This window comes from Cyanistes caeruleus, chromosome Z, assembly GCF_971803275.1.
Source record: "Cyanistes caeruleus chromosome Z, bCyaCae1.hap1.1, whole genome shotgun sequence".
Classification (NCBI taxonomy): Eukaryota; Metazoa; Chordata; class Aves; order Passeriformes; family Paridae; genus Cyanistes; species Cyanistes caeruleus.
This window is the reverse complement of record NC_141732.1, coordinates 82174991-82235852: the sequence shown is the minus strand read 5'-3', so window position 1 is coordinate 82235852 and position 60862 is coordinate 82174991. Positions and strand designations below refer to the sequence as shown.

The 60862-nt window shown below is 49.4% G+C and overlaps 1 protein-coding gene and 3 long non-coding RNA genes across 11 annotated transcripts; 2 read left to right on the top strand and 2 right to left on the bottom strand.

The window, feature by feature from the left end:
* Window positions 1–4136: 4136 nt before the first annotated feature.
* Window positions 4137–15180, bottom strand: LOC147648662 (uncharacterized). 2 transcript variants are annotated; one of them, XM_086867183.1, is made up of 16 exons: window positions 14544–15180; window positions 14162–14246; window positions 12286–13411; window positions 12164–12207; window positions 11903–12069; window positions 11740–11819; window positions 11495–11669; window positions 10608–10671; window positions 10486–10529; window positions 10326–10391; window positions 10062–10141; window positions 8887–9989; window positions 8765–8808; window positions 8629–8673; window positions 7359–7402; window positions 5531–7190 (listed from the first exon to the last, which is right to left on the bottom strand). In XM_086867183.1, the coding sequence occupies exons 1-3, from the start codon at window positions 15076–15078 to the stop codon at window positions 13306–13308; spliced, it is 726 nt and encodes a 241-aa protein (XP_086723309.1). In that variant the 5' UTR covers window positions 15079–15180; the 3' UTR covers window positions 5531–7190; window positions 7359–7402; window positions 8629–8673; window positions 8765–8808; window positions 8887–9989; window positions 10062–10141; window positions 10326–10391; window positions 10486–10529; window positions 10608–10671; window positions 11495–11669; window positions 11740–11819; window positions 11903–12069; window positions 12164–12207; window positions 12286–13305. The 2 variants fall into 2 exon arrangements, with proteins under 2 accessions (XP_086723308.1, XP_086723309.1); XM_086867182.1 differs by lacking the exon at window positions 5531–7190 and adding an exon at window positions 4137–5530 and having other exon boundaries at window positions 10608–11669; window positions 12004–12069.
* Window positions 13411–16517, top strand: LOC147648661 (uncharacterized). Of its 3 annotated transcripts, none has more exons than XR_015280161.1 (2): window positions 13411–13925; window positions 16302–16517. It is a non-coding gene; the product is annotated as an uncharacterized LOC147648661 (long non-coding RNA). The 3 variants fall into 3 exon arrangements; XR_015280162.1 differs by lacking the exon at window positions 13411–13925 and adding an exon at window positions 15290–16053; XR_015280163.1 differs by lacking the exon at window positions 13411–13925 and adding an exon at window positions 15290–16066.
* A 19676-nt stretch (window positions 16518–36193) lies between these two features.
* LOC147648660 (uncharacterized) lies at window positions 36194–38350 on the top strand. Its single transcript, XR_015280164.1, has 3 exons — window positions 36194–36278; window positions 36512–36672; window positions 38225–38350. It is a non-coding gene; the product is annotated as an uncharacterized LOC147648660 (long non-coding RNA).
* A 7571-nt stretch (window positions 38351–45921) lies between these two features.
* On the bottom strand, window positions 45922–59508 carry LOC147648659 (uncharacterized). Of its 5 annotated transcripts, none has more exons than XR_015280188.1 (15): window positions 59065–59128; window positions 58506–58606; window positions 51879–52042; window positions 51693–51772; window positions 50952–51041; window positions 50742–50844; window positions 49619–49670; window positions 49477–49518; window positions 49219–49382; window positions 49057–49135; window positions 47903–48979; window positions 47783–47824; window positions 47525–47688; window positions 47363–47441; window positions 45922–47285 (listed from the first exon to the last, which is right to left on the bottom strand). It is a non-coding gene; the product is annotated as an uncharacterized LOC147648659 (long non-coding RNA). The 5 variants fall into 5 exon arrangements; XR_015280189.1 differs by having other exon boundaries at window positions 47925–48979; window positions 49597–49659; XR_015280187.1 differs by having other exon boundaries at window positions 49597–49670; window positions 59065–59113.
* Between the last annotated feature and the right edge of the window lie 1354 nt (window positions 59509–60862).

The window sequence follows — 60862 nt, the reverse complement described above, 5'->3', positions numbered from 1 at the left end:
GAAACTGAAAGTGAAAGTGAAACCGAAAGTGAAACCGAAACCGAAAGTGAAAGTGAAACCGAAAGTGAAACCGAAAGTGAAAGTGAAACCGAAACTGAAAGTGAAAGTGAAACCGAAAGTGAAAGTGAAACCGAAAGTGAAAGTGAAACTGAAACCGAAAGTGAAAGTGAAACCGAAACCGAAACTGAAACTGAAACTGAAAGTGAAAGTGAAACTGAAAGTGAAAGTGAAACCGAAAGTGAAAGTGAAACTGAAACTGAAAGTGAAAGTGAAACTGAAAGTGAAAGTGAAACCGAAAGTGAAAGTGAAACTGAAAGTGAAAGTGAAACCGAAAGTGAAAGTGAAACCGAAAGTGAAAGTGAAACTGAAACCGAAAGTGAAAGTGAAACCGAAAGTGAAACTGAAACTGAAAGTGAAAGTGAAACTGAAAGTGAAAGTGAAACTGAAAGTAAAACCGAAACCGAAAGTGAAACTGAAAGTGAAACCGAAACTGAAAGTGAAACTGAAACTGAAACTGAAACCGAAAGTGAAACTGAAAGTGAAAGTGAAACCGAAACTGAAATCTAGAACCTGATCTAGAACCTGATCTAGAACCCGATCTAGAACCGGATCTAGAACCTGATCTAGAACGTGATCTAGAACGTGATCTAGAACCTGATCTAGAACCCGATCTAGAACCGGATCTAGAACCTGATCTAGAACGTGATCTAGAACGTGATCTAGAACGTGATCTAGAACCTGATCTAGAACCGTTACCTAGAACCCTGACCTAGAACCATAACCTGGAACTTGAGCCTGGAACTGCAACCTGGAACTCGAGTCTGGAGCTGTAGCTTTGAATTTCAGATTAAATATGGCGGCTGCTAAGTATTTCCGGCAAAAACATGGCGGCGCCCATCAGTTTCCGGCAAAAACATGGCGGCGCTCATCAATTTCCGGTTCAAAATGGCCGCGCCCTGTATTTCCGGCAAAAACATGGCCGCCCCCATGTATTTCCGGTTTAAAATGGCCGCGGGCTGTATTTCCGGCAAAAACATGGCGGCGCCCATCAATTTCCGGTTTAAAATGGCCGCGCCCTGTATTTCCGGCAAAAACATGGCGGCGCCCATGCATTTCCGGCAAAAACATGGCCGCGCCCTGTATTTCCGGCAAAAACATGGCCGCGCTCTATATTTCCGGTTCAAAATGGCCGCGCCCATGTGGTTATGCATAATTGTAGTGTCGTGCTTGTGTGTGGCTTTGAAACGGGGCGCCGAGAAGTGCGAGAAAAACGGCACCGAATGCCGCGCTGCCGCGCGGCATTCGGTGCCGTTTTTCTCGCGCTTCTCGGCGCCGGGAATTGGGATTCTCGATTTGATTTTTTTCCGGGACAAAATGGCGCCGCGCATGCGCCGTGGCGGCTTCCGGGCGGGTGCCGTCGCGCCGGTGACGCGCTTCCGGTCAAGATGGCGGCGCCCGTGCCGGGGGGTTTACCGGAGCCGCGCGGCCGCGGGAGCGCCGCGCGCCGACCCGGAACGACCCTCCGGCGCGCTGGCGCGCGCCGGAGGGTCGTTCCGGGTCGGCGCGGGGCGCTCCCGCGGCCGCGCGGCGCTTGGGGGTGTGACGGTGATCGGGATTGTTTCCGGGGCTTCGGGACGGGTATTTTGGCGTGGCGGGGTCCGCGGCGTGCGTGCGGGGTGTGGTGCTTGTGTTACGGTGTCTTTTTGTTGTTTTTTTGGGTTTATTTTATTAAAAATATGATTGTTTATATTTTTTTACAAAATGGCGGCCGTCTGATGTCATCGGGGCGGAGCGCCTTGACGGGCAGGCGGGGGGGCGGTGCCGGGGGGCGGGGCGGCGTGACGGACGGCTCGGGGGCGGTACCGGTGGGCGGGGCGGCCAGGAGGGCAGTTCCGGGCGGTTGCCGTGGTGCCGGTGACGCACTTCCGGTCAAGATGGCGGCGCCCGTGCCGGGGGGTTTACCGGCCCCGCGCCGCCGCGGGAGCGCCCCGCGCCGACCCGGAACGACCCTCCGGCGCGCTGGCGCGCGCCGGAGGGTCGTTCCGGGTCGGCGCGGGGCGCTCCCGCGGCGGCGCGGGGCTTGGTGGGGGCGACCGTGATCGCGACTTTTTCTGCGGCTTCGGGACCGATTTTTTGCCGTGGCGCGGTCGGCGGGGTGTGTGCGGGGTGGGGTGGTTGTGTTATCGTGTCGTTTTGTCGTGTTTTTGTATGTATTTCATTAAAAATATGAATGTTGATATTTTTTTACAAAATGGCGGCCGTGTGATGTCATCGGGGCGGAGCGCGTTGACGGGCGGGGCGGTGCCGGGGGGCGGGGAGGCGTGACGGGCGGCTCGGGGGCGGTGCCGGGGGGCGGGGAGGCGTGACGGGCGGCTCGGGGGCGGTGCCGGGGGGCGGGGAGGCGTGACGGGCGGCTCGGGGGCGGTGCCGGGGGCGGGGCTCGGTGACTGACACGCGCGGGGCGGTCCCGAGGGGCGGGGCCGCGTGACGGACGGCGCGGGGGGTGGTGCCGGGGGCGGGGTCGCGGGGCGGGGCTGTGTGACGGACGGCGTGGGGGCGGTTCTGGGGGGCGGTGCCGGGGGTGGGGCGGCGTGATCGACGGTTCTGGGGCGGTCCCGAGGGGCGGAGCGGCGCCGGGGGGTGGTGTGGTGTGACGGGCAGCTCGGGGGCTCTGCTGGGGTTGAGGGGTGGTGTTTTGGTGGGCGTTGCGTTGATTGGGGGGGGCTCCCCTTGTTGCTGCCGTGTTGGGTGTGGGGGTGCTGGGGTGGGGGGCTGTGTTTGGGGCTGGGGTGTGCTTGGGGGGTGGGTGCTAGGGGATGGAGGGGTGTGTATAGGGGGTGGGTTCTAGGGGATGGGTGAGTGCTAGGGGAGGGGGGGGTGCATAGGGCGGTGAGTGCTTGGGGATGGGGGGTGCATAGGGGGGTGGGTGCATGGCTTGGGTGAGTGCTAGGGGAGGGTCATTGGTGTGTCAGGAGTCAGTGAGAGTGGGATAGGGGTGGGGATGAGGTATGGTGTAGGTGGGAGGGGGTGGGGCCCCCTATATAGTATATATACTATAAACAAAAAGAATAAAAACTATAAGTCTGGTGCAGCAGTAGAAGGTTTCGTGCTCCCGGGGAGTAAGTGGTATGTACTTTATAATTTTTAATTTGTTTTTTTACTCCCCGGGAGCACGAAAGGTTCTACTGCTGCTTTTTCTAAGTTTAAAGTTTAAAGCTAGAAAGCAAAAGAAGAAGTTAGAGAGAAGAGAAATGAGTTAGAGAGAAGAGAAATGAGTTAAAGTTTGAGGGAAAGAAAATAGAGAGAGTGAAGAGAAACTAAGTCAAAGTCAGAGGTACAGAGAAAAGGGAAACAGAGGGGGAGCAAAAAGAAACTAAGTCCAAGTCAGAGAGAAAAGGGAAACAGAGGGGGAGCAAAAAGAAACTAGAGTCAGAGAGAAAAGGGAAACAGAGGGGGAGCAAAAAGAAACTAAGTCCAAGTCAAAGTCACAGAGAAAAGGGAAACAGATCCAAAGTGAAAAGAAACTAAGTCCAAGTCCCAGAGAAAAGGGAAACAGAGTGGGAGTGCAAAGAAACTAAGTCCAAGTCTAAGTCAGAGGTACAGAGAAAAGGGAAACAGAGTCAAAGTGCAAAGAAAGAGAGGGACAGTGGAGAGAAACCAACTCTACTTCCTTTCCATCTAACTCAGAGGCAGAGAGAAAGGAAACAGAGACAATCCCTGTTCACTGTAACTCGGAGTTACGGTGGAAAGGAATCAAGTCCGTTTGCTTTCTGTCTAACTCGAAGCTAGAGGGAAAGGAAACAGAGATGGAGTGAGAAGAAACCAAGGGAGAGTGAAGAGAAACCAACTCTATTTCTTTTCTGTCTAACTCAGAGGCAGAGAGAAAGGAAACGGAGACAATTCCTGTTCACCGTAACTCGGAGTTACAGTGGAAAGGAATCAAGTCCAGTTGCTTTCTGTCTAACTCAGAGCTAGAGGGAAAGGAAACAGAGTTGGAGAGAAAAGAAACAGAAAAATAGAGTGAGCAACAGTGACAGAGACTTAGAGAAAGTTAGAAAGAGATTGAAAAGCAAGAAATAGATTGAAAATAATGACTACACCACACCAAAAACACAAGAGCCGGGGGGGAGTGGTGGTAGGGGGGCAGGGGGATGAAAGTTTATTCACCTTTATTTAATGAATTTATTTACACTACAGCAAAACACAGAGAAACTGGAGACAAATGCATTACAATACAATCCATGTACACACTGAAAAATCCCTAATTCACATACAGAGTAATACAGCAAAACAGCAGCAAATGCAAATACAGAACAATACAAGCCAAATACATATTAACAGAATATAACTATTTCTACAGTTCTGGAAAGGTCAATACATGCTGTTTCATTATTACTGCTATGCCAAACCACAAGGAGCACACAGAAAACACAATACTCATTCACCACAGAAGCCGGCTTCAGCTCGCACACGTACTCACCTTCACTCTCCTCTCCACTGCCCCGTTATAATCCTGCTGTCATTGGTCCTCGGGAACGTGGTTCCCGGGAGCCTCAAAATCAGCCTGCCTGACGAAAACCTCGGTCCGGGGCCGGTCCGTGCCCAAACTTTGGCGATGACTGTCGCCTCGCAGACCGGCCGGGACCGAGGAAAAAAAACCCCAGCTGGGAGGGAAAAAAAAAAAACCCCCCCAGCTGGGGATTTTTTATTCTAAATTTAAAAGTGAATTGCAAGTCCTGGAAAGCAAAAGCCATACATACCAGGTTAGAACCACTCGACACAAACACACACCCCCCTCCTACCCCACGGGAACTCGGTTCCCGGGGGGCCTCAAATTCGGCCTGCCTGACGAAAACCTCGGTCCGGGGCCGGTCCGTGCCCAAACTTTGGCGATGACTGTCGCCTCGCAGACCGGCCGGGACCGAGGAAAAAAAACCCCAGCTGGGAGGGAAAAAAAAAAAACCCCCCCAGCTGGGGATTTTTTATTCTAAATTTAAAAGTGAATTGCAAGTCCTGGAAAGCAAAAGCCATACATACCAGGTTAGAACCACTCGACACAAACACACACCCCCCCTCCTACCCCACGGGAACTCGGTTCCCGGGGGGCCTCAAATTCGGCCTGCCTGACGAAAACCTCGGTCCGGGGCCGGTCCGTGCCCAAACTTTGGCGATGACTGTCGCCTCGCAGACCGGCCGGGACCGAGGAAAAAAAACCCCAGCTGGGAGGGGAAAAAAAAAAACCCCCCCAGCTGGGGATTTTTTATTCTAAATTTAAAAGTGAATTGCAAGTCCTGAAAAGCAAAAGCCATACATACCAGGTTAGAACCACTCGACACACATGCACACAAGCAGACCCTGACCCACCAACTCTCACAGACAGACACACTCTGACACGCAGCAGGAGACTAACTCGCACAGTGACTGCAACCCTTATTTGAAACACTCTGCTGAACAAAATGCCCTGAGATATCTTCTCACTGCTGCTTCTCAACATCAAATGGTAGATCCTCAGAAAATAGGCATCAGAGACCTGCAAAACAACACAAGGTGGTCAGTGAGGGATTCTATGGTAGCTATGACTCAGCCACCCTCTAGGCCCACACATTTTTTACACAAAAACCTCATAGAAAAGAGGAACTGTAACCTTTTATAATTGTTCCACCTAACTCTAACTATGTGCCAGGGCAGGGCAGCTCCAAACCAATGCAGTTAAGTTACAGAGGCAGGCACAGTGCAGTTAAAGTTAAGTAAAGTTACAGAGGCAGGCACAGTGCAGTTAAAGTTAAGTAAAGTTACAGAGGCAGGCACAGTGCAGTTAAAGTTAAGTAAAGTTACAGAGGCAGGCACAGTGCAGTTAAAGTTAAGTTACAGAGGCAGGCACAGTGCAGTTAAGTTAAGTTACAGAGGCAGGCACAATGCAGTTAAGTTAAGTTACAGAGGCAGGCACAGTGCAGTTAAAGTTAAGTTACAGAGGCAGGCACAGTGCAGTTAAAGTTAAGTAAAGTTACAGAGGCAGGCACAGTGCAGTTAAAGTTAAGTAAAGTTACAGAGGCAGGCACAGTGCAGTTAAAGTTAAGTTAAGTTACAGAGGCAGGCACAGTGCAGTTAAAGTTAAGTTAAGTTACAGAGGCAGGCACAGTGCAGTTAAAGTTAAGTAAAGTTACAGAGGCAGGCACAGTGCAGTTAAAGTTAAGTAAAGTTACAGAGGCAGGCACAGTGCAGTTAAAGTTAAGTAAAGTTACAGAGGCAGGCACAGTGCAGTTAAAGTTAAGTTACAGAGGCAGGCACAGTGCAGTTAAGTTAAGTTACAGAGGCAGGCACAGTGCAGTTAAGTTAAGTTACAGAGGCAGGCACAATGCAGTTAAGTTAAGTTACAGAGGCAGGCACAGTGCAGTTAAGTTAAGTTACAGAGGCAGGCACAGTGCAGTTAAGTTAAGTTACAGAGGCAGGCACAGTGCAGTTAAGTTAAGTTACAGAGGCAGGCACAGTGCAGTTAAGTTAAGTTACAGAGGCAGGCACAGTGCAGTTAAAGTTAAGTAAATTTACAGAGGCAGGCACAGTGCAGTTAAAGTTAAGTAAAGTTACAGAGGCAGGCACAGTGCAGTTAAAGTTAAGTAAAGTTACAGAGGCAGGCACAGTGCAGTTAAAGTTAAGTTAAGTTACAGAGGCAGGCACAGTGCAGTTAAAGTTAAGTTAAGTTACAGAGGCAGGCACAGTGCAGTTAAGTTAAGTAAAGTTACAGAGGCAGGCACAGTGCAGTTAAAGTTAAGTTAAGTTACAGAGGCAGGCACAGTGCAGTTAAAGTTAAGTTAAGTTACAGAGGCAGGCACAGTGCAGTTAAAGTTAAGTTAAGTTACAGAGGCAGGTACAGTGCAGTTAAGTTACAGAGGCAGGCACAGTGCAGTTAAGTTAAGTTACAGAGGCAGGCACAGTGCAGTTAAGTTAAGTTACAGAGGCAGGCACAGTGCAGTTAAGTTAAGTTACAGAGGCAGGCACAATGCAGTTAAGTTACAGAGGCAGGCACAATGCAGTTAAGTTAAGTTACAGAGGCAGGCACAATGCAGTTAGTTTTACAGAGGCAGGCACGGTACAAGGCAGTCACAGGCGATGTCTGCCGGGTGAACGCGGCGATAGCTGTGGATGCGAAGGCCGGTTCCTCAGACAAAAAAATCCACGATGACGTCGAGAGGCTGAGATGGCCGATGACATGAAACACGAGACAACGAGAAGATGGATTGGAACTGCCCTGCCCGGCAAAAGCTCTGGCGAGCTTGCAAAGAAACCCTCTCGCTTGGCTTCAGAGGGGCCCATCCCACTACAGCCCTGTCCTCTAACTTAACTTCAAAATGCCAACTCACCTGCTCATCTCTGCTCCTTGCCGTGCTCGGGGCAACACCAACTCCTGCAAAGACAGAAAAGAAGAAAGCACTGAGTTACTGTCACAATGCACAAGGTGGAATTCCCAATGTGGTTCCTTTATTCCATCTTGGACTACAAAAGCTTGTCAGCCAACCAGGGACTGAAACAGAAGAAAAACCACTCAGTCCCACCTCTCGTACTCAAAGATCCCCTGTAAAGTTCTGAAGACAGAGCCCTCAAACGAGTGTGGGGTGCTTTGCCCTGAGGCATGTGCTGTTTTTAACAAATTCGAGTCACCTCCCTTGCTTTCTAGACACTGCTCACCAGCGTGGCAGGCTAGGGGCGGCTGAGGCGAAACATCTTTCCCCTGATAATGACTGCACGATAAACCTGCAACCCCTTCTGTCTCTCAGAATCCTGTCCATGACACCGATTCGTGTCAGGATCCACAAGGTGGGATTTGTGATGTGGTTCTTTCCTTCTATCTTAGAGAACTAAAGATTAGCAGCAAACCAGGGACTTTAAACAGAAAAACCTCTCAGTCCCACTTATCATACTCAAAGATCCCCTGTAAAGTTCTGAAGACAGAGCCCTCAAACGAGTGTGGGGTGCTTTGCCCTGAGGCATGTGCTGTTTTTAACAAATTCGAGTCACCTCCCTTGCTTTCTAGACACTGCTCACCAGCGTGGCAGGCTAGGGGCGGCTGAGGTGAAACGTCTTTCCCCTGATAATGACTGCACGATAAACCTGCAACCCCTTCTGTCTCTCAGAATCCTGTCCGTGACACTGATTCGTGTCAGGATCCACAAGGTGGGATTTGTGATGTGGTTCTTTCCTTCTATCTTAGAGAACTAGAGATTAGCAGCAAACCAGGGACTTTAAACAGAAAAACCACTCAGTCCCACTTATCATACTCAAAGATCCCCTGTAAAGTTCTGAAGACAGAGCCCTCAAACGAGTGTGGGGTGCTTTGCCCTGAGGCATGTGCTGTTTTTAACAAATTCGAGTCACCTCCCTTGCTTTCTAGACACTGCTCACCGACGTGGCAGGCTAGGGGCGGCTGAGGCGAAACGTCTTTCCCCTGATAATGACTGCACGATAAACCTGCAACCCCTTCTGTCTCTCAGAATCCTGTCCGTGACACCAATGTGTGTCAGGATCCACAAGGTGGGATTTGTGATGTGGTTCTTTCATTCTATCTTCAAGAACTAAAGATTAGCAGCAAACCAGGGACTTAAACACCAAAACACACACAGAGCTTGCACCCACCTGTCCTCCAGCATCCTGGGCTGGGATATCTTGCAAGTAGACCACCTAAAATTAAAAAAACCCAAGGGATTAAAGTTATAGCAGAAACTGAGACCCCAGCAAGAACAACTGCTTCTCTCCACCAACCGAGGCTCACCTTCCACCTGCTTCGCCTTCCCCGCTGCTATCCGGCTTTACTTCCTAGAAATAAAGACAAAGAGCAGAGCTGTAACACAGTGACCGGTTCCAGCCCCGCTGCAAAGTAAAACCGTGACCGACCTTCTCAGGGGGACCCCCTCATCTGGGACAGGTGTTCTGCCAGGAGGTCAATCTATCTGCATCTGAAAGAAATATAGGAAAAAAGTCAAAGTGCTGCAGGGTAACTTCACAGCTCCAGACACCTGCTGCCAACATAAGAATACCAGCTAGACTCCAACTACAGCCCATATTACAAATCTCCAATTACAAGTGCCCGGGACTTGTCCTTAAACACCTACAACCGGGCTGGGCGCCAGGGCAGAGCAGCTCCGGACCAAATACCACCAGATACCCATGACACGTGAGACAAGGGGGCATGACAAGGAGAGAAAACTCTCTGAGACAAGAAAGTCCTCATGAGGACCGAGAGAATGCTGAACGAGATGACCGAGGAGGGACCCGAGGCGAGCCTGCCGAGCTCCGGTGACCCCGGAGGAAAAAGATGCTAATGGAACAACTATTTTCCAAGAACCGCAAAGACGGATGCCCGAGAATCCTGTGGCTAGAAGCCTCTGCCTGCCTTTGAATCGGCACAAGTCCTTATCCACTGTAAAGAAACACTGCTGCATATAGCTGTTGACACAGCTGAGAACGAGACCTAAGAAAACATCCGATCACATGCTACTAAAGACAGATGCAATTCTGACGCCTGTCCGACCTCCCGCATCGAAGCTTCGCCGGCGCCGGGCCGAGGAACGCAAAAATGGGAGATGAACGGAAGGACCCCGGGGTTTCTCATAAGCCCCTGGGAGGACTAAGGCAATAGAGATGTTACACAAGAGGCACAGAAGACACAGAAGGCACGAGAGACAAGTGACAACACACCCTGGGACTGCTCTGCCCTGCCTGCCTCAGCATTGCAAACCAAAGTGAGGCTTTCCCTCACTGGGGCCTATGGGGTCATTTCCAGAACCTCCCCATCCCCAAAGCTCACTCAAAAACCCAAACCGATCTCAGTCCTGACCCACCGCCCTGCTTTGATCCCCTCTGTGGGCTCCACTTATCTCTCAGAGGGCTGAAGATGTGAGTCACGGCGAGAGGCCGGTCAGGAGCCAAACAAAGCCACCTCGCTGTCTGGGAAGTTCTTCTCTCACCGGGCTGTTGTCTCAGACAAGTATCATCACCTATGATAAAGAAAACCAAATATAAGTGCACAATCTTAGAGGCATATTCACCAAAACCCAACTCCTACTCACCAGCTCTTAGGAACTCCCGGGTCCTCCGGCCGCACGCTTCGGCCACGCTCCTAGGTGGCTCCCGTCGTCGCAGGGTACGCCTAGGATAAACGGAGAGCAGGCGATGTAGCGTCGCTGAAAGTTGAGCGCGCCCTCGCCGCTCCTTCCAAAGCCCCCGACTTGCCGCGACTCCTCGGCCACGCCTAAAGGATACCAGGACCGCACCGACACGTGGACGAGGTCGAGGCTTCGTCACGGACTCCGGTAATATTTGCTGGGGCTCACCAGAGAAGCAAACGGGGTCTCTTGGCAGGTCAGTGAGGGGGCCACAGCACAGCATCAGGAGGCAGCCTAAAACACACCAACAAGCAGGGATGCTTGGAGTTGCACCAGAAACTGCGACCCCAGCAAGAACAACGGCTGCTCTCCACCAACCGAGGCTCACCTTCCACCTGCTTCGCCTTCCCCGCTGCTTTCCAGCTTTACTTCCTAGAAATAAATACAAAGAGCAGAGCTGTAACACAGTGACCGGTTCCAGCCCCGCTGCAAAGTAAAACTGTGACCAACCTTCTCAGGGGGACCCCCATCATCTGGGATGCAGTACTCTGCCATGAGGTCAATCTGTCTGAATCTGAAAGAAAGTTAGGAAAAAAGTCAAAGTGCTGCAGGGTAACTTCACAGCTCCAGACACCTGCTGCCAACATAAGAATACCAGCTAGACTCCAACTACAGCCCGTATTACAAATCTCCAATTACAAGTGCCCAGGACTTGTCCTTAAACACCTACAACTGGGCTGGGCGCCAGGGCAGAGCAGCTCCGGACCAAATACCCCCAGACACCCGTGACACGAGGGGACATGACAGGGAGAGAAAGTCCTCACGAGGACCAAGAGAATGCTGAACGAGATGACTGAGGAGGGACCCGAGGCGAGCCTGCCGAGCTCCGGTGACCCCAGAGGAAAAAGATGCTAACAGAAAAACTTTTTCCAAGAACCGCAAAGACGGATACCCGAAAATCCTGTGGCTGGAAGCCTCTGCCTGCCTTTGAATCGGCACAAGTCCTTATCCACTGTAAAGAAACATTGCTGCACATAGCTGTCGACACAGCTGAGAACGAGACCTAAAAAGATCACGTGCTTCTGAAGACGGATGCGATTCTGACACGTGTCTGACCTCCCGAATCGAAGCTTCGCCGGCACCGGGCCGAGGAACGCAAAGATGGGAGATGAACGGAAGGACCCCGGGGTTTCTCATATGCCCCTGGGAGGACTAAGGCAAGAGACACATTACACGAGATGCACAGAAGGCACGAGAGACAAGTGACAACACACCCTGGGACTGCTCTGCCCTGCCTGCCTCAGCATTGTTAGTTAAAGTGAGGCTTTCCCTCATTGGGGCCTATGGGGTCATTTCCAGAACCTCCCCATCCCCAAAGCTCACTCAAAAACCCAAACCGATCTCAGTCCCGACCGCCGCCCTGCTTTGATCCCCTCTGTGGGCTCCACTTATCTCTCAGAGGGCTGAAGATGTGAGTCACGGCGAGAGGCCGGTCGGGAGCCAAACAAAGCCACCTCGCTGTCTGGGAAGTTATTCTCTCACCGGGCTGTTGTCTCAGACAAGTATCATCACCTATGATAAAGAAAACCAAATATAAGTGCACAATCTTAGAGGCATATTCACCTAAGAGACTCCTACTCACCATCTCTTAGGAACTCCCGGGTCCTCCGGCCACACGCTTCAGCCACGCTCCGAGGCGGATGCCGTCGTCACAGGGTACGCCTAGGATAAACGGAGAGCAGGCGATGTAGCGTCGCTGAAAGTTGAGCGCGCCCTCGCCGCTCCTTCCAAAGCCCCCGACTTGCCGCGACTCCTCGGCCACGCCTAAAGGGTACCAGGACCGCACCGACACGTGGACGAGGTCGAGGCTTCGTCACGGACTCCGGTAATATTTGCTGGGGCTCACCAGAGAAGCAAACCGGGTCTCTTGGCAGGTCAGTGAGGGGGCCTCAGCACAGCATCAAGAGGCAGCCTAAAACACACCAACAAGCAGGGATGCTTGGAGTTGCACCAGAAACTGCGACCCCAGCAAGAACAACGGCTGCTCTCCACCAACCGAGGCTCACCTTCCACCTGCTTCGCCTTCCCCGCTGCTTTCCAGCTTTACTTCCTAGAAATAAATACAAAGAGCAGAGCTGTAACACAGTGACCGGTTCCAGCCCCGCTGCAAAGTAAAACCGTGACCGACCTTCTCAGGGGGACCCCCTCATCTAGGACAGGTGTTCTGCCAGGAGGTCAATCTGTCTGAATCTGAAAGAAAGTTAGGAAAAAAGTCAAAGTGCTGCAGGGTAACTTCACAGCTCCAGACACCTGCTGCCAACATAAGAATACCAGCTAGACTCCAACTACAGCCCGTATTACAAATCTCCAATTACAAGTGCCCGGGACTTGTCCTTAAACACCTACAACTGGGCTGGGCGCCAGGGCAGAGCAGCTCCGGACCAAATACCCCCAGGCACCCGTGAGACAAGGGGACGTGACAGGGAGAGAAAACTCTCTGAGACAAGGAAGTCCTGACGAGGACCGAGAGAATGCTGAACGAGATGACCGAGGAGGGACCTGAGGCAAGCCTGCCGGGATCAGATGACCCTGGAGGGAAAACATGCTAACGGAACAACTATTTTCCAAGAACTGCAGAGACAGATGCCTGAGAATCCTGTGGCTGGAAGCCTCTGCCTGCCTTTGAATCGGCACAAGTCCTTATCCACTGTAAAGAAACACTGCTGCATATAGCTGTTGACACAGCTGAGAACGAGACCTAAAAAAACATCCGATCACACACTTCTAAAGACAGATGCGATTCTGACGCCTGTCTGACCTCCCGCATAGAAGCTTCGCCGGTGCCGGGCCGAGGAACGCAAAGATGGGAGATGAACAAAAGGAGCTGGGGTTTCTTATAAGCTCCTGGGAGGGCTAAGACAAGAGATATGTTACACAAGATGTACAGAAGATACAGAAAGCACAAGAGACAAGTGACAACACACCCTGGGACTGCTCTGCCCTGCCCGCCTCAGCATTGTTAGCTAAAGTGAGCCTTTCCCGCACTGTGGCCCCAGAGGCCATTTCTCAAAACTTCCCCCCCGCATAGCTGACTCAAAACCCCTAACCGGTGTGAATCCTACCCCACCACCCTGTTTTTATCCCCTCTGTGACCACAGCCCTCGTCTTATCTCTCTGAAGTGAATCTGTGCGAGGGGACGATCCGCTGCTAAGGAAAGCTGCTGCGGGGGCGGTTCCCTTTTGTGTTACGATGAATCTGCTGAGAGAATCTGAAGTATCGCACTTGATGTGACCTAGAACTTCTGGAAATTCTCCTAAAAAAAAAAAAAAAAAAAAAAGCCAAGAAGAAGAGTCATTATAAAAGCATCTTATTGCCCCTAAACCCCCAACACAAAACCATGAACTTAAATACTCCCTGTATTCAATATTGTTTTCTTCGAGGTGTTTTCAAAACTTCTGCTGCTTCAAATGCCCAAAAAGATGCCTGCTCTTAGCAGGCTGAAGCAAATTGAAAGAGCCTCTTCACTGAAATGAGAGAGGAGCTCTTTACCCCTGCTGATTCCCCTGGAAGGAATAATGCCCCTTAGCACAGCCTGGGGTTAATATACCCCTAATTGGGCCCGCCTCTTTTTCCCACGATGCCTGGGAAAGGGGAGGCGGCAAATCCCAGCGGGTATAAAGGCCCTCAGAGGGACCGTAGCTGTTTGGCTCCTCTGAGTTAAATTTGAGGTAAGGAGCTCTGCGTAGAAGAAAACTCTTTGCGTAAAAACAATGTTTTCTTTTCTGCTACAATTACTCAGGACAATGGAGCAAAGGAACAAAAAAAAGGTAAGAAGAAAAACTTTGTGTTTCAGCAGTGTTGCCAGCTAAGTTGGATAATTTATGGACTTCCATAATTATTTTTCAGTGATTACTAAGTAGCACTCCACCTGTGATTAATTAGGGTGGAGAAGAATAGTATTGATTTGAATGGTGTCTCATAGGGACCTTTAATCAGGGCTGTCTACATTCTAAATGAAAATAAGAAAAAGAATGGACTCCCAGGTGGCATTACCATTACATACCTGCTGGCCTCGCTCCCGTCGCAGATATTTGGTGCCGGGGTGTGGGTAGAAGTGCCCTGAAATGCAGCTTTAAACCCTTGAAATGCTGGAAAAGGCAACGCTTAAAATGAGCAAATGGGACAGCTAACTCCATTTAAACAAATACAGTGGTAAATAAATGGCTTCTCCCCTTTAATTTAATCCCCTCAGATATTGGGGAAAAGAGTGGTTTTCCTCACTTTAAATCTCTCTGGTGATGGAAAAGGGGGCATTTTGCCCTTAATTCAGATCCATAAGGAAGCATCATCCATGCTTTCCCGTTCCACTCAAAGTGGGAAAAAATAGAAAATGGGCAGTCTCTGTCAGTTGATACCTCTAACAGCACAGAAAAAGCACAGTTTACCTCCAATTGAGACTATTAAAATTGCAGGGGAAGTGGATTCCTCTTCAATTTGAACACAGGCAATTGTGGAAAAGGAAGATTTTTCCCTCAGATTAAACCCCTTTTTTCCTGATAACCCATCCCTTTTTTGGGGCTCTGAAGAGGAAGTGGTGAGGTAGAAGAGGAAAGTTGAAAACTGTCGTTGTTTCGCGTTGTCGGGGAGAGTTGTTGGCGTAGCGGATACTGACGAGATCTGTGCCGGTGTTAGCAGCGGGGCGGAGACAGGCGGGGGCCGTGTGCCGGCGTTGGGTGGCTTCGGTGGTGCACGCGGGGACGTGAAGACGCAGGGCGGGGACTGGACGGTGGCTGGGCTGGGCGGTGGCAGAGGCGACGCGGGTGTCAGCAGTTGTAGAGCCGGTGTCCCGTCCCCTTTTCTCCCCCTCCGCGGCTTGAGAGGCTGGTACGAAGGGCGGTAGAAAAGCTGGGGCTGCGGGCGGGCACGGGGCAGCCGTGGGTAGCGGCAGGAGCATCGGCGATAGAAGCGGTGACTGCGCATGCGTGGATGACGTCAGCGCCGTAGGGCAGCATGGGGGAGTGGTGGACGGCAGCGCGAATTTCGGGTCGGCCCGCACCGCACAGAATAGTGTCGGTGGGCGGCGGCGGGGCCGGCGGCCCCACGGGCGCCGGGAAAGCGGAGCCCGCGGGGCACCAAGGCGGCGCGGACGGCGCGGAGGGGGTGTAGGGGAGCTGAGCTACGGGAACCGCGATGCCGAGGGCGGGCGGGGTGGCGGAGCCGGGAACCACGGTGTCGGCGGGGGAAGGGGGGACCGCGGGTTTAACTTGAATAGTTCTTTAGGCTATTCTTTAAGAATAGCTAATTCTTTAGCTATTTCAGAGCTATTTTAGGATACTTCAACATATTTTAAGGTCAGTCAGAGGGGACGCCCTGTGAAAATGTAGAGTTTTAGGACTGCAGAGGTAGGCTTTGGTAAGGGGCCGGTTGTGGTGCCGTGGGTTGGGTCCCATGCTGCTGATCCAAAGGTGATTTTCCAGGTCCAGTGAAGTTGCTGAGGTTAGACTCATGAATAGACGCTGGAGGTTTGGTCTGAGGAAAATCCTGCACTAGAAAACTCACGACACAATTTTGGTGATGTTGATTTGTCAGAAGTGTTTATAACATCGAGGGCAGCCCGAGTTCGAGGTGGGGAGGGCTAGAGTCCAGAAGGAACCCTGCGCCGTTCATAATTCTAGGAGGCAGAAGCCCGCTCCCAGCCACTGGGCCCCTGGACTCAAATGGCAGCCCTTTTAAAATGTAAAAAAACCCTCCTCTCGCCCTCCCTCCCCGACTGTCAGTTTGTCAGAGGCGTTTGGCAGTCCAAGGGCAGCCTGAGTTCTGGATGGAGGCAGCTCGGGTCCGGGAGGAATCCTGCTCCGTTTGTAATTTTGGGACGCAGAAACCCGCTCGCGGCCGCCCGGCCGCTGGACGTGAATGGCACCCCTTTTCCGTGGGAAAGAAAACTCACCTCTGCAGGTTCCTGATGTCGGTTTGTCAGAGACGTTTGGCACTCCAAGGGCAGCCCGAGTTGTAGCTGGGGGTGGCTTGGGTCTGGGAGGAATCCTGCTCCATTCGTAATTTTCCTAACCCTCTAACCTTAACCCTGAACCCTAATCCTAACCCTAACTCTAACCTTAACCTTAAACCAACGTGGGTAGAAAGAAAATCATTCAAATTTTAAAATATATTCTCAGTGTATGTATCAGAAGTTTTCCTTCTTGTAGAATTCTACAAAACCCAGAATGCACTGGCCTCATCAGAGATGTCATCCTATGGCATGCCCAGAAAAACTGGATTAATGGGACCGAATCCTGGCGGCAAGCACTGAAACCGGTAGGAACTGGTGTGGGACATCAGACGCTAAAGCCATACAAGAGCTACAGCTGGTACTAAATTGTTTACAGCTATTTTCTATACAAATAAAAAGTTGTTACCACTGACATCTGTTTTATAGATATCACTTCTCAAGTCCCACTGCTGGGCTCAACCTCACTGAAGGATGACGGGAGGGAGTACACAGTGCTTCATCTTTCACTGTCAGCCCTCAAAACCACTTTCACAAAAGAAGGAAAAAAGCACGTATCCTGTTTCTAGATGGCTCCTGTGGGTTTGGACACTATCTGTTATTAACATAAAAGTCAGGAAACAAAATCATGACATCTTTTAGGTCAGAAAAAACCTTTATGACCATCAAGTCCAACCATTAACCCGGGATTGCCAAGGCCACCGCTAATCCTTGTCCTCGAGTGCCACGTGCACCCATTTTTTCAATCCCTCCGAGGATGGTTACTCCACCAGTGCCCTGGGCAGCCTGTTCCAATGATGGACAGCCCTTTTGGTGAAGAAATTTTCCCTAGTATCTCATGTAAACCTCCCCTGGTGCAACTTGAGGCCATTTCCTCTCATCCTGCTGCTTTACTTGGTAGAAGAGAGAATCATTTAGGTTAGAAAAGACTTTTGACATCCTTGAGTCCAATGTCAGGATCTTTCACTGGTCTCCAGGGTATGGTGTGATGCTTTTCATTTTCAGGTGAATGAAATAAGATCCCTGAGGCAAAGCTGTGCTCCCTGCATATCAGACATACCAAAATACTTCCGTACAGCAGCCTTTTGATATGTCTGACACCCAGACTCATGCTGGGCCTGCCTAAGTGTCATCCTTGAGAAAGCTTTCGTCCCTTTAAACATTCATGTGCCCTTTCTTCTTCTCATGTATGTTTACTACTAACAGATTTCCCAGCTGATAACACAGCGATGAGTACATTATTCAGCCTGGATTGCTGACTTGACTGCTGGCAGTCTCCATTACAGCAACATCTTCCAACACTTACGGGTGAGGATCCCAAGCTTCATCTGAGTGTCCTGGCAGAACGTGGCTGATGCTACAGGGCGTAATGGGGAGAGGCAGTGGGATGGGACTAGAGCCAGGGATCTCTGTCCAGACTCTACTCGGCACTGGAGCACACAAGCCCAGCTCCTCCAGTCCCCTGTGAGCCCCAGGAGATGCAGGGGAAGCAGGAGAAGCTTCTTGGGGCTGAAGTGACACTTGTGCTTCTTCTATTATATTACAGAGCTGCTATCACTGTGCCACATCGCTTTCCCTCTTATCCCATATGAACTGTGAACTGAGCAATTATCTCTGTATTGTACAGGAGGGCTGTGAATCTTAATTAATTTGTGGGTTTCAGTTCTTTGTGCTCTCAAAATGCAGTGTGTTTTATTCCTTCACTACTTCACAGTTAATAGCATTATTTATTTGAGTCAGAGTAGTCCCCACCAAGCCTGTGTGATAGTGGGTTCCCAATTCTGCATGATACACTGGGCAGGCACAAACTCCCTGCACTCCCTAACACTAACTAAAACAGGAAACAATTAGGTTAGGTATTAGGAAGTAGTTCTTCCCTGTGAGGGTGCTGAGGCCCTGGCACAGGCGGCCCAGAGAAGCTGTGGCTGCCCCATCTCTGGAAGTGTCCAAGTCCAGGTTGTACGTGGATAATCCCGTGGTTGAACCTGGGATAGTGGTAAGAGGTTCTTGCCCGTGGCAGGGGATTTAGAATGAGATGAGTTTTTAGGTCCCTTCCAAACCATTTGTGGAGTCTGTGATCACGCACCAGTGAGCTTGGGGAGTCCCTCCCCAGGTGGGTTTGTGTCCGTGCATAGCTGTAGGTTGGGGAAAGGACACGGGAACGTGGCCATACCTGCAAGCACTGTCATCCATGTGGAAGAGGAATCCATGTTCCATGAGTGGGGTGATTCAAGAGGAAGCTGAATTGCAAGCAGCCTTCATGTCCAGCTGCTTACAGAGACCAAGCAATACAAAAATTAAACAGGCCATTAAGCAGCACTCCAGTGGATTAACATTTGTCTGTCTCGCTTACGCTGCAGGATTTCAAAATTCCTTTGAAGTTTGCATATTAGAAAATCACTTTCCAAGCCACATAACTTTGAGGAACAGCTGACTAATCCTTTAGGATTTAATGAGGTTAACTAACATGCACAGTTTTATAGAAAGCTATCATTTGTATTTTGGTAGCAAATATGAACAACATTGACAATAAGTAATGATCTGTAAAGAGCCATAATGGGAGCATGTCATCATTTTAGTAACTTTTGTAGAAGCTTTAATTTTCTTCATAAAGCACAGGTTGGGCTTCTGATCTGATCTTCTTAGTTATAACAATTAATAGTTAACATAACTGTTTGCTTTTAAGTCTCACTGAAGTCAATAGGATTACACTTTTCTGTTAGCAACGTTAATTTATCGTTTTGTAGTTTCTTCTCTGACTCTTCAGGATCCCCTTCCATGGACTGGCAGAACATCAGCAGTGTTTTCCAGCAGCTGGGGTTGAGAGCAGGAGGTGCCCAGCACTGGTCTGGCACTGGAGCCACATCCCACTGTTTGTCCAGCGAAGCCCAACTCTGTTCCTGACAAAGTCTGGAACAGAGCCGTCCCCCAGCTGAGCTCCTGGAGTGACTATAGAATAGAATCATAGAATCATTAAATTTGGAAAAGACCTCCAAGAACATCAAGTCCAGCCTTCTCCATTCAGGAGGTTGGTTCTGGACTCCTGGTGCCTCGAGATTGAACTATGAACTTAACTTGGTATTTATATACATATTTATATATTTATATATATATTGGAATGCCAAAGTTGTGTGAAACAAGCTAAGCTGACACGTAAGTTCATTAGGATGCAATTACTGCAATCAGAATGTAGGCTACTCAATTATTTTAGCAAGAAGGTGTAATTAACTGCAGGTTCATGTTGAATGCTGCCTGGTGCCAGATTTTGAGGATTGGCTTGCATGGGTAAACACAGCAGTGGGGTTTTACCTAGAGCACAGCCACTAGCTGAGAGATGCAGACTGATGGAAAACAGCAGCAGCTGGATTGGTGGGAGACAAGCCAGAGCAAGACAAGAGGAGCAGAGCATCTTGTCCTTCACCTAGCAGCCCAGCTGATAGAGCTGGAGCCTCTAGGGATGTGAGCTGAGTGCATCAAAACTTACTGGGTATAATCGCTGCTGAGCCGTTGCTGCCTTGTTATTTAAAAGCATGAATATTAACGAGTTCTTACAGCTTCTTTGGAAAGATCTGCCTGTTATGGCTTATAGATCATAGTGGTACTGGGAGAAAATAAAACTATGTCAAACTGTTTGCCTGTTGCTTGTTTGCAACTCTCTCCTTCAGCTCATGGGAGCCTGGACACTATTCTGGAGAGGTAGTTTCCTCAGCATGTCTTCCACTTGTGAATTATTTAATGGGAAGCTTTGTCCTAGTAATGAGTGGAATATTCAGTGTGCAATTAATATCTCTGTTGCCCTCGGGCCTTCACAATCCTTGTCAAAATGTACATTACACCTGTAAAAATTCCATACAGAGCAGCAGGCAGAGAGGCGGCTGTTCATGGACTGTGCATGGAGAGAAGGAAGAGAAAAAAGACAGGAAATCTTACAAGATTTGCTGCATACATAAAGCAGGAGACCATCAAGGGCATGAGTGGCACAACAGGACCTGGGAGCTGTGGCACAGAATCCTGTATGGTGCTGAGCAACCTGGCCTGGGAAAGGAGTCCCTGCCCACGGCAGGGCTGAGATAATGAGCTTTAAGGGCCCTTCCAATCCAAACCATTTTAGGATTCTATGAAGTTAATTTTGTTATTTGCTGTCCTTCATTCCCAGGGCAGTGCCATAGGTGCGTGAGTCCCTGGTCCTGTTCCATTGTTTTAGAAGGAAGTTTCTGCAAAGAGCCTGATCTTCCCACAACTCATTTCCAACTGGAATTTAACAGATCCCCATCTGCCAAATAATAAATAAGAACCTTTACATGCAACACTCCGTTTGTTAAGCAGAGCTATAAACAAAGCCTAAATAGCAGCTAATTTAGGGAACGAGGTTGGGAAGGCAATGTTGCCATAGCTGCAGCACACGAGTGGGATGAACACCCAGCCCCATGTAGTCAGGTCCCCTGTCATGGTTTAGGGCAAATTTGGGAGAAAACCTCCAATAGGCCCCCCCCCCACCCCGGGAAGCAAACATACGTGGCGGTTCCCAAAAACCAAACCTACTGCCAGGCTTAAAGGCACCACCGAGAGCTTGTCCCTGTGGCAGTGAAGGGCAGACTGTGAAGGATTGCAGAAAATGCCTTATTACAACAAAATGACATGGCTCTGGTTTTCATTATTTTCACTCTGTGGGGAAAGTCCAATGTGGTGAAGCTGGTGGCATATCAAGGGCAGGGCCAGCAGCAGCAGCTGTGTCTTTCTCAGGGAGAGCAGAGCCAGACATGCTCACAGACTTCCCAGGCCAGCCTTTGGGCATGCACCAAACTGGGACGGGAGCCCGTGCACTGACTTGCCGACAGCCAGAATGGGGCTGGCAGAGATAGGAAAACCCCAGTGCTTGTGGCGCCTCCGCACACTGGATCCGTGGGCCGCTCCAAGCTCTTTACACACCGCTAACTCATGTATTTCCCTGATGCATAATTCATACCTTTTTAGCAGAAGGTAAGAACTTCATAACTGTTAACGTGCAAGTGTTCATTAATGTGAGTATGCCAGACAGCCCTTGGATTTGGAAGGCGCTCTTGAGAAAGAGCCAAAGTCTGTCCTCTGTGAGCAGATTTTTTTTGAAAGCTCAGAGGCTGGTGGGCACCAGTCTCCAAATGATTCTACAGTGGCTGCTGCTTCATCCTGGTTCCGCTGAAGAACTTGGAACATCATAGAAGCGGAAATAAACAGATAATTTCCTCTATACAAGGTATGGTGCTGGATGTGCTGTATATTCCACGTCTCTGTCCTGCACAGAGATGTCAACCGAGCACATAAGGGAGATAAGAGCATTTGTTCCCACAAGGAACGTGGAGAGAATGAAAAACAAGTTTTCTGTTGTGTTCCATGCAGGGCTGTTTATAATGCCTGTGACTATTTTTAAGCCTGAGAAATGAAGGGCTGCCAGCTGCAGCTGAGGGAAGGTGCATTGTATTCTGGAGCACTGTCAGGTGAACAGAGCAGATACTTGTTACCCAGCAGCCAGCACAGGGACATTGGTGACACCACCCTCCCCATCCCACTCCTTGGCAGAAGTCTGGCTGCAGGCACTGTCCTGGTAAGTGGAACTGCGTGCCTGCTACTGGGCTGACACCAACATTCACGGGGACAATGTCACTGTGAAAAACCTTCCAAAAGATATTGCTGGGTGGAAAAGGCAATCTCTAGGTGTAGAGGAGGAGCAAGGTCTGCTGTTGCTGCTGCCTGTTCTGTAAGACCATGTTTGGCGGTATGGAGACGTGGGCAGGATGAAGGCGTGGGCAGGATGGAGGCACAGATGGAATGGAGGCACAAGCAGCCAGGAGTACCCTGCCCCTGTTGGAACAGAGGAAGGATAGCTGCCTGTGATGCTACCCCAGGAACCAGGTATGGAGAGCAAATCAGAGAACATCAGAGATACTCCAGCTCCTTTGGCAAGGTGAACAGCCAGCCCCTTACAATCTCTCACCCCACTGCTGACACACAGGAACTCCTGGATACTGACAGCAACTATTTTCAACAGCCTCTGACACAGTAGAGTGAGAAATAATTTCCCAGAGCCAGAATCTCTCTTTTGAGTGTTTTGGAGAGGTCTGAGGCCACCCAAACTCATGCTGTACAGTATCATGGACTCTGGAACTGGCTCCTCAGGGAAGTGGTCACAGCCTGAAGCCTGACAGAAGTCAAAGAAGCATTTGGAAAATGCTCTCAAGCAGATGGTGGGATTTTGGGAATTGTCCTGTGCAGGGCCAGGAGTTGAACTCAGTGATTCCTCCAGCAGCAGGATGTGTCCATCATCCAGTGTCTGCGCTATGGGGACTCAGGAATAGCAGACAAAGATGTCAGTGCTTTGAAGGACTCCAACCAGGGGCAGGAATCTTTCAATGAACCTCCTTGGCCAGACTCAACTTCCTAGAGGTAACAGAGGGGTTTTGCTCCAAAGTAGAAATTCCCAAACACTGCTGACGGCCCCACCCCAGTCGGACCAGTCACACCAGGGATCACAGCCCTGGCCAGAGGCACAGCTCTGAGTCTGGGCAGGGCTGGGGGGGCAAAGAGCTGTGCTGGGAGCAGCCCCTTGGCAGGGACACTGCCCACAGGGATACCCCCAGTGCTGTGGGGCAGTTCCACTACAGAAATAGTTTTAGCAGTTTGGACTCACTGGTACAATGATAAAGTAAGGAAACTTCCAAATTAAACCCCACAGGGATATCCACTGAGGGGAATTTCATTTGCTGACATACCTAAGCCATGGCCAAGGTTGTACAGGACAAGTGTCTCAGCCACTGTTGCAAGCACCAGAGGGACTCTTACTACAGAATCATGGAATCATTAAGGCTGAATGGCAGAAAACATTTCCAAAAAGGGCTGGAAGCAAACGGCTGTGCTGAGGGGAAATTCAAAGGGCAGGGCAGAGCTTGGGATTGCAGCAAGACCATCCAAGTGGCGCTGGCTTTGGCAAAGCAGCACCTGTAATTTCATGCTCATCCAGCCCCCAGGCTGGCCGAGCTGTGCAGTTTGTGCAGCACAGAGCAGCCCTCAGCCCTGGCCAGCAGCCCTCGCTGACACCCAGGGTTGACCCACGCCCACCCGCACCACCGCTGCCCACTGCTCCTGGCTCACCTGCCATCCCTCTGCTGCCAGAAGCAAAGACCAAGGAAAATGTCTGTATTTACCACTGAGAGCTGCCTGAAACCTTCCTCAGACCTCCAGACCTGCTATATCCAAATGACAAGTGATTGTCAAAGTAGGAGCTCAACCCAGTGCACAAGTTTAGACCTTTCCCATGGTTTTGGAGATATTTGTGCACAACCAGGCAGGCTGGGCTTAACACACACTCCAGTGGAAAAGGGCAACTTCCCAGACCTAGACCTGGAGCAAAGTGTCCGGGGTGGCTCGTTTTCATTGCTAAATCCCCCAGAAAACATCCACAAGCAAAACAGAGAAAGGGACTTGGAACAGAAGAATTTGAAAGCCTAAACAAAGGTCAAACCACAAGTGTTTGAGCAGTGTGGGAAAAGCTGCCTGCCCTTACCTCCTTTTCCAAAGGACATCATGCCATGTTCTTATTTTACCTCCTGCAGTAGTGACAGCCTTCCCAGCCTCACGGTAGCGCAAATGTCTTGTTGAAAGCTCCAAACAACCTGCCACAATGTCAGCAGATGCCTGTACTGGTGCAACGCCTGCCTGCCCCAGCGCCGATCACTATTTGCTAATACAATTCCTTACTTTTCACGTCAGTGCGCTTCTCCGGTGCAAACAGCAAGTCGGGAGGTGACCCTGGTTAAAGGTTCCTGATAACCTGTAGCAAGATAGTGACTTGGCTTATTTTCACTTACATATTTCCCTGGAGAAGCTGTAGCTGTCAGGAACCTGGATTCAAGCAGAAGTCCATAAAATCTCATGCAGTGTCTACCTGAGCTGAGGAGGAGGAGCTGGACATAAACTGAAACTGTTTGGACACCAAAAGCACTTGGCAAAATAGAAACAAAACGCAACTGGTCCCCATGATACGCAGCCAGCCAAACCACTGCCTCTAGTGTCCAGTTTCCCGACTGGGGATATTAGCTTGAGGGGGCTCAGCCAAGCCCCTGCTCCCAGCCCACTCCACGCAGATGCAAGCCAGGGATCACAATCCCGTTCTCCCGGAGGGGTTGGAAGGCTGGGGCTGGGTTTAGGGAGGTTGGCGGCCACTGAGAGACTTGGCTGCCAGAGTGCTAGTGCTGGAAAAGGCCCCGCAGTCATGCTTTTGGAATGCTCCCCTGCTCCTAAGACATTACACAGTTATTTCCCCGCCCCGCAAATCCCCCTAATATAAATGTTTAAGAATGAGCTCAGCAGTAAAGAAAGGGAACTTTTTTTCCTTTTTCTGAAGAAAACACAGAGCGGCCACTCCATAAGCAAGGCTGTCCATGGGGACACTGCTGGAGCAGGGGCTGTGGGGACGGATGTGGGATGGGGCAGCAGCCCCCAGGCTCCCATCCCAGGTCAGACACTGCCTGGGAGACCAGGCAACTTGGGACCCACAGCCCAAGGCCACCGTCAAGGGATGACAACCCGCATCAACGAAAGTGCAGCTGACCCACCCTCACCACACCCAGGGACCCCCACCCCACCCTGTCGCACTGCACCCCACCCAGCAGCCCAGCTGGGCCACCCACCCTATGCCCCATTCCCCCACCCTTGCACTGACCCCACACCCCAGTAACCCCACCTTTGAGCCCATACCTGACCAGAGGCAGTAACCCCACACCCCATTAGGAACGCAGATCTCAGTCCCTCCAAACCCGACAAGGAAACCCTGACCCCAGTTCCCCCAAGCCCCAGCAGTAACCACGAAGCCCTGTTTCTCCGGACTCCACCAGTAACTTAGACCCCACCACAACCAGTAACCCAGACCTCAGTTCCCCCAGATCCCAGCTCGGGCCCCCCTCCCCACCAGTATCCCCCCGTCCCCGGCTGTCCCCGCTCCGCTCGGCTCCCCCGGACCCCGCACCTCTCTCGGCCTCTGCCCGGTCCCGCTCCCTTCTCCAGTTCCGTCCCGGCCCCGCCGCGCGGCTCCGGGCACCGCCCCGAGCGGGGCCGTACCGTGATGGGCTGTACCGAGCCGTGATGGGCTGTACCGAGCCGTGCGGGACTGTACCGGGGGCAGAGCGGGAACGCGGGCCCGTGCGGGGCCGGGCGGGGCCGAGCAGACCAGAGCCGACCCGACTCTACCCGAGCCGTGCCTACTCGGGTCTCTACCCGAGCCGGGGCTACTCGGCTGTCTACCCGAGCCGTGCCTACTCGGCTCTCTACCCGAGCCGGGGCTACTCGGCTGTCTACCCGAGCCGTGCCTACTCGGCTGTCTACCCGAGCCGGGGCTACTCGGCTCTCTACCCGAGCCGGGGCTACTCGGCTCTCTACCCGAGCCGGGCCTACTCGGCTCTCTACCCGAGCCGGGGCTACTCGGCTGTCTACCCGAGCCGGGGCTACTCGGCTCTCTACCCGAGCCGGGGCTACTCGGCTCTCTACCCGAGCCGGGCCTACTCGGCTGTCTACCCGAGCCGGGCCTACTCGGCTCTCTACCCGAGCCTGGGCTACTCGGCTGTCTACCCGAGCCGGGGCTACTCGGCTGTCTACCCGAGCCGGGGCTACTCGGCTCTCTACCCGAGCCGGGGCTACTCGGCTCTCTACCCGAGCCGGGCCTACTCGGCTCTCTACCCGAGCCGGGGCTACTCGGCTGTCTACCCGAGCCGGGGCTACTCGGCTCTCTACCCGAGCCGGGCCTACTCGGCTGTCTACCCGAGCCGGGCCTACTCGGCTCTCTACCCGAGCCTGGGCTACTCGGCTGTCTACCCGAGCCGGGGCTACTCGGCTGTCTACCCGAGCCGGGGCTACTCGGCTCTCTACCCGAGCCGGGCCTACTCGGCTGTCTACCCGAGCCGGGCCTACTCGGCTCTCTACCCGAGCCTGGGCTACTCGGCTGTCTACCCGAGCCGGGGCTACTCGGCTGTCTACCCGAGCCGGGGCTACTCGGCTGTCTACCCGAGGCGACCCGAGCCGACCCTACCCGAGCCGACCCTACCCGAGCCGACCCGAAGTCAAAGAAGCATTTGGAAAATGCTCTCAAGCAGATGGTGGGATTTTGGGAATTGTCCTGTGCAGGGCCAGGAGTTAAACTCAGTGATTCTTGTGGATACCTTCCAGTTCTGTACTGCATGATTCCAGAATCACTGCAGTGCCTCGACCAAGCTGTGGCTCTGTATAGTGCCTCCCCATGGCAATCCCAGCAACCACTAACACAGTTCTGCCTGGCTTCCCTGAGGAGCTACTCTCTCTCATGTCCTGGAGGTTTGATGTGTGTTCATCAAATTGAAAAAGGATTTAAAAATAAAGGAGTATCATAAACACCCTAAACAATCAGATCTATATAGCATGTTGTCAATATAGATAACATTATTTAAATAATAAGCTCAGAACTTTCACCTGTAAATTAAAACCTCTTATTGAAATATATGCTGATTACAAGGCAAATGTCTTTGTTTTAATTATCTTAATTGTGGGCTTTTAACGTCAAGAATCTGAATAATAATAATAATCTGAATAATTAATATAATTATCTGAATAAAATAATCTAAATAAAATAAAATAAAAAATCGTAATAATCTGAAATAAAAACACTCATAAATGGCAGCATGTAACAACAATAGCTGCAGCTGCTGGCACTTGGACTGGGCTGTCAGGGTGAGGAATTATGTGATTCCTGGGGAGGGCATGGTGGGTGGTGGGTGTGCAGGGAGACTATAGGGCTGAGAACAGTGTCTGAAGATACCTGTCACATGAAGTGATGGTGGCAGCTTGGACTAACTGCATTTATCATCCCCAGTTGTATAGCTCCCACCCCTGAGTACTGCATGTGGGGGAGAGTTGCTTGCGAGTGGGAAGAGAAGGAGACTGGGCTGGTGCATGTGTACTCAGTTAATTTTAATTAGTTAATTAATTTAGTTAGTTGATCAGTTTTCCATTGTTTTGTCCTACGTGGGTGAGGCACAGCTGTGACTGCTGCATCCCTGGAGAAATGCTGGCCATGGACCAGCTCTGAGAAAGGCCTATCAGCTGTGCCCCTTCCACGAATGAGTCTGACAGTGCTTGGGGCAGAAGATCCCACAGCCACAGGGTCCAAGCAGCTACCTCCTGCAGCATGTGCCTCCTCACAGGGCACTGAGCTCAGTCCGTGGGCACTGGGATATTAGGCAAAGCCATTTCCAAGCAAAGGAGATGTGCTGATCTCTGCTTCTCAGTAGACAGGCTGCAATTCCCACTCCACAATGGTATGTGGAGAAGGAGAATTAACTTGCATTTTCTCTGGTTCACCACTAGCAATTTCATTCCCCCTTTTGGGCTCCTGCTTCCACTCCCATTGCCTGTTCCTGAAAAACTAATTTTCAGACGCTCATTAGGATGGTGTGTCATTGGAGTGTCCTGCCTGATCCTCAGCACACTGTGTGCTCAGTTGTCCTACTGCCTTTAGAAGTGCCCCCAGAGAGGGTTTCTGCTATGCTCCCAGCCTTGCAAGACATTTTGGAGAAAACCAGTGAGCTGAAGGGCAGATTGGCAGGCAGATTCAGATTGTTTTTCTTTTCTAGCTGGACATAGAGAAATAGGAAATCTTTAGAGACCTTGAAAAGGAAAAGTACTTCCCTCTGAATTGCTAAACCGATGGCATGGCTAAGAATAGCCTCTGAAGGGAGAGGGAAGATGAATGACATGAGGCATTCAGCACCTTTTCTTACTGTGCACTAGTTGTGAAATTTAAAAAGTGAAGTATCAAGGCACGTGCAGGCGAAGGGGAATGGCCAGTCACGCTGTGGACGTTTGGAGGAGTGTGTTATTATGTAAAGCAAATTGCGGAAAGTTTAGCAAATACCGCTGCTTCCCTCGGGAGCTCTTCTCTTGCCAAAGCCATTAGTGCACTGGCAGGATAACAGATCCTCTCTGCTAATTCTCTAGGTCATAAGCAAATTGAGACAGAAAAGCTGATCTGCTATCAATCTACATTAGGCACAGGAGTCCAGCTCACCTGTCCAGCAGCCACTGGTTTACAGAAAGTTTAAGGCTGGAATATCAAATTATAATTAAACTGATCCCATTTTGCTCACTGCTCAGGCAGGCTGGGCATAGAGCTCTGGGACAGGGCTGTACAATTCTTGCTGTCCCCAGGTGAGAGCACGGCACAGGGAGGGCAATTCCTCAGACAGTGCCCCGGGACTTCCACCGTGCTGCTTCATCCTTTCAGGGAAATCCACAGCCATGGTGTTGCAGCTATGCTACATGTCCAGGGGCTCTGGGGTTGCGGCCCCACAGGGAGGGCTCGGATTCAGGCAGTTTGTGCTTACCTCAGAGTCTTGATGCCAGCTCACAGTTGTGCAGCTTGCAATTTGGAAAGGGACAGATCAGGGAAATGTTGCATATGGGATGTGGGAAACTCCTTCCCTAGAGAGGAAGGGGTGAGTGAGGGCAGGAGGAGGCAGAGTTTTTTCTAGAAACAACCCAAGTATCTCCCAGCATGGGCAGAAAGAGTTTTCGATAACCTCAATATAAACTGCTTAGTGCGATTAAAACAACCCGCTCTCATGGAAGGGAAAGCATTCCTCCCAGGGAGGATTAAGCCCAGGTCCGGAGCCCCTCCCTCCATGGACACACCAGTCTGTGGATGAGTACCCTGGGCATGGCAGGTGCTGGGACAGTGGTCTTCTCTGCCATGCCTGCAGAGAGGTTTAGCCTGGATATTAGGTAAAGGGTATTCCCACAGCAGGTGGTTGAGCACTTGAACAGGGTCCCCAGGGAATGGTCATGGCCCCAAGGCTGCTAGAGCTCAAGAAGCATCTGGACAATGCTCTCAGGCACAGGGTGGATTTTGGTGTTCTGTGCAGGGCCAGGAGTTGATCCATGCAGATCCCTTCCACCTCAGAATATGTGCTTCCATGATTTCAAACACAAGTGGTGCCTGCAAAACCTCCAGAGTCACATTTGCAGTGAACAAAGACACCCACCTGCACATCATTTCAAATCCTGCCTTTGATCTCAGGTTCCGGTAACAACCTTCTCCCCATCCAATTACTTGTCTTACAATTGACATAGAAATATTAAATTCCTAAGAACTAAAGCGCTTTCGAAGTATAACCTACTTTCAAAGTAGACAAGATTTATCGTGGAAGCATTTGCTTTCTAGTCCTTGACATTATCAAAGTCACTGATGCCTCATCAGCAGCTCCATAAATGAGGCCTCCAAACACAATGTCTAGTTGCCTTTTGCTGAGCACTGTTTGCTGGCTGAGCTCTGATGATGGCAGTCTGGCACAAGTCCAGATTTTTGTTGGTGTTACATTTGGTCAGGGGGTGATTTCAGCAGAGGAACCCCAGCAAAGGCATTTGCCATTGCAGGGAAAGGAAGTCAAAAAGCCATCGTGGAAGTGCTCCATCCCTAGAAGTGTTCAAGGCCAGGACGAAGCAACCTGGTCTAGTGAAGGTGTCCCTCCTCATGGCAAGGGTGGAATGAGATGAGCTTTAAAGTCACTTCCAACTCAAACCATTGTGTGATTCCATGATCCTTCAGAAGCAGCAACAGCAGGACACAACTGAGCAAAGAACAATTTGGTAAATGCTACTGTAGCAGGAGTCTTGACCTACAGATATCACTACAAAGTGACTATCCCAGAGGAGGACTTCCCTGTAAGGGTCACACCACTGCCTCACAGCCACATCCAGCCCCTTCTGCCTCCCTGGTGGCACTAGAGCTGGTCCTGGCTGCGCCCCTCTGACTGTGTGGCAGGTGGTGGCCCTGTCACCATCCCCTATGACTCTATAACCATGTGACCATGGTGGGCTGTGGGCATCCTTCTGCTGCCACACACTTCCAGGCGCAATCAAGTCTGTCCTGCAACCCTCTGACCATTGCTGAGTAGCAGAGGCAGCCGCTGGCAATGTGGGCTCACTGCTGCTAGCCACAGCATCCAGAAAACAGCTCAAATTAAAACTGGGAAACCTTTGCAATGGAGCAAGCACCATGCTTCTGGTGGCGGCGGCAGCAGCAGCAGCAGCAGCAGCAGCAATGGTGCCCCTGGTCGACACCTCTGCCTGGTCCCAGCTCTCATCATAAATTGCTGCACTAACCTACATGGAGAGGCATTAACTTTCTCTCCTAAAACAAGGTGCAATTAGTTGGGCTTAAAAGAACACCAAGCAGTGCTAATTACTCTCTAAAAGATGAATAGAATTAAGCCAGAGAAGCAGAAAATTACCTTTGTGGGAGATCTGTTGCAGAGTTTAACTGAACAAGGATGGTAGCTGGATTGACAATGAAGAATTTGTCTTTTAACACCACTTCACAAGCACCTTGACTATCACCTTTTTTTTGCTCCTGGAAATCACCTAGAGTTTGAATTAATAATTTAATAATAAATAATAACGAGCTAATAAATAATTAATCAATATTTACTTAATAATTAATAAATAATATTTAATTAATATTTAATTAATAATCAATAAATAAAAATTAATAAGTATTAGCTAACGAATAAATAATAAATATTTAATTAAATAATTAATGATAAGTAATATTTAATAGTATTAAATTATAATTAGTAAATAATAACAATCTAATAAATAAAAAATATTTAATTAGATAATGATTAACAAATAGTATTTAATAATAGTAGATAATATTTAATCATTATTTATTAATACTTTGTTAAACTAATACATATAAGGATAACAAAATATCTTGTTAAAAGTAATTATAATTAATAATAATTTTATTATTTTAATAAAACGAGCAAAATAAAGCAATGTAATAAAGAAAATCGTTATTATTTTAAACAAAATCAAACTAAAATAATAAAAACGAAAAAACCCAGCTTTATTCTCGATATTTTAAACATTATCTTCAATCCAGAAACTACAAAACAGCTCCTCTCTGTCCCGCAGAAACAACAGCTCGTCTCCCTGTGCCACTCCAGATCCCGCACCCGCCTCCGGCCGCCCGAAAAGCCCAGGACGTGGCAGAAAGAATTGGCCACGACCAGCCCCGCCGCCCCAGGACACCGCCGGCCCCCAGATTCTGGCCCCAGCAGACACGGGCATGGCGCCCGACCTCACCGGCGCTCCCCAGTTCAGTGAGCGCAGTGCTCCTGTCCTGCGCACCGGTGCTCCCTGGACCGCTCACGCCGCCGCCCGCCGCCGCCGCCTCTCCACCGCTCGCCGCCGAACTAAGGCCCGCACCCCTCCAGCTCACGCTATTTATAGCCCACGGCCGGCCAGCCCAGCCAATCACAGCCCGAGGCAGCGCCGGGCCCGCCAATCCCAGCCCGCCCGTTCCCGCCGCGCTCGCCTCCGCGACCCCCCGCTGTCCCCTCAGGCCCCGCTCCCGTGATCCCGCCCGCTCCCCGCCTTCTCCCCGTTTCTTTGGGCGAAGTTACGGCCGGGACCTGAACGGGGAGCCCCCGCCCACGCTTCCTGGGACCCAGCAGCACCTCTCGGGGCTGCAGCAGCTCGGCTGCACCGGCTCCCAAAGCGACAGCGGCCGGAGCGGCACCCCAGCAAAACGGGGGAGCGGGAACGGGCCACGACTGAGCAGGCTCAGTTTGGCGGGACCGCGCCTGGATTCAAAGGGCGACTGTGATTGGCCACCTAGAACCCTGACCTAGAACCCTAACCTAGAACCCTGACCTAGAACCATAACCTAGAACCAATCCACCGGGATTAGCGGAAGCTTTGAGGCTGCGGCCCATGGGAGCGCGAGGTGCTCAGTTAGGCTGAGCCAGGGGTGCTCGCAGGGTCCGCGCTCGCCCTGGGCCCCGCTCGCCAGACTCCCGTCCCCTTCTCCGGCCCTCTCTATTGCCCTGGTCCCGCCTAAAAGGCCCCCGCAGAGCCTCTATCGGAGCGCCCCAGCGGCACTCGGGGCAGGGGTCGGGGAGGGGCGTAGCCGCCAGCTGGCTCGGATGTGGTGCCAGCTCACAAAGCTGCGATGGCAGCGCGGAGCAGGGAGCGGCCGTGGGGAGGGCGTGCACAGCTCGCTGCGGGCTCTGAGCGCCTCTTCCCTCGCAGCAGTTCCTCTTCTGTGGGGACTTGGACTGCCCAGTTAGGTGCTGGCCGAGGTAAACACCTTAGCAAAATACCTAAGTGCCCGCCCCTCTCCTCCTGTGGGTCCGCTGCTCACCGTCCTTCTCCCCGCAGTCCGTCCGTGAAGCTGAAACTGATCTGCCGCCCGCCACTGCTGCTATTCTTAGCCGCCGGCCTGCACGGCCGCCGCTCCTTTTAGCGCAGTGTCCCTGCTCCCAGCCGTGTCACTTTACACACTTAACGCTATTTCACCCCTCCGTGCTATTTACCCGCTCCGCTCACTCCCTCCCCAGGCTTGGCAGCTGCGAAACTGCTGTACCTCCCGCTGCCGCCTCCCCCCCGTCACCCAGCGGAGCGAGGCAGGGCCCCGGTCGGGGCACAGCGGCAGTACCGCTCTGTGCCCACAAGAGCTCAACATAACATAACTGACTCAAAGGCAGCTCACACAAGAAGGGAAAGAGGAAAGAAAAAAAACATCTGCGGAGCTCAAAAGCAGAAACTCTCTATCTGTGTGCACTAACATCCATGATTTTTTACATTTCCATTTTTTCTTTACATTTGACTTCATCCCCAGCAGTTGTCTAAGAAATAATATTATTAAATCTTTGTTTCTCTTGGTACACCGTGAGAACTTGGTGTTGCTCTGTATGAGTGGCTTTGGCCACGCTTCTGGACATGTAAAGTCGGTACTTGGAGTCTTCTGGACACATAATGGGAAAAGTGTGTCGGAGTGGATAAATTGCTGTTCTGTACATCTGTAGTGGTGCTGAGTTTTCCTTTAGTTAAGGAGACCTTAACCACGTTCACGGTGGGGAAAGCTGATGGACTCCTGACTGCAGGGCTGGGGTGATGGTGCTGCCTTCTGCATGCCTTTGCTTTGTGGACACAAACCAGTGGAAAAGCAAGTCCCTGAAGCAACCAGGATCCTCCTGAGAGGGCCACTCCGTTCCAGCAGCAGTGCTGAACACACTCCCCCTCCTCTCCCAGCCCTGGCCAGCGCTACAGCATGCAGGGGGAGCTGCCTGGGGAAAATGGAATCTTGGCCCTGCTCCACCAGGTACCAACCTCTTCCTCTGCTAGACAATGTGCCTTCACACAAAAGACGAGTCCCCAAAGGATGGGCCTTGCAGGCTCTTGCCTTGGAGTGGGAGCAGCTCCACCCTGCTTTTATTCTGCTGACTGGGTGAGTGAGCTGCCTCTCCCTGATGAATTAATCTTGATCTGTGGTGTCATAAAATACGCTCTTCTGATTTTATTATATTCATCTAAGGTTGTATTTCTTCTTAGCTTTAGATTTCTCGTTAACGTGAGATGAAAGCGGAAATATCTGCTCTGTGTTTTCAAGATGCAGACGGTCCCTGTACAGCTCAGTTTGGGTGTGTGGTTTGCCTCATCTTCTCACAAAAACATGTTGAAAGGGCAGGAATAGTGAATGAGTTATAATAAGCAAACTACTCCCTGCTGTGAGAGTAAATTAAAAACTTGCAGTATCTTTGTCTAAATTGCAAACTAACCAGCGAATCTTGTACTTGGGAGACTTGAATTAAGGGCTTTATTCCTCCTGTTATTTAAAATCTGATGATGATTCTGATTTCTCTGCTTTTTCATGTCTGTGAGGGACCAATAAGACTACCGAGTCACAGACTGAGAAGTAGCTGTAATGATTCAAATGACCTAAGCCTAAGGAGAGAGTACTGAAGTGTTCAAAAGAGAACCCAAACCTTTCCAGCTGATGAGCTCTGAGGAAATATTAGCTGATCGTTGCATTGTGGCTCATTTATTTAAATCAGATCCTGGTGTCTTCTGTAGTGTGGCCAGCACTTGTCAGCAGCCATTTAGTGTGATATATTGGTGTCAAACTTCTTGTCAGGATGTTGGTTGATAGCAGCAGTAAAAACTGTTGAACGTAGCAAAGAGATTTAAAAATGCTCAAGTGTTTTTTAAAATGCTTGTCAGGTACCTTTCTGTGGCTGTGTCACACCTAATGGGCTGTAAAGATGTCACTATAAATCAGTGCTGAAAATGGGACTGGGTACTAAATGCAGGGGTATAAGGAAGGGCAGAGAGAAGAGATCCTTGGAAGGCGTTTTGGAAAACTGCTGTGAGGCCAGGAGGCCTTCGGTTCATCCCCAGTGATGCCACGGTTGGCTTAGTCCTGCCCAGCAGCGACAATCCAAGTGTTACATGGACAGTTTTTCTCCCAGCTTCTCTGCCCCAGGAGGCCCACTCCCAACAGGAGGAGATGAAAAGAAGCCTGGACTTCTTTTTGAGAAGGAAATTTTAGGAGGCTCTGTGCCAGCTAAATCCCTGGCCCAGCTGAGGGTTCACGGGGCAGCCTGCCTTGGATCAGAACCAGCCAAAACCGAGTCCTCATGCCTAAATATGTCCTGCTTCCCGTAGTTTTTCCCTGCCTTGCTCTTTCTGCTGCACATTTCCTCCCTGTTGTTCGTTTTCCAGGGACAAGAATTAGTTCCTTCAGCCAGGCAGACTTGGCCTCTGGCAGCATCCAGTACGTCCACACCAGTGAGGAGGAAAAGCACACGGATGCCTTCACCTTTTCTGTGTCTGATGGGACAAACGAGGTCAATCCCAGCCTGACTTTTGCCTGAGTGGGCAGATGTGGCTGTTCCTCCTTCTCCTGCTGTGGGATTTCCCACATCGCTCAGGTCAGGGAGGGAGGAAGGCCTGTGCAGGGAACAGGGAGCCACCTGCCCTGTGGGCTCACCAAGAGCTGGGTGCCTGGTTTTCAGCTGCTTGCCAACTGTTGCTGGAGCTCAGCTTTGATCCAGTGCACTGACAGCGTAGTGACGACAGCCAGCCCCTGGAGAAATGCCTTTTTCCTGCTTTCTGAAAGAGAAGAAGTCTAGCTGCACATAGAGGGAGAGGGGCAAAACTGAGTGAGAGAGGGAGGGAAAGTGGATGTCCGTAAATATCACAGAAAGAGGGAGAATTAATGAGTGGGGAGGGATAAAGAAGTGATCTGGGCTTAGCAGCTCAGACAAGGCTGAAATGAAGAGACCCAAACTGGGGATCGCTGTGCTCTTGCGGTGAAGTCACACTCTTGGAAGGCTGAATTCGGCAAGGGAAGCTTTTCTTCCTGTCCCAGGTGAGCCAGACATTTGACATCACCATAAACCCCGTGGATGACTCCTTGCCAATCGTGCAAATCTTTGGGATGACAGTTCAGGAAGGGGTGAGAAAAACCATCATGGAGTTTGAGCTCAAAGCGACAGATGCTGACACAGAGGTAAGGCAGGACCACCCCCAGCCTCCTTGCTCCCCTCTTGTGCTGCACATCTGGGCTTCTGTTTAAAGACTTAATGCTGAATTTATGCTCAGCATGGATGGAAATGGCACTTCCTCTTCTTCCTGGGTCTGGCCAGAGGCTGAGCTGTCGAACACTGGCTCTATCTCACTGCTGTTTCCCCTGCAGCGAGAGATCTGGCTGCCTGACCCAAAATCCTGCCCCAAAGGTTTTTGCCCTGACAGAAGTGGCAAGGGACACACTGCCCGGAATGGCTGCAGGACTGGGGGCTGCTCTTGTGTTCGTGGAGCAGGCACAGGGGTGGGTGGGAGCTGTCTCAGACCAGCTGAAGCAGGAATTCGGTGGGATGTGCCTTGTTTTATAGGGAGACACCTACAAAACAAAACCCCTTGGGAGAGGGACAAGGACAGGGCGGGGCTCAGGGAGAACCAGGAATATTCTGTGCTAACCCTTGTGTTGGGAACACCAACGCAGTGGAGCTACCTGGCCAGAATCCCTGTCCGGGCCTCCTGAGCTGGAAGGGCAGTGTCCTGAGGTCGTGTCCCCAGCTTTGCCCCTCCATGTCCGGGCACAGGTGGAGTCCCTGATGTTCGGGGCGGTGCAGCCGCCCCGGCACGGGCTGATGGAGCGCAGCGGCCGCGGGCAGCGTCCTCTGCAGGCCACCACCTTCACCAGGGATGACATCACATCTACCAGAAGCGCGGCAGCTGCAGGCACCGCGGCGGCAGCGCGCTCAGGGACCGCTTCACCCTCACCGTCTCCGACGGCACCAGCCCCCTCTTCGTGGTGCAGGAGGGAGGGAAGAAGGTCAGGGAGGAGAAGGGATGGGAGGGGGCCTTGGGAGCTCACAGGGATCTGCCTCCTCTCGGGGCAGGGGGGACTGAGATGCTGACTGAATGTTCTCGGTCACGTCTTTGCTTCTTCCCCTCCCTGCAAACTCTGCCCTTGCTGCCAGCAGAGCCGAAAGGAGCCGAGCTGGTGACGTGGTGGCTGAGGCTCTGACTCGCACAGTAACCCCCGTGTCTCTGAACTGTTGTCAGGTGTGGCCCACATCATGTTTAAGGTGGAGATCGTGTCCAACGAAGACCGGGAGTGGCACGAGTCCTTTTCTCTGGTGCTGGGCCCAGATGATCCTGTGGAAGCAGGACCTAGGGACCTGCTGATTCAAGGCTGAAGTGAACCTTTAAGAAATGAGGAACAGGTTGAGTATGGAATTATCAGAGCACAGCACAACTCGCAGCCTGTTGGGGAGGGTGAAACAGAGAAACCTTATGAATGTTATTGTTTGGCAGAACATTCTGAAAAAAGAAGGCTAGAATCGAAGTAGAAATGAAAGCCTGCTTTGAGTCATAAGATACAGAGTACTGGTTACTATATGACCAGAGAACAATAGCCTAGCCAGCTAAAGGAAAATCCCTGCTGATAAAACAATGCCCTTCTGCTGACAGAAAGCCCAAAGGCCAAGAAGCAAGGAAAGAACTTGTAAAGCCTGTAGAGCCTCAAATGCAACACTGTATGTAAAGTCTTTAGTGGGTGTATCTCATAGTGATTGGATACTGGGAATTAGAATATTCACTGTAGAAAAAGATACATTGGATTGTGACAAGAACTTTGCTCTCTTAGCTTTTCACTCTTGAACCTCTCTCTCTTAACCTCTCTCATACCTCTTGGCTCTTCTCTCTTACCCCTTTACTCCTCTCTCAGCTCCCCTCTCCCCCTCTCTTACCTCTTCCACTCTTTCCCTCTCTTACTCTTACCCTCTTGGTTTTTCCCCTCTTACCCCTCTCTTGTCTCCCCCCTCTCCTAAGCCTCCCTGGTTTCCCCCGCTCTCCCTCTGTTGCTCTTACTCCCTCCCTCCCCTTTTCCAACCTCTCCTCCCCTGCTCTCCCCCCTCCCCTGGACCACGTGGATGCCGAGGCTGGTGGTGGACACAGGTCTCCCCTCTCTTTACCCTTATAATAAACTGCTTATACCTGAACAGCTTGACCCTGGAGAAGTCGCTCACCGCAAGCAAGCATTTTACACAGCAATATCTAATCAATGATTTCTAAACATTTATCCAAGCTTAAACAGCTTCTTCCTAATTATCGCCACCTTTATAACCAGCGCTCGCTTGCCCCTGCAATACACAGGCACAGGGAGGGAGCTGCAGTTATTTACACAACAGAACAAGTAACATACCAAATTAAACACCCAGCACTATACCTCACTTTTGGAAACAAAACCTGGGCAGACACTTTAGTGTGCAAAACCCCTGTAAGAATAAAACCTGCTTTAAATATCTTAGGCATCAAGCCACAGACACGCCTATGAAATTCAGTGCAGCAGTGACAAAAAAAAGGAATTATTTCCTTAACCTGTGAATAATCACCTCTAAGATTCTGTGATGCAGTTGCCACTGCACACAGCCACAAGCGGCCTTTTTATTAACACGCAAAAGAACAAAGGCAATCCCACTTTCTCCCTTTTTGTCTGCAAAGAAACAGAGACGGGAGAGATGGTTCTCAGAGGAGCATGGTAAAAAGACACATGGTGTAGAATATGGAACAGCTGGTGGTTCAGCATCTCTTCCACTGCAAGATCCAGGGGATAGCTGATGATACCTTGGAGGCAGGAGTCACAAAAGCTGCCGGAGAAGGAAGACAAAGGAGCTCAACGCTATCTGCTCTTACGTTTTAGCACTGTGACCTTTACCTTAACTTACAGTTAAGTGTTTCTGACAGTGTAAATCCCTTTTGTTTTGATTTTAACAGAGTGCAAGAATTCAGTGATGAAGTAACAGTGGCATACAGCCTTTCATTTCCCCTGGTCCTCTCACCCAGCAATGAGGTCTCACAACAACAATACAACAATGAATAGTTATAGAAGGTAACTCACTGTGCTGAAGAGTTCTTCAGAAGGATGGGAGCCACAACTGAGGCAGATCCTTGGACAGACAAGCCAGAGGTGTTTAGGCCTTGCGTTTCCTCGTTACCCCAGAACCAGCCTCTAAAGGGGAACACAAAGTTCACAGGCTTGTATTTGGAATTAACGCCATATAAAGAACAAAACATCCTAAAAAAGCTACATATCATACAAATAAACCAGCTACCTTCTTTATGCCGCTTTTCTGTGGAGCCACAACTTCACAGAAGTAGATCTTGTTCTATCAATACAATGTTTTATTATTGATGGGCTTGTTGAAATCAGAGTGAACTCCAAGCACCCAGATATTCACAGAAGGCAAACATCTCTCTGAATACAACTGAAAAGGCCAGAAGGGCTGCTCCATGTTACCTCCGATAGCCACGTTTGTCTCTAGAGTACATCAGATGATCAATGCACAGCCTTGAATCTATTTTTTTTCCCCCTGTGTTCCTCCTTTCCATCCTTCTGCGTAGCCTTGTAGCAGATAAATCTGTTCAATAAAGGGCCCAGCTGACTGTGAGCAGAAGGCAAAGCAGAGGATTTGTCAGCATGAAAACCCACACTGCAAAGATGAACGAGCATCAGGGGCAGTTAAAAATCTGCTAGAAATTAGTGCTAATGTCACACTACCCTCTCTTCCCTGTTTTCCATATCCAAAAGGAAAGGAAGTTGTGTGTGAGCCAGAAAAGCTAAAAGGGTAGGGCAATGTGCTCACCTGCCATCCCACACAGCTGGGTGTGACTTAATGCACCAAACACAAGGGAATCGTTGCCAGCTGGGCAATAGACACCACGAAGCACACAGGTTTTAAGAGCTGTCAGCAGCTGCAAGGGGAGGATTGCCTCCGAGAAACATACCAAAACAATGAAAATTTAAAAAAACCAAATTAACATCTATTTCCACCACACATGTTTAAATTTATATACTATATTCATTTATATATGACACGCAATATATAAAGTATCAAAATATATTATGTTAATGTGTATACGTATGTTATTATATATTAAATATATTATATACATTTTAATGATATATATTTATTATATATATAATACATATATTAAATAAATATAAATAATATATATTAAATATAAATCTGTATATATTGGCATAACTTATATATCTTTACTTTTCTGTTTGCACATATGTCGATATCTTTATATATTTAATATACATTTCTATGTTTTTATTTTTGTAGTATTTATTTAAAAGCCCCGAAGCTAACCTAATAAAAACCAAACAGTCCCTTTATATTAATCGGTATTTAAAAATATTTTAATATATAATTTTTATCATATTTATATACCTTGTTGATATACATAACACACAACATATCCTAAAAGATATCATATTACCATCTATACGTACAGAAAACATATTATAGATTATAAATCAATATGTATGTATATATTTCTGTTACTTATTTTTACGCCTACATATATATATACGTCTATATATATATATATTTCTCTATACCTTTATATATTCATTCTTTCAATATTTTATTTATTTGTATTTTTCTTATTTATTTAAAAGCCCTGCCTCTAACTAAATAAAAACCAAGCAGCCCCTTTATCTTCAATATTTTTTAATATCTATTTTGATCATCTTTATACTTACAGGTATATACTCGGTTGATAACCTGCCCCCGCCCCACCCACCGCTCTCACTGTTCCGGCACACAGACCAGCCGCCTCCTCGGGCTGCTTTGGTCCCAGGGCCGGGGAGCGACCGTTCGGTCCCTATGCCATTGGAGTTTCTGCCATTTCCCCGGGCCGTGGGGGAGAGAACGGAGCGAGAGGAGTGGCAGCAACGTACGGGTTGTCGCGAGTGCCATAAGCCCCAGAACATGGCCGCGGCAAGGACCCCGGCAGAGAGAGGCGTCTTCACCGCTGCCTCTCGGCGCCCGACCGGCTCGCGCCTGGCCCAGGCACTGCCAAGCACACAGCCCGTGTCCGCACGGCCGGAAAAGCCACGGAAAATTGTGCCGGAGCAGCGTCGGCGCCGGGGTGTTTGTCAGGCAGTCGAAAGCATGCACCCACTGCCCGGGGTCCTTCCATTTTCCCGCCTTTTTGGCCGCCATCTTTGGAAGGTCAAGACAGCCATGACCGGGCAGCCATCTTGTGTGTGTCATGACATCACTTCCGCCCTTCCTCGCCACCATCTTTGTTGTGGCTGAAGCCACTTCTGGCTGAGCGGCCATCTTTGTTATGGCACAATTAAGGGCCCCGCTGCTCTCAGCACGTCTGTCTAACTTACTTGCCTGAACGAAAAACCTGCCGACGCAGACCGACTCCGAACACTCCGCCCAATTTTCCGCCGCCTTTCCCGGGGCGAGAATGATGGCAGCGGGGCTCAGCGGCTCCGTAGCTGGGTGGCGGCCCCGCCTGCGGCGGCAGGCATTGGAGTCAACGCCTCTGCTGGGGTCCTCCCGGCCGGCTCCTGCGGGGGGGGGTCCCGACGCGGCTCCGCTTGGTTCGGCTCTTTCCAGCCCGCTTCGGCTCGGCTCGGGCCCGCACGCTTCGGCTGGGCTCGGCCCCGCCCAGCCCCACCTGGCTAGGAGAACAGCTGCAGTACCGCTCTGTGCCCACAAGGCGGCAGCACTGCCGCACAGCTCAGCCCGGGGTGGGCGGGGGGGCGCCCCTGCACGTGCAGAGAAGCGAGGCAAGAAACCACGTGTGCAACCCCCTTCCAAAAACTCCTCTCCAAGGAACTCCCCAAAAAACCCCCCCATCGAAACTTAGCAAGCCCTGCCGCTAACCAAATAAAAAACAAAATACCCCTTCATTTAATTGTATTTAATATTTATTTCTATCATATTGATCTATATTTATACACATAGATATAATGCATAATCAATATAAAAATATATTAACGTCTATCCATATATGTTTCATAATGAATATTAATCTACTTGTCTAGTTTTAGATTACTTGTATTTATTTGTTTTTATTTCAATTTATATATATATAGCTCCCTATATTTATAACTTTATTATAGATGTGTATATTTTCATTTCTATATTAATCATTTAAAAGCCCTGCATCTCAGCCTCTAACCAAATAAAAAACAATTAAACCCTTGTTTTAAATGTTTTTAATGCCTATTTCTATAATATTGATCTTCTATATTTATACACACAGATATAATGCATAACAGATATTAAAGTACATTACCATCTATCTGTATAGCTTTCATACTGATTATTAATTTACTTGTCCAGATTTGGATTACTGGTATTTATTTCTTTTTTATGGCTCTATCTATCTATCTATCTATCTATCGATCTATCTATCTATCTATCTATCTATCTCCCTATATTCATTTCTTTATTATAGATGTGTATATTTTCATTTCTATATTATTCATTTAAATGCCGTGCCTGTAACCAAATAAAAACCAGTAATTCCCTTGATTGAAAGATTTATAATATCTATTTCTATAATATTGATTTTCTTTATTTATACACACAGAGATATAATGCACAACAGATATTAAAATACATTACCATCTATCCGTATATTTTCATATTGAATATTAACCAGCTTGTCTAGATATAGATAATTTGTATTTATTTCTTTTTTATGGCTATATATCTCTCTCTCTATCTATCTATCTATCTATCTCCCTATCTATCTCTTTCTCTATCTATATATCTCCCAATCTATCACCCTATATACATTTCTTTATTATAGATGTGTATATTTTCATTTCTATATTATTCATTTAAATGCCCTGCCTCTAAGCCTCTAACCAAATAAAAAACCAAAAGTCCCTTCATTTAACTCTTTTTAATATCTATTTCCATCATATTGATCTTCTTTATTTATACACATAGATATAATACATAACAGATATTAAAATATATTATATTAGCATCTATCCATATAGTTTTTATACTGATTATTAATCTACTTGTCTCGATTTGGATTACTTGTACTTATTTCTTTTTATCTCTTTCTCTATATATATAGATCTATTGAGCTTCCCTATATTTATTTATGTATACATTTATTTCTCTTTTTAATAATCTGCTTTTTGAAATTTGCATTTCTTTCTCTTGGAAACTCTCCCAATTCTTTCAGCTAACAGGTCAGAATGACAAAAATATAAATCCCTACTCAACCTCGAGTGCAGAACGCGCTCGTCTCTATGGACCTTAGGCACAGAAATTTCTCTCGGTGCATTTTAATACCTCAGGGATGCACACATGTGTTTTATACACTCCCATTTTACAGGGAAGTAAGAGGTGGAAAGACAAAACCCACTTTCTTAACCCTAAGCCGTTCCTGACATAACAAAACCCTAACGACGGAGTGCACAGAGAGGGGGTTCCTTTCCAAGGGGATTTGGAGAGGTCAATTCCTGTCCCTTGCCAATACCTACCGTAAAAACCAGAACAACTCCACAGGTTTTTGGATTCTGCACCCAGCCCTCCCAGGGAATTTCCTGGCAGCTCGGGGTCCCCTCTGGGCAAGGGTACCCAGCACCAGCCCTCCCCATTCCCCGCTCACCTTGCTACTCCAGCGCAGTGTGTCCCTCCCTCTGGCGGGGACCTCGGCGTGCCCCAAGGGACACGGGAGCCCCCCAGTCTCCATCCCATCCCCCTCAGCCTTTGCTCCTCACCCCCAAAGAAGGCAGAGAACAACTCCAACTGCCGGGGACAGCAGCACCTTGCTTTATTGGAAGCCTTTCTAGGTCCGGACTACAGGGCTGGGGTGATGGTGTTGCCTTCTGCATGCCTTTCCTTTGTGGACGCAAAGCCCTGAAGCAACCGGGATCCTCCTGAGAGGGCCACTCCATTCCAGCAGCAGTGGAATGGTGGTGGTTGTGTTTTTCTGGTTCACATTTGGTGCTTTGCATTTATTTTTAGGTAACTATGGTGGTTCATGTGTATTTCGGGTTCGATATGGTGGTCTGCAGATGCATTTTGGGTTGAATATGGTGATGTGCATTTATTTGTGGTTAAAAATGGTTATGCTCATGCATTTCTGGCCAAACGCGGTGCTGTACATTTGTGTGGTTTCCGGATGCTGTGCCACACGTGTTTTGGTGGGCCTGGGTGGTGTGGTTTATTTGGAGGGCTGTGTGGGTTGGTTAGTGGATGGTACAGCAGTGTGCATGTGCTGATGCGGTGTGGTGGATTTACATGTCTGCCGTGATGTATGTACTATTTATTGGAAATATTGGCAATATGATTTTGGTGAACATGGAGGGGTGTTGCTGTCATAGGTGACCTTGCAGTAGGGGGTGAAGAAGCATACATAACATATAAGCATATATAACATCTATACATATCTTATTCATACTGAATATTAATCTACATGTCTAAGTTTATATTACGTATATTGCTTTTTTATATCGATCTCTTAATGTATTTATTATAGATTCGTACATTTTAATTTCTATATTATTTATTTAAAAGCTCTACCTCTAACCAAATAAACACCAAACAGCCCCTTTACCTGAAATGGTAATCAAATATTTTTTCAATGTCTATTTTTATCAAATTTATATTTATATACTACATTGATATATGTATAATGCACAATATTTTTCCTGGTTTAGGGTAAATTTGGGAGAAAAGTTTTGAAGGGGGTTTTTAATAAAGAAAATTTAAGAGTTTTTTTTATTTTGTTTAATTTGTTTGGGAAAAGATTTCTTTGGGGGAAAATTGAAAAAAAATGTTTATTTAATGAGTAAAGTATTTATAATTATAAACAAATGACTAATAAATAATAAAATTAGTTGATGTTTGAAGAGATGGTCAATTTAGAAAGTTCTTGTTGGTAGGTGTAGTTTTGTTTCTTTAGTCATATATCAGTTTGTTTGGTGTTGCAAAGTGTTGAGGCCCAGACCCCCGAGGGCTGGATGTGTGAGTTTTTGGTGTTTGCGTTTTTCATTTAGAGTACATTTGAATACAGTTAAAAGAAAGAAAAAATATATATAGTTTGGAGAATTTTTTTCTTTTAGTTTGTTAAAAATTAATTCAAAGTAAGGGAGACTTTTGTTTTGTTGTAGGTAATATCGTTTGGAGAAAGATGTGGGTGAATGAGTGTTGTTTTTGAAAATAACTTGTGTGGGGTGTTTTGTTTCTTTTGGAAATTAGTTATATATATAGACAGATAAGAGTAGAGATATTGAGTAAAAAGTGAGGCTTATATGTATTTTTTATTTAACGCTTAGACTTTTTTTGAGGTACATATTTTTTGAGGTATATATTGTGTTACTTTTTCGTATTATTTATGATGTGTCATTTGGTTTTTGAGTTAAGACAATTTTATGGAGTTTTTTCTATTTAACCTGGAATTGATTTTAATTGCTTTTTTAAATACATTTTTTTATTTGTTACTGGGATTTTGGTTTTGTTAATGATATGTCAGGGTTTAGATTGGGTAGGGTTAGTTTGCTTGGTGGAGTTTGGGGTGTTAATGAATTAGGTGGCTTTTGCTAAATGTTTTTTAATATTTGAAAGACTTTTTTATTTATTGTTTTTAAGATGGTTTTTAATAGTTTTTTGGTTTAGTTTTTGTTTTGTACTTGGTGCATGGTAGGGGATATGGTATATTTACTGAATATTATGTTTTTTAGTTGAGGTGTTGATAAGGTTGTTTTTGAAATGAGTTTTATGGTTTGATTTAATTTTTTAGGGGCATTATGTTTTTAAAGGGCTTGTTTTTTAAGGTTAAGGATGATGTTTTGAGTAGCAGTGTGAGGTATAGGGTAGGTTTTTATTTATTTATTGATGTATTTTTATTATTGTGAGTATGTAGTGCTTATGTATGTTTGGGGTACAGTAATGTAGCTAATTTGTTAGGTTTCTTATATTTCTATTTGGATTATTGTTTCTTAGAGGGGGTTCATTTGTTTGATTGTAGTATGTTTTAAACTTATGGATAACGTGAAAAGTATTATTTATGGTTAAATTTATTTTTTGGTTTTATGTTTATTTGGAGATAGTATTTTTATTTTGATGATTCAAGGTATTATGAGATTATTGAGTTAAAACCAAATTTTTCCTGTATGGTTAATTACAGTTTATTTTCGATCTTTTTTTTTTGTAGTTGCATGTACCTGTTTATTTGGTGCTTTTTATTAGTTGTATTTTTGGGGATATGAATATTTATATGATGGATTTTTAAAGGTAGGTCGTTTTTGTAGTGATTTCTTATTTTTTAGTAGTTTAATTTTTTTATTGTTAATGAGGTCTTTATTTTTATACAGCATTGATTATTATTTATGAATTAGAAAGTAGCAATTTGGTTAGGTTGTTTTTAGTAATGCTGAGGGCTCATTGAATGGTTTTCAGTTTAGTAAGTTGTTGAGGTTTTTTTAAGCAGATTGGGTTGTGTTAGGTTTTATATAGCTTTTTGTGATTTGTTTTACTTTTATGATGTGGTATGAATTATTAGTAAAAAGAGTGTAGTGGGGTTTTTTTGCTCCTCCTCTAATAAACAGGGTATAATTACTAATACACTTTTAAAACATGTTACTGGGACTGGGATGTAGGGTAGGCCAAAGAAAAAATAAACTAAAGCTATTTGGTACAAATTTCAGTACTTTTATAAAGCTTTTATCCATCATTATTACTGAGCTTAGCTTAGCAGCTATTTTAATCTGTGCTCTTTTACTGTGAAAGTTATGTAGTAGGGACACTATTGGAGTTATTTTTGGATAAGAAAATAAACATAGGGACAAGAAAGGCATTAAAACCTCAAAAAAAGCTCAGAGACTAGAACAACATAAAGGCCTCCACCCTGAGAGACATGAACTTAAGTAACACCATTACAAAGTCCTTTATCCCAGCACACAGTAAGCACCAATACAACAAAATCAGCATAGGTTTTCCTTACTCTTCTGAACCCCACATTGGGCAGCAAATAATAAAATGCTTAGACAGCTAAGACAAAACTCAAAGCGCTGCAGGATAACTTCACAAATGCAGACATCTACTGTCAACCTAGGAAAAGCATGTAGATTCCAAAGTAAAACCTATGTCACAAATTTCAAATTACAGGGGCCTGGGACTTGGCCTTGTACACCTACAGCCAGGCTGGGCAGCAGGGCAGAGCAGCTCCGGGACAACTACACCCAGACACCCGTGACACACCAGACACCCGACGAGGGGACACAATGGGGAGACAAAACTCTGGGCCACAAGAACGGCGGCGAGGACTGAGAGAATGCGGAACGAGATGAGCCGGGTGAGAATGAAGGCGAGCTGATGAAGCTCACAGAACCCGGGAGGAAGAAGATGCTGACGGAATGACAAACTCCAGGAACCGCCAAGACGGAGGCCCAAGAATCTTACGGCCGCAATCCTCTACCTATCTTTGCGTTTCTTCAAGTCCTAAGCCGCAACAATGGATCCTCGCGGCGCACGGCTGTTGACACAGCTCGGAAGAAGACGTCTAAAAGACATCCGATCGGATGCTTTTCGAAACAGATGCGATTCCAAGGCCTCTGAGAGCAGCCGAGCCGAGGAGCCCAGAGATCGCAGATGCTATAAGTGACGCTGGGGTTTCTGGTAAGCCCCCAGAAGAGATAGGGCAAGGCACGTACAACACAAGAGGCACAAAAGACACAGAAGGCACGACGGACAAGTGACACGCCACGCCCCGAGGCTGCTCTGTCCTGCACACCTCAGCACTGTGAACAAAAGTGAGGCTCTCCCACCGTGCGGCCTAAGGGGCCACAGCCTGGACCTCCCCGTCCCCAAAGCTGACTCAACTATCCCAGGTCACAAGTCCCGACCCGGCACCCCGCTTTCATCCCCTCTGCGGGTGGTAGCCTTTGACTCAGCTCTCGGATGCCCGCTGGAGAGGATCCACACGGAGCGCCAAGGAAGGCCGCCTGGCTATCCGGGAAGTTCCTGCCATCGCCAGGCTGTCGTCTCTCCGTCAGCTACCAAAAATAAAACAGAAAATCAGCAGCTGATCTTTGCAGGGCGTCGGCCAAAACCTGACAATTCCGCTACTCACGGTCTCCTGCGAACGGCCGTGACCTGAGGCCGCACGATACGGCCACGCCGGGACCAGGCAGCGTCGTCGCAGGGCGCGCCTGAGTTAAGAGAAGAAAAAGTGATGTGGCGTTGCTGAGACTTGAACAGGCCCTCGCTCCTCCTCCCGACATCCCCAACTCACGGGAAGCCCTCGGCCCCTTCCTGAAGGCCAGCCACACGGCCCCTTTACGTGGAAAAGGCTCCGTCACGCGGTCCCTGTGACGCTTCCGCAGGGCTCACGGGAGCGGCGAAGCAGGCGTGCCGGCCGGCTGGCGACGGGGTCTCGACGAAACGCGACTGGACCGCCTAAAGCACGCAAACAAGGAGGGACGCTTGGCGTCGCACCTGAAACTGAGAGCCCAGCGATAACAACAGCCTCCCTCCACCGGTCAACGCTCACCTTGCCCACTTCACCTTGACTGCTGCTAGATGGCTCTATTTCCTAAAAATAAAGACAAAGAGGAGACCTGTAACACAGGGACCGGTTCCAGTTGCCCTGCAAAGACAAACACTGACTTACCTTCTCGGGGAAACCCCCTTACCCGGGATGGGGCGCTCTGCCACCGATTTCATCCGTCCGCATCTGAAAGAGAGCTGAGACAAAAGTCAAAGCGCTGCAGGGTAACTTCACAGCTCCGGACATCTTGTGTTGATCTAGGGATATGTTCTAGACCCCAACTACACCCTACATCACAAATTTCAAATTACAGGGGCCTGGGACTTGGCCTTTTACACCTACAGCCAGGCTGGGCAGCAGGGCAGAGCAGCTCCGGGACAACTACACCCAGACACCCGTGACACACCAGACACCCGACGAGGGGACACAATGGGGAGACAAAACTCTGGGCCACAAGAACGGCGGCGAGGACTGAGAGAATGCGGAACGAGATGAGCCGGGTGAGAATGAAGGCGAGCTGATGAAGCTCACAGAACCCGGGAGGAAGAAGATGCTGACGGAATGACAAACTCCAGGAACCGCCAAGACGGAGGCCCAAGAATCTTACGGCCGCAATCCTCTACCTATCTTTGCGTTTCTTCAAGTCCTAAGCCGCAACAATGGATCCTCGCGGCGCACGGCTGTTGACACAGCTCGGAAGAAGACGTCTAAAAGACATCCGATCGGATGCTTTTCGAAACAGATGCGATTCCAAGGCCTCTGAGAGCAGCCGAGCCGAGGAGCCCAGAGATCGCAGATGCTATAAGTGACGCTGGGGTTTCTGGTAAGCCCCCAGAAGAGATAGGGCAAGGCACGTACAACACAAGAGGCACAAAAGACACAGAAGGCACGACGGACAAGTGACACGCCACGCCCCGAGGCTGCTCTGTCCTGCACACCTCAGCACTGTGAACAAAAGTGAGGCTCTCCCACCGTGCGGCCTAAGGGGCCACAGCCTGGACCTCCCCGTCCCCAAAGCTGACTCAACTATCCCAGGTCACAAGTCCCGACCCGGCACCCCGCTTTCATCCCCTCTGCGGGTGGTAGCCTTTGACTCAGCTCTCGGATGCCCGCTGGAGAGGATCCACACGGAGCGCCAAGGAAGGCCGCCTGGCTATCCGGGAAGTTCCTGCCATCGCCAGGCTGTCGTCTCTCCGTCAGCTACCAAAAATAAAACAGAAAATCAGCAGCTGATCTTTGCAGGGCGTCAGCCAAAACCTGACAATTCCGCTACTCACGGTCTCCTGCGAACGGCCGTGACCTGAGGCCGCACGATACGGCCACGCCGGGACCAGGCAGCGTCGTCGCAGGGCGCGCCTGAGTTAAGAGAAGAAAAAGTGATGTGGCGTTGCTGAGACTTGAACAGGCCCTCGCTCCTCCCCCCGACATCCCCAACTCACGGGAAGCCCTCGGCCCCTTCCTGAAGGCCAGCCACACGGCCCCTTTACGTGGAAAAGGCTCCGTCACGCGGTCCCTGTGACGCTTCCGCAGGGCTCACGGGAGCGGCGAAGCAGGCGTGCCGGCCGGCTGGCGACGGGGTCTCGACGAAACGCGACTGGACCGCCTAAAGCACGCAAACAAGGAGGGACGCTTGGCGTCGCACCTGAAACTGAGAGCCCAGCGATAACAACAGCCTCCCTCCACCGGTCAACGCTCACCTTGCCCACTTCACCTTGACTGCTGCTAGATGGCTCTATTTCCTAAAAATAAAGACAAAGAGGAGACCTGTAACACAGGGACCGGTTCCAGTTGCCCTGCAAAGACAAACACTGACTTACCTTCTCGGGGAAACCCCCTTACCCTGGATGGGGCGCTCTGCCACCGATTTCATCCGTCCGCATCTGAAAGAGAGCTGAGACAAAAGTCAAAGCGCTGCAGGGTAACTTCACAGCTCCGGACATCTTGTGTTGATCTAGGGATATGTTCTAGACCCCAACTACACCCTACATCACAAATTTCAAATTACAGGGGCCTGGGACTTGGCCTTTTACACCTACAGCCAGGCTGGGCAGCAGGGCAGAGCAGCTCCGGGACAACTACACCCAGACACCCGTGACACACCAGACACCCGACGAGGGGACACAATGGGGAGACAAAACTCTGGGCCACAAGAACGGCGGCGAGGACTGAGAGAATGCGGAACGAGATGAGCCGGGTGAGAATGAAGGCGAGCTGATGAAGCTCACAGAACCCGGGAGGAAGAAGATGCTGACGGAATGACAAACTCCAGGAACCGCCAAGACGGAGGCCCAAGAATCTTACGGCCGCAATCCTCTACCTATCTTTGCGTTTCTTCAAGTCCTAAGCCGCAACAATGGATCCTCGCGGCGCACGGCTGTTGACACAGCTCGGAAGAAGACGTCTAAAAGACATCCGATCGGATGCTTTTCGAAACAGATGCGATTCCAAGGCCTCTGAGAGCAGCCGAGCCGAGGAGCCCAGAGATCGCAGATGCTATAAGTGACGCTGGGGTTTCTGGTAAGCCCCCAGAAGAGATAGGGCAAGGCACGTACAACACAAGAGGCACAAAAGACACAGAAGTCACGACGGACAAGTGACACGCCACGCCCCGAGGCTGCTCTGTCCTGCACACCTCAGCACTGTGAACAAAAGTGAGGCTCTCCCACCGTGCGGCCTAAGGGGCCACAGCCTGGACCTCCCCGTCCCCAAAGCTGACTCAACTATCCCAGGTCACAAGTCCCGACCCGGCACCCCGCTTTCATCCCCTCTGCGGGTCGTAGCCTTTGACTCAGCTCTCGGATGCTGGGTGGGGTGGATCCACATGGGGTGTGAAGGAAGGCCTCCTCGCCATCTGGGAAGCTCCTGCCATTGCCAGGATGTGGACTCCTGGTCAGCTACAACCAAGAAGACCAAATATCAATGCAGGAGCTTAGTGCCACATCTGTGAAAACCCAGCACTTACCTTCTCTAGAGAATGCCCAGGTTCATGGGCTGCACACTTCACCCCACAGGGAGACAGAGGCTTGCTTCACAGCAGTATTGGCTGACAGCCAAACGACCACCACCTCAAGGAGGGGAGGAAGACTCTCCAGTCAGTGAGGGCCAGGGAGCCCAGGGTACCCCAAGGATAGAAACCCCAGCTTATATGACAGCAGTAGGCCCAAGCACTCACTATCGCTTCCTGGCTGGCCCTAGCACCAGGGAACTGCCTGCACCTCTCGGGGGTTCTGGCACTCTGCTGCTTTACGGTTCCTGCCTGCAGCTGTCTCAAGGAAACGGGAGCGCTGTTAGGGCTGCTGTTTAGGGTTTGAATAGTCCTGTACTCTACCTTATATCCCAACCTATACCCCTTTTATTTTCTCTGTTTGTCTCCAGCCCTCGAGCCCTTGACCTCTGAAGCCCTCCCTCAGCCTCTCCGTGTCACTGCCAAGCTGCCCCGCTGAACCCTACAAACTTACAACCCTACGCTTGCAACCGGGGATGCTCCTTATCCATAGGCCCCAAGAGATGTCCCTTAGCCCGGACTAGGCAATCCACAGTTGCTCCCTACCCTACCTAAGTTTGGCCCTGAGACAGGGCAGAGGCTGACAGAGCGGAACTCTTTGCGGAGGCCAGGCACGAAGCCTTACCAACCGCCGCCTCGAGGAGGGGTGGGAGCAATCCCCGGCTGCGGAGGGACAGAGAGCCCAGGGTGGGGCGGGGCGGGAAACCCCCTGTTTCCCCAACCCTGCGGATCGTCCCCCCACTATCTCTTCCTGGCTGGCCCTAGCACCAGGGAACTGCCTGCACCTCTCGGGGGTTCTGGCACTCTGCTGCTTTAGGGTTCCTGCCTGCAGCTGTCTCAAGGAAACGGGAGCGCTGTTAGGGCTGCTGTTTAGGGTTTGGGGTGGGGTACACCTGAACTCCACCTTACCTATACCCCTTCTTTTCACTGTTCACTCAGCCGTTTTATTTTTGGAATTCTTGTGACAGATTGAGGGCACTGAGGAAGGACTGCCAAGATGAAATCAAAAGGGAAAAGGAGAAAGATCACCCCTGCAAATCCACACTGGCTCAGCTGTTCAGGTGCTGCTTCCTGGCAGAAAGCTTTGTCCCTCACCACCTCCTTTATGCAGTGCTCCACGTCCAGTTGCATCCACGTGCTCCCCCAGACCCTATGAGATGCTCTCACCGTCACTCCATCAGATGCCACTGGGAGCCCACCAGAAACTCCTCTCCTTCAGCAGTTCCATGCCAAAGTTGATTTGCCACTCGTATTTGGCCCTGTAATAACAGCAAAATCATTGCCCTCTGTCAGGTACTTGTTGTTAGACACAGGTTTTTCCATAGCCATCTTTTCAAGAACGAAGTGCCATCCCTGCTTGATTGCTAAATCAACAGTAAATTCTGGAAAACCTAAATGAGAAAAAGAATCTAATATTACGAGTTAATATGGGAACCTTTATGTGATTAAACTAGTATGCTTTGAAATAAAGTGAATTCTTCCAGGTCTACTGCAAAAATCTAATTCCTAAAAAAAAAAATAACCAAAAAACAAACAGCATCAAATTCTCACACATATGATCAATAAAGTCACAATACCTCCACCAGCCAAGGGAAAAAAATCTTAACCTAGAAAAAATCCAAACCACCTCAAAAAGATTCAACACTGAAACACAATGCATCCTAACACTTCAACTAACAATACTAAAATAAATTTTAAAAACAAGTATTCCCTCTATCCACACCACCAATACCACATAAAACAAATAAAGCAGTCTCATCACAGCACCCCCAAATCAAAAACCTAAATTGCACTAAAATCTTTAAAATAATCACAAATTAACCCCAAAATAAAGTTTAATCTCACTAACAAAAAAAACCCCAAAACAGGTAACACAAACAAAAGCCACGCCATACAACCACCAGCAAAAACAGATGCTATGCTCTTTCACTAACAGTTCTTATCACATCAGCAAAGTTAAACATAAATAAAAAGCAACCCTATTGAACTCCACACATCACACTGAAAGGAATGATGAGCTTGTCTTTACAAACAAGCTGTGGGTCAGTTGATAAGATGTAGCTATCAGTGACAGACGACAGAAACAATGGGATGAATTCCAGTAGAAGATCAAAGAGGCACTGAAAGAACACTAGGAGTTCCATAAAAGTTAAGAAGGGATTATGCATTGGGGGTGGAGGGGGAAAAGGTACCCCAGGTGTCAGGCGTTCCAGGCAGTCTGTACCTGTCAAGTACCTCAGCCTATGGGGAAAGGGAGAAGGGACAAGCGGCCGGGAATTAGGATAAAAAAGGAGGCTGTGCCCTCCAAAAATTTGAGAAACCCCAGGGGAATGCCCCATGGCCTCTCCCTTTATTTGAATAAAGTAAAAGGACTCCTCCGTCTCCTTTTTGGATATAAACCTCTGGTGTTCGTGGAGTAATTTTCCTGACAACACCAACTATTAAAAGAAAAAAATCAAACCAAGTCACTGAACTCAAAGCCATTAAACTAACCCTAGACATTAGTAAAAAAACCCCAAAGCTCTACATTTATAGTAATACCTGAATAATTACCAAGACTCTATAAAAAATTTTAATAACTAATTAAAAACAAAAAAACAACCTAAACTACAACAAGTTAAAAAACACCACCCCCAAAAATATACCTATAAAAAGCCACCATATAAATGCCTGTGTCCCCAGAAATGAAGCTAATAAGAAACACCACAACAGAAAGGAATCCAAACTTATCATCAACACCTAAACTAAAAAACACAACATTAAATAAATAGAACATATACATTATTATACACCAACTACAAACCAAAAAAAAAGATACAATCAATTACTAAAAATCACCTTAAAACCACTCAAAAAACTGCCAAAAATTAAAAACTGCATCTAACAAAAGCCGCCTAATTAACACCCAAAACTCAGCTAACCAAACAAACCCTACCCAATCTGAACCCGTACATACAATAAACAAAACCAAATAATACATATCAAAATCTATTTTAATTGATTCTACCTAAAATACAAACCAACCCATTCATAAAAATCATCTTTATTCAAAAACCAGATTTCACGTAGTGAACACAAAAAAATGAAACAACACACTATGTGCCACCACAAAAACTAATATTGAATAAAAACCACATAAATAACTCTGCTTACTCAATATTACTACCACTATTTATATTTACCTGTATCTCTATAAAAGTATATCTAAAAGTAAAAAATAATTTGACCATTAAGCCAAAGATATACAATAAAAATTAAGATGTCCTAAAATTACATTATATCCCCACCATCTGCTTTATGCTTAAACAAATTCTGTAACTTCAAAACTAACAAAAAAAAAAAACTTTTAACGTACAATCTGTATACAATACTAATACACTCTACCCCAAATTCTCTCTCAACTCTATTGTTTATCAGAGACAACAAAAAATCCATTTTGTACTTTTTTGAAAATAACTTCTCATAGAGAGGAATGACAGGTTTGTCTTTACAAACAAGCTGTGGGTCTGCTGATAAGATGCAGCTATCAGTGAGAGACAACAGAAACAATGGGATGGATTCCACTAAAAGATCAAAGAGGCACGGAAAGAGTATCATGAATTCCACAAAAGCTAAGAATTAAAAAGGGATTATGCGTGGAGGGGGGGGAAAGGTACCCCAGGTGTCAGGCGTTCCGGGAAGCCTGTACCTCTCAAGTACCTCAGCCTATGGGGAAAGAGAGAAGGGACAAGCAGCCAGGAATTAGGATAAAAAGTAGGCTGCGCCCTCCAAAAATTCAAGAAACCCCAGGGGAATGCCCCATGGCCTCTCCCTTTATTCGAATAAAGTAAAAGGACTCCTCTGTCTCCTTTTTGGACATAAACCTCTGGTGTTTGTGGATTAATTTTCCTGACATCATTGATTAGTGAATACAAAATAATTGCCAAAACCATAGTAACTTCTTCTAAAACTGTTCAACTTGACTCCAATCCCAAAACCCAAGCTACCACCAAAACACCCCACGGCTCAAAAAGACCCCACACCACATCCCAAACACACGTGAATAAAAACCACAAAACCTTCTAAATCTCCTGATCTCTACTCCACAACAAATAAACTATCTAACGTTATTCATTCTTCTTCCTACGCCCTACTTATTGAAATAAAGATTTTTTTCACTTTTCCTCAAAAAAAAAATTTCCTTTAAAATCTATTAAAAAACTAACTGAAACCTGATTTCTATCAAGAAACACATTCATTTTAAAACATTTCCTCCCAATTGGTCTCAGACCTTTCCAAGGTTTGGATCCTGTTCCAGTGCACCTGAACCAAATCAACCTGCTCTGGCTCTGGAAACATCAACACCAAACCCAGAGCACGAAGCACCTCGCTGTCCCTACCCTGCTGTCCCCCGGCCCTGCTCTCTCGCATCCTACGCTGCAGAGCGCTGGGAGCCAGGTTCAGCCCCGAGAATTGTCACATCCATTCCCTCGGACATTCCAGCTTCCACGGGGATATTGCGGGGACCCCCTGCATTCCATTCCCCAGTACAGCACCAAGACAAAGTTCTCACTCGGCCCGCGTCTCCAGAAAATCGCGTGTAAGGCTTAAATAAACCCCGAGGCTTGAGAAATACAGTCTGCCCGAAAAGCCCAGCTCTGCATCCAGGGGAAATGAACATCACAAACAGATTCACACACCCCAGATGCACGGGACGCTGCCAGCTCGGACCTGCAGTTAACTCGGCAATGGAAAAACCTGAGCTCGAAGCCCTCCTGCGAGGGTACAAAAGGTATTGGACACAGTTTCTAGAAGGCGCCACATCGTTATTTAAAGGCGCAGCTCGGCTAAAGAGCAATATCGACAAAGCCCCGAGACAAAAAGCCCGGCAGGTCGGGCTTTTCCCCCTCCCCTCCTCCCAGCGGCTTTTGCCAGCGCACTCTGAAGCTGACAAGCCACAAGTGTCCCCCAGCGCCCCCGCCGGGACTCGCTCCCGGGCTGGCGCCGCTCCAGGTGCGGGGGGACCGGGGGAGCCACGCGAGCCCCGGCAGCGGCGGCACTCGGCACCCGGGGGCGGCCCCGCGCTCCCGGCCGGAAAGCGGCTCCTCCGGCGGGCGGGGGCAGCTCCGGCCCCGGGAGAGCCCGGCCCGCCCAGCGGCACCGGGACCGGCCCGAAGGGGCCCCAGCGGTGCCCGAGCCCCGCGCCCGGAGCGGACAGAGCAGCCGGGACAGACACAGCTCCGCGCCGCGGCTCCCGCCTGCCCGCCCGGCCTCAGCACGGCTCTGTCACTCCTCGGGGGCTGCCAAGCCGCCAAATTCCCCAGGGAATGCCAGAAGCGCTGCCGTGCAGGGCTGTAAGGGGTCAGAATCGCTCTCAAAAGCAGCGCCACGGCTCCATGTGACCCCGCCTAATGCTGGAAAAGCCGGTGTTTCTGTCAATTGAACCCCGGAAACTGAGGCAATGGGGGGGTGTTCGTGCCTTCTTAAACCAATACGATGGCAAATAAATGAGTGCTCCCCCCCTTCAATTTAATCCCCTAAAAGTAAAAAGTTGTTTTTCGCTTGATTGAAATCTCTCAAATGATAGGAAAAGGGGAACACTCAATCAGACCCTTAAAAAGTAGTGACTATAAGGCTTCCTTCTCAATTTAAACCTCAGGATGATGGAAAGTGGGGGGTTCCCCTCAAGTCAAACCCATAAAATAGCAACAATATTTCCCCCCTTCCATTTAAAATGGAACATGGGGATTCACTGTTCACTGATACCCCTAACACCCTGGAAAAGGCAGGTTTTCCTCCAATCAGCACCCTTAAAATCATAGGTGGACTCCCCCCCAGTGTAAAAATAGATAATAACAGGAGTTTCTTCCCTCAATTTATGCCCCCTTTTGTCCTCATAATACCCATTTCTTCCGGGGGGAATTGGGGAGCAAACGGCAAAATGAAATCAAAAGGGAAAATCCCTTTTGCAAATCCCTGCGAACCCACACAGGCTTACTTGGCTCAGATGCTGCTTTAAACAATGCTCCATGTCCAGGTGTATCCAGCTGTTCTCCCAGATCCTATGAGACACTCCCAGTACTACTCCATGAAATATCCCCCAGGAGCTCACCAAAAATCCCTCTGCTCCAACTGCTCCACACTCCATGCTCAAGCGAAGTGACAGAAACCCTCCCCCTAAAATAGCCCCGGGCAGGACCCACCCATTCTTTACCATAACTGCTCACACCTGGGGCTGCTCTGAGCGCTCATCAACCTCACAATTCAGTTTGTGCTGTTGCCATCCTACGGGTGAGGGGAGGGGCAGAAGGAACTTGTCGCTCATTCCCTGGACAGGACATTGTCTGCACCTGACACACTGGGGCACCAGGCTTTCCTTGCTATGGATCAGGACACTTCTCCTCCTCCTGGTGCCCAAGGCTGAAAATGGAATTCCACCTCCACAATTCCATGTGTTTGAGTTTCACAATTCCCAATGTAATTCCCCATGGATCATAAGCCATCACCTCTAATTTTTCCTCTAGAATCACTGCTGACTTGCCTTTCTGTGGAAGTGCTTGACGCATGGATGCAGAGTTCAGGGGCTTGTTTATGGCTTATCCTGACGAGCACAAATGAAATCCAAACACCCAGAATTACAGGGAAATATGGATAAAGTTTATAAATACTCCTCTTCCCTGCAAATCCCTGGCAACCTCCCATTGACCTTTTACTCTTAACCTCTGAATTTTGACCTTTGACTCTTGACTTTAGCTCTCTGAAGTTTGATTCCCTGATAATTGACCTTGAACCACATAACCTTGGAAAATTAACCCATAACATTGCACCTGGGACCCTTTACTCTTGATCTTTGAACACTGACCATTCACATGTGACCCTTGAAGTTTGAATCCCTGACTTTCCAATTTAACCATTGACCCCTGACCTTTTGCACTTGACCTCAGCCCTTTGACCCTGCCCCAACATCAATATTACTGACCTACAGTGATTTCAGCATATGAATGCTACCACAGTTATCTCACCCAGCCGTGTCAATAACACTATCAGTCTCTATCCCAGCCCCAGTGATTATAGCTCCAGCCCTAGTGATCCCTTCCCTGCCCCAGTGATTTCAGCTCTTGGCCCACGAGCTTTATTTCACTGCAAGCTCTCTTCTTCCAGCTCCACATCCACTTCCTTTTCCCTCCGCTCTGCTAGGTGAAGCTGCTCCAGGTTGAGACAAAGGGTCTTTGTTCTTGGTTCCAGCTCTGAGGTTTCACCTTAAGGCTGAGAAATGCCACTCCAACCCCATCCCAACCCCAAAGCAATCTTTACTGTATTTACAGCCTGCCCCGTTGTGTACCATTCTATGCTTGCTTCCCACATGTACAGTCACTATGCCCTCAGAACAGTGTTTGCAGCAGTCCCCATCCCAGCCCCAGTGACTTCAGCTTCAGTCCCACAAGCTTTATTTGACTGCCAGCTCTTGTGCTATCCTTCTGCCTCCTCATCTTCCCAGCAGTGCCACATCATGCTGCTTTCTGGCTCTCCAGGCAGGATCTCTGTTTTAGCTCTAGCTCTCTGTGGTTTGAGCTTAGCTCTTGAACTCACATTCCAGCCCCAACCTGACCATCCTTACTGGAGGAACAGCTCTGCAAGGCCCTATCCCCGCCCTTACACTGATTTCAGCTCCAGCCACGCAGTTCGCATCCCAGCTCCATATTCCTTATCCCAGCCCCACAACAGTTTTACCCTAAACCCTACCATGTTTCTGTCTGCTCCAGCTCTGCTTCCTGAGTTCCTGCTCCTCAGCTTCCCACTTCTGGTGGCTGAAAGTTGCTCCCGCTTCTCACTGCAACCCAGGGCTGTTGATAAGGCCACAAGTCAGTTATTACTATCACTTCAATGTCTCTAGATACTGTCCTACCCACCCTAATGGGAGCCCAACTTTGGGGACACTTGAGGCCTCTAGCCCAACAGGTACCTTCCCCCTCCCCCTGGGTCTCAGCCCAGCACTTGCCCAAAGGCCCCCCCTCACCCCCCCCAGGCATTACCAGGGGCTGGGAATAGCCATTGGGCCCCTGCTAGCCCATCCCAAAAGGTGCCCTTGGGCTGGTTCTCAGGCCCTGGAGCCCTCCCAGCCCCCAGACCCTCAGACTCTCCTTGGTACCAGCAGACAGGGGCTGCAAATCCCCCAGGCACCTCCTGCAGGCCCTGAGCTGCAGCTCCATCCCCTTCCCCCATGGCATTTATCCAGCTCCAGCCTCAGTATTTCCATTGCCCGTCCTGGAGCACCGGCGCTCCCTGGATCACACCCGCGCACCTCCCGCCACCGCCCGCCTCTCCGCCGCTCGCCGCCGCGCCACCGAACTAAGGCCCGCACCCCTCCAGCTCACGCTATTTATAGCCCACACCGGCCAGCCCAGCCAATCACAGCCCGAGGCAGCGCCGGGCCCGCCAATCCCAGCCCGCCCGTTCCCGCCGCGCTCGCCTCCGCGACCCCCCGCTGTCCCCTCAGGCCCCGCTCCCGCGATCCCGCCCGCTCCCCCCCTTCTCCCCGTTTCTTTGGGCGAAGTTACGGCCGGGACCTGAACGGGGAGCCCCCGCCCACCCTTCCCGGGACCCAACAGCACCTCTTGGGGCTGCGGCAGCTCGGCTCCGCCGGCTCCCAAAGCGACAGCGGCCGGAGCGGCACCCCAGCAAAACGGGGGAGCGGGAACGGGCCACGACTGAGCGGGCTGAGCTTGGCGGGACCGCGCCTGGATTCAAAGGGCGGCTGTGATTGGCCACCTAGAACCCTGACCTAGAACCCTGACCTAGAACCCTGACCTAGAACCATAACCTAGAACCCTGACCTAGAACCATAACCTAGAACCATAACCTAGAACATGACCTAGAACCCTGACCTAGAACCATAACCTAGAACCCTAACCTAGAACCATGACCTAGAACCATAACCTAGAACCCTGACCTAGAACCATAACCTAGAACCAATCCACCGGGATTGGCGGAAGCTTTGAGGCTGCGGCCCATGGGAGCGCGAGGTGCTCAGTTAGGCGGAGCCAGGGGTCCTCGCAGGGTCCGCGGTCGCCCTGTGCCCCTCTCGCCAGACTCCCGTCCCCTTCTCCGGCCCTCTCTATTGCCCTGGTCCCGCCTAAAAGGCCCCCGCAGAGCCTCTATCGGAGCGCCCCAGCGGCACTCGGGGCAGGGGGCGGGGAGGGGCGTAGCCACCAGCTCGCCCGGGTGTGGTGCCAGCTCGCAAAGCTGCGATGGCAGCGCGGAGCAGGGAGCGGCGGTGGGGAAGGCGTGCACAGCTCGCTGCGGGCTCTGAGCGCCTCTTCCCTCGCAGCGGTTCCTCTTCTGCGAGGACTTGGACTGCCCGATTAGGTGCTGGCCGAGGTAAACACCTTAGCAAAATACCTAAGTGCCCGCCCCTCGCCTGCTGCGGGTCCGCTGCTCACCGTCCTTCTCCCCGCAGTCCGTCCGTGAAGCTGAAACTGATCTGCCGCCCGCCACTGCTGCTATTCTTAGCCGCCGGCCTGCACGGCCGCCGCTCCTTTTAGCGCAGTGTCCCTGCTCCCAGCCGTGTCACTTTACACACTTAACGCTATTTCACCCCTCCCTGCTATTTACAGACACCGCCCCGCTCACTCCCTCCCCAGGCTCGGCAGCCGCGGAACTGCCGTAGCTCCCGCTGCCGCCTCCCCCCCGTCACCCAGCGGAGCGGGGCAGGGCCCCGGTCGGGGCACAGCGGCAGTACCGCTCTGTGCCCACAAGAGCTCAACATAACATAACTGACTCAAAGGCAGCTCACACAAGAAGGGAAAGAGGAAAGAAAAAAACATCTGCGGAGCTCAAAAGCAGAAACTCTCTATCTGTGTGCACTAACATCCATGATTTTTTACATTTCCATTTTTTCTTTACATTTGACTTCATCCCCAACAGTTGTCTAAGAAATAATGTTATTAAATCTTTGTTTCTCTTGGTACACCTTGAAAACTTGGTGTTGCTCTGTATGTGTGGCTTTGGCCACGCTTGTGGACATGTAAAGTCAGTACTTGGAGTCTTCTGGACACATAATGGGAAAAGTGTGTCGGAGTGGATAAATTGCTGTTCTGTAC

Excerpts from the sequence above, each read along its gene's own strand:
- LOC147648662 (XM_086867182.1), bottom strand. The coding sequence starts at position 15,078 with ATGCGCAGTCACCGCTTCTATCGCCGATGCTCCTGCCGCTACCCACGG. Across the intron at positions 14,247-14,543 it reads TTTAATAGTCTCAATTGGAG|CATTTCAAGGGTTTAAAGCT; the intron begins GTAAACTGTGCT and ends TGCCTTTTCCAG. Across the intron at positions 13,412-14,161 it reads GACGGGAGCGAGGCCAGCAG|GAGAATTTCCAGAAGTTCTA; the intron begins GTATGTAATGGT and ends TTTTTTTTTTAG.